The sequence below is a fragment of the Podarcis pityusensis genome, assembly GCF_964106645.2.
Source record: "Podarcis pityusensis genome assembly, chromosome: 9".
In the NCBI taxonomy this organism is placed as follows: domain Eukaryota; kingdom Metazoa; phylum Chordata; class Lepidosauria; order Squamata; family Lacertidae; genus Podarcis; species Podarcis pityusensis.
The window spans coordinates 29,179,761-29,251,849 of record NC_138034.1 but is presented as its reverse complement, the minus strand read 5'-3'; positions in this window follow the sequence as shown (position 1 = coordinate 29,251,849).

Sequence of the window (72,089 nt, the reverse complement as noted above, 5' to 3'; positions counted from 1 at the left end):
GCAGGAGAGATCATGCCAAACAAATGACCAAGGACACTTGATCAGCTATTCCGCTAGTAGCTCACAGGTCGACCCTCTGAGGTTTATTTATTAAATTTCTAGGCTGCGTTTCAGTGGAGCTTTGTTCCAAAGTGTCTTATTATAAGGGGGCAGGAGAGCTGCTAGAATTAAAAATAATTAAAAACCAAAACCAACAGCTCATCTAATTATTAGTTGTTTAATAAACAGCAAATAAAACCCCCAATTAAAATACAGCTAATGGCAAGTAAAAATTAAGAGCATTTACCTTCTAGGCAGAAAGCTGTACAGAATAAATACATTTGAGGCAGCCTTCCAAATGTGAGAAGCGAGCAGAAATTCCTAGAAAAACGGTAGTTTCACTCACTGTGAACAGGTGTGTTTAAAATGTTTCAAAATGAATGCAGAAATTCTTTATGTGTCCTGTATGATATTTCAGACTGGAACCCTTGCACACTTACGTGGGAGCCCAACAGAATGCAATGCAACTTACTTCTGAATAGACTTGTAATGGATTGTGCTACTAGGCACCGGATGTGTTTGGGTTCAAGAAGACCACAGCTTTACAAACTGGAGTCCCGTGCAACATAATGATCTTATCCCTGATTGAATCAGGTTTACCATATTCAACGCAGACAGCACCCCTAACTGACCTGATCTGCCCTCCGTCTCTCATGATAGCAGAATCTGGAGCCATCCAATGAAGCTGCAGATTGGGAAATCCAGGACAGACCAAAGGAAGCACTTCTCCAAATACCACATAGTTAAAACTATGGCATTTGCAACCACAAAATGTTGTGATAAACTGGAATGGCTGTAAAATAGGATTATGGTGGATAATGTCTACTAGTCATGATGGCTATATTATTTCCAGTGTCGGAGGCAATATGCCTCTGAATGCCAATTGCAGGGGATCTTGAACAGGAGAGATTTACTGCTCATATGTCTTCTTTTGAGCTTCCCATAGGCACCTGGTTGGTCACTGTGAGAACAGAATGCTGAACTAGATCGGCGTCTTGTACGATCCACAAGGGGTTTCTATGTGTTACACATACTTGGTACAGTTATATTATGGCCAGAGCACCCTAACTCAGGCATACAGAACCTAAAAACCAGGTTCACCTCAAGATCCAGAACTGCTTTCCAGATCAACTGCAGTCAAGACTAGTCCAGTCCATACCCAGTCTATTTAAAAGATAAAAGATCTGCATTCTGCAGTGAAGATAACCTGTCTCCATGGGGATCAGTCTGAAAGCTTTCAATTTGAGTTGTTCAGTGGCCTGAATTGAACATATGCTTGATGCATCTAGTCTCTTTAACCATGTTTCAATTACCATTAACTTTTGGGGTGGCGGGTAGAGAAAGAGTAAACATCTAAACAGATGGTATTTATTTCATTTCTTTGCATTTCTGCCTTAATGTCCAATGCAGACTGTGTTTCTGGGCATAGTGACACTACTTGTCAAATCTACTTGCCTTGTTCAGAAGTAAACGGGGGGGGGGGGGGAGGTAGGAGGAGGGGAAAGCCACAAAGGTTTTCATCATTCCCTGCATATAAATATTATCTGATGCAGTTCTTCAACTCATTATTTGACAGAAATAAATAGCATTTTAGCTTGAACAACTAAAAAAAATAGAGCAAAGAAAAGGTTGCAACCTCCAGATGCATATTAATATATATGTTTCCTAGACAGCTGCACATTTCAAAAAAAAAGTTTCATAAACAAATTAATAGCATGATATCATAGGTAGGTATATTGAAGTAGCTAGAGAGCAAGTTCATAATTTGCTATATTTCAGCCTCCTGGCAATTGCACATATAGAACTATAGATACATGCATATTAGACTAGATTATGTACATCATGATAAGTTAAGACTTGCTTATCTTCCTGAACCTATCAGAAACTATAGCCTAGGGGCCAGGTGAAATGTGGCTGCCTTCTTTTTCTTCCGAGATCAATCTGCAAGTTTCAGGCTAGTATTCAACTTTCCCTTTGGGAGAAAGTTGATTCCTAGGGATCATTAGGACAGGAATTGAAAAATTAACTTACTGAAATCAGAATGCCTTTATAAAAGCCTGTGGTGCGACTGCATTTGGAATACAGTGGTACCTCGGGTTAAGAACTTAATTCATTCTGGAGGTCCATTCTTAACCTGAAACTGTTCTTAACCTGAGGTACCACTTTAGCTAATGTGGCCTCCCACTGCCACCACACAATTTCTGTTCTCATCCTGAAGCAAAGTTCTTAACCCGAGGTACTATTTCTGGGTTAGCGGAGTCTGTAACCTGAAGCGTCTGTAACCTGAAGCATCTGTAACCTGAGTTACCACTGTACAGTATACGGTTCTGGTCGCCTCAACTCAAACAGATGCCAACCACAAAGCTTCTGGATACCAGGTGATGGGAAACCGCAGGAGGCGAGAGTGTTGTTTCACTCAGGTCCTGCTTGTGAACTTCCTATAGGCATCTGCTCAGTCACTGTGAGAAGAGGATGCTGGACTAGATGGGTCACTGGCCCAATCCAGCCGGCTCTTCTTATGTTCTTATTATTCATTCTGAAAGGAAAACTTAAGGGCTTCTGGGATGAGTCATTCATCCTTGGCTCCTTTCAATCTGGCTTTTGAACTAGATATTGAACCAGGTTGCAGTGGCAGACTTTGGTGTTTCAAATTTTAGCAGCACCTTGTGTGAGGCCAAAATTTGGCGCACCCCCCCTCTTGTCTTCTGTTCTCTGTGTGTACTACAATATAGCTGTGACACCCTGCTACACGCCTCCTCAGCTTGGCGCCCATTGTGAGGGAACTGGTGGTGCTGCCCTCAATCCGCCTCAGCATCGATATTTGTTGCAAGATGAGCAACGACAATCCCACCCTGCCCTGTTCATTGTTCTTGAGCATTCCATGAAATTTGGCAAGGGTGTAGAACTGGAGTGTAGGGGTGGAAGAATATGTCAATTTTGGTTTTTCCCTTTTTCAGTCTGCGATTCACCCATTTTCACATTGGTTCCCAATTTTTAAAAATACACAAAAATACATTATTATGTGCATTTATCCTAATATGTGCCTTTGTGTATATAATTTTGCTTAATAGGCATATTTTTATACAAGTGATTTCTCCCCAATATGATTGATTTTTGCATGTTATTTTCACAAATATACACAATTTGGTGTAAAATATATGCTTTTTATATCTTCTGTTCATTTGTAGAACTAATTTTGAAAGATAGCTGTGTTTCAGATCATATATTGGTTCAGGAGGTGTGGATTTTATGGGTTCACATTAAACTGAAGATTATCCTCTGTCTCTGTTGAGCTGGCTTTCCTTCTCCTTGTTGGAGGGATCCCAGTTGGTAGTGGAGATGTTTGTTGTAGTCTTTAGAAAATGTGCTACTGTTCTGTGAAAGCCAATCTATGTATTCATTTATGTAGATTTCTACCCTGCCTTTCTATAAAATCCTCAAGGGGCCAACAACAATTAAAGTCCTGCACATGGAACAGTTAAATAATCAAACAGCCAATTTAGGGGGAAAAGGCTAAAAACAAACCCACTAAAAACTAACAGGCAGCAGCAGGAAGAAATTCTTATTAAAAACAATATATTTTATAGAAAGTCTGCTGAAATGAAACTGCTGCTTGTCTGAGCATGAGCAGGAGTGGGCAGCCATGCCTTTCTGGAGAGGGCATTCCAGATTTTGGGCTCCGCATCCAGGATGGCCTCATCTTGAGCACACTTCTGCTGTATATCTGATGGCAGAGAGATCTAATGAAGGGTGGAGGTGATGTTGGCTGGGAGGCCAGAGACTTTGGGACTTTCTGGTCTTTCTGCTATGATTAGTGTACACATCATTTTACTGGAGCAGGTGTAGAGCTTGGGCATCCTGGCTGGATTCATTATTGCTGCTAGATGAGGAGGTGGCCTGCAAAACTATATATCAGCTACATCTGATATGCTGACTACATGCCTTTCCTGACAATGTATCTTTGCAACCTAGAGCACTGACAAATATAATGAGCTCTGTGTGGAATTGTTTTTAAAGATGGATCATAATCTGCAACCAACAGAGAACACTGCCGCCCACTTACTGGGTATGTGAGAACATATTCAAACCACCGGCCAGTTATTCTGCCCTCCAGTGCGTTTCTGGGCAATTGTAAGATCAGGAGTGGGTGGCCCTGCAGATATTGCCGAACTCAAACTTCCCTCATGCTGACTAGGAATGATGGAGTTCAGCAACATCTGGAGGTCCATAGATTCCCCTCTTTGGCTATTGTAAGGTGCCTTCCACACTTTGGAGGCCAAACGTCTCACCTTCCAGGGTTCCAAGTCACACAAGGAGCCTTCATGAGCAGAGAAGGCTTCATTGCTACAGCAGTTCAACACTCAACACATGGAGGGCAATGAAGTCAGCAACAGTGACATGAGAAAGAGGGTTGGAGTCAAAGAGTGTGTCTCCACTGCTACTGTCATGTGGTTGAAATTGCCTGAATGAGGCCCAGTGATACACCACAATGTAATTAAGTGGGTGAACTACCAAAGAAGAGTAATCCTTTAGGAAGTAGGACTGGGAGAATGCATTTTAATGAGAAACTACATACTTTGCACTTCCTAGAAAAGTAAATGAACAGAAACACAACTTTCACTAGAATTTCACCCTTATCTGAATTTCGAAATGCAATTCTCCAACCAATGTTTATGAAAATTCATATATTAAGAAAATGTGTACATAGAAATAAATATATTAGTGAAAATGGCATACAAAAATTAATTGCACTAGGGAAAACTGCTTGCAAAAATGTGTGCATTAGACAAAAATGCATATAAGAATGTATTTATAAGAATAAATTCATATTAAAATATAAATGAACTTCCAGGAGGTTCCCCCCACAAACTGCAAATTGTTACAGAACCAGATTTAATATTGGAAAAATGAAAAACTGAGAATCAGTTCTTCTTGACTCTCAAATCTGTGATCACTATGTATGAAATGTTCTGTATGCCTTGGAAAATGGTAGAGTTTAATTTATCTGCTTGTAAGTAGATAGCTTCTTAAAAGTATCATTTTCAATCCTAGGTATGATACTGATGATACAATAGTGTAAAGGAAGTCAACAGAACCCATTATGAACTGCATGCAATATGGCTTTTTTTTCCTCCTCCCCCCCCCCGCAAAGTAAAAGAACCATATTTTTTGCTACAGAAAGTTCATCAAACCACACTATTTTGAACTTCTTTTATTATAGTAAAAGAGAGAAGGGGTGCTATTTCATGTATGTGAAAGAATAAAGAGAAAGGGATACAAGAGGGAATTTTGTCTTGCTTTTGTTGGGAGGAGAGATATTTTCATTTGGCAACAAAACCTAATTTCTACTTTGCCAGACCAAAAGAACGACTGAAGAACAGACACGTCTGTAATCTTTCCCTGAGGTTCCTTTGTCTGATGTTGTTTTATCCACAGGAAGTCTTTGGAGATTTTTATTTTTTTCAGTTGTAGCTTGAAGTCACACCATTCCTCTTCCAACAGAAATTTTGTTTGTGTCTTTCTGGGGTAACAATGACATTTATTTCTGAATCCAGTCCTTAAGAAAGGTGGTGGGTGGGCATGGTTATACATGCCCGAGAGCAAGAATTTTTAATTCATTTCTAATTTTAATAATCCACATTTACTTTTGCATGTAATTTGCATTTGACTCGTTTGATTTCCAAAACTAAGACTAACTAACAATGTCACTCCTTGATCGTTTGAACGATTCATCAACATTTTAAGTGACTGAGATTAATTCTGCAAAACTGCTTTTGGTGTAATTCATAGTGCTACTGTTGAACGAAACAGGACTGTGCATGTAGAGAAAAAGAGCAAACAGCTTTGATAGCAATACTTATTTGATTGAATGAGGCTAGATGGTAGCATGAAGGAGAAGCAACTGCCTTCTAGGTAAGCCGAAAACCAAGGGTGGAGAACCTCTGACGCATGGGTCTCCTGGCCTTCCCATTTGGCAACTGAGGACATTCTGGCCGAACAACTACCATCTGCCCTATAGGTAATGGTGCGATTCACATGAAAGAGACTTTATAGGCACTGCTAATCAGCTGGTTGGTGCTGAGCTTCCCAAGTGCTGCCCTTCAGCTGATTGCTGGCGCTATAGAAGAAAAACTACACACGTTTTTTTCATTCAAACTGTTTGATTTCAAGTCACACAGGCAACAGCAGGTCATCTGTTGTCATTTTGTTAGGGCCTTCCACCTGCCAAAAATGGGCCACAAGAGTTATGCAGAGATGCAGGATCTGGCCCAGTGGCCGGACCCAGTTCCCTATCCCTGCTGAAAACTCACCAAAGATATGAGGTGGTGGGAATGGTTTTATGGAGGATGTGTGACAGATGCAGTCTCATTTTCCATCTGTTTTCTGCAAATGAATCAATGTAGCGATCTGTATGGAGGGCTGTTTCTCAAGCCTAGCAACTGTCACAACCACAAGAAATGTATTTTTGATCTATTTGCTACAAATGATGCAGCCAAAAATCATTGGTGGGAAGGATACCCAGCATTTTCATTATTCCCACTGGTACATCACAATGGCACTGGCTAATTGTGGTTCAGGGTTTTTTTTTTAACTCTTAAATTCTTAGGTTATTTCCACCCCCTCTCTTGCCATGAAAGAGCCCTAACTTTAATATATTTTAGTATGAGTGAAGAACAATGGATAATTGATATTTGGAAGTGTGTGCGTGTGTGTGTGTGTGTGTGTGTGAGAGAGAGAGAGAGAGAGAGAGAGTAGGAGGAAGGGAGAGAGAGAAATCTACAATAGGGAAATACCAGGCATCCATCAAACACTAAAAGTTGAATTGCACTGCATCTTGCACAAGGGCAGCTATGCACTTTTTTTTTTTTTTGCATTAATCCTTTTTTTAAAAAATGAAGATTGTAATGTCCTTGCTGCAGGGACCTTTCTAACATTGGCTTCTGAAATTCAGCAAAGTGTCATGCATATTGACAGCACTGGATAAATAATAAATAGCAACAACAACAACAACAATAATAAAAACCCCACTCTACTTCTGCTATAAGCAACCTGCCAGATTAGTACTACATATTTGTGATTACTTGAGTAACCACTGGATGTCACTGATGATCCACACTAATTCCAAACCTTGGAGTGTCTTCTGAATTTGGCATATGGAACACTCACATGATCATGGGGGAGGAGGGCATTTCAACTGTACAAAGTCAAAGTGGAGGTTTGTTGTTGTTGTTGTTGTTGTTGTTGTTGTTGTTGTTGTTGTCTCTTCACAAACTGCGAGCCGCCTAATACTCAACCTTCTTTTCCAGGACATTTCTCATTCCTTATGATGGTCTTGTGACAATAGAGAATTGAGGGAATCAAAGTCTAAGGCATCTTCAAAGGCATTGGCACTTAATGTAAAAAGGAAGGTTCAGAAGATGTCAGAAATCTTTCAAAACATGAAATGGGAACACAGAGCAATACATCTATGATGCCTTATTGTGGAAATGAAGGTCTGTTCTCACAACCATCTCAGTGGTGGGTTGTTTCTTTTTTAATTTCTTTTTTAATAAATTCATGCTGCTGCCTCCTACTTGTTTAAGATAGTGGTGACCTGGTTGTGGGCATGTGCTACCATGTGCTGCATTTGGATGTTTACAAGACTCTCCAAACTTGTGTGGTTGTTTTTTTTAAAGCTGAAATGTTAATAAGAATAGCCTTAAAGGCCAAAATAGAGCCAAACATCATAACATAGCCATTCATACTACAATATGTATACCTACTAAAAGCATCTGATTGCTAAAGGTGTATCTCTACATGGGAACTGGATACACTCTAATCCATCTGCCCTATATTCCTACTGAGGCTTCAGCTCATGCCATTCTACAGCTTGCTCAAGCTTCTGTATATGGGCAATGAAGACTGTGCTATCCACAAAAGTCAAGTTGTAACATCACTGGGCTTTGCTGCGTTAAATCACACCTTTATTTTCCAGGGAACTTGGAAGGGCAAGATCCAAAGGGAGCAAAGTTGCTGAGCAGAAACAGCCTAAAAATGCTTTGATTGCTACGAACTTTCTGCACACCTCAATCCAAACGCATCTTTCCAGTGAAGCAGGCTTTTCTGTATTTTTCTCGACCGCAAGTTACTGGGAACTTGAAGAAGGGAGGGATGTAGATCAGAAAACAGCATGGTAAAAGGGTTAACCTCGGCAGTGCTATTATTCTTTAACAAGCAAAACTTTCAGAGACCTGACCACAGATCACATGTAGCTTGACCTCAAATATATGAAGATAGAAGGATAGAAGAAGAAGAAGAAGAAGAAGAAGAAGAAGAAGAAGAAGAAGAACCAAACATTAAAAACTTCCCTAAACAGGGCTGCCTTCAGATGTTTTCTAAAAGTCATATAGTTGTTTATTTCCTTGACATCTGATGGGTGGGCTTTCCACAGGGCAGGTGCCACCACCGAGAAGGTCCTTTGCCTAGTTCCCTATAACTCACTTCTCGCAGTGAGGAACTGCCAGAAGGCCCTCGGAGCTGGACCTCAGTGTCCGGGCTGAACGATGGGGTGGAGATGTTTCTTCAGGTATTCTGGGCCAAGACCATTTAGGGCTTCAAAGATTGTCTTTTTCTGAACCTTTTCCAACTTTCTAATATCCTTTTTGAGGTGAGGTGACTGGAACTCATACAAGTGCTTCAGGAGTGCACAGCAGCTGTCTAGCTCATAATCTCACAGCACTCACAGAGACAGAGATGTCTACAAGAGCCTTGGGGTGGGAGGACTTCATGTGTCCGCTGAATATATATACTGGGCCGAGGCAGTTTAGGGCTTTAAAGGTCAGCACCAACACTTTGAATTGTGTTGTCTCTTCTAATATATGAGGCCATATTTGCTTTTATCTAAATATAATCATAGAGTTGTAGAGCTGAAAGGGATCGAGAAGGTTATTTAGTCCAACCCCCTGCAATTTAGGAATCTTAACTAAAGCATACATGGCAGATGGCCATCCAAACTCTGCTTAAAAATCTCCAAGGAAGGAGAGTCCGCAACCTGCCAAGGGAGACCATTGCACTGTCAAACATCTCTTATTGTCAGAAAGTTATTCCTGATGTTTAGTTGGAATCTCCTTTCTTGTAACTTTAATCAAATACTATGGGTCCTAGTCTCTGGAGCAGGAGAAAACAACATTGCTTTATCTTCCATGTGATAGCCCTTTAAATATTTGAAGATGGCTATCATATCTCCTCTCAGGCTCTTCTTTACCAGACTAAACATACCCAATTCCCTCATCAGTTCCTCACAAGTCTTGGTTTCCAGACCCTTGATGATCTTGGTCGTCTTCTGCACATGCTTGTCAATATCCTTCTTAAATTGTGGTGATCATAACTGGACACAGTATTCCAGGTGTGGTCTGATCAAGGCAGAATAGAGTGGGCCTATTGCTTCCCTTGATCTGTACACTATACTTCTGTTGATGCAGCCTAGAATAACAAGATACATCTGGCATGACTTGTTTTTGACAAACCCATGCTGGGCCTTAGTAATCACAGCACACTTTTCTAAGTACTCACAGACCAACTGTTTAATTATCTGTTCTAAGACCTTCCCTGGTTGTCCCTTAAGCTGTTTGATGGCAAAGTCCGGCTGTTAGGATGCTGTCAGCAGCTCCCGGCTGGTTGCCTAGGAAAGTATAAAGACAAGGAAAAGTTTCTTACAGTTCTTTTTTATTTCAAATTTTACAGAGAGAGGCTATAGAACTGTGGCTCCCAACATGCCCCCCCCCCCATGGGGCAATTTGATTTTTAAGGGAGGCAATTTGAGAATGAGTTATTAACAGTGAATGACATTTTAGGCTTCCTCCACGTGAATAGGAGTTCACTTTTTGAATAATAAGAATCATATGTCCCGGGGGTGGGGGAATCAGGATTTTAGATATGCTTTGGTGGAGCATGGCCAAAAAAAGGTTGGCAACCACTGCTATAGAACCCAGCCTCTTGGATAATGGCGTTGTCCCAAGTGAATCTCCACCTCCCGTCTCTCCCACTTCCTCATTTGTCATCATCACCACCTCCTCTATGGGTGCCATTAAGTGCCCTCTGTCTTTGAGCTCTTTGCTTTCCTACTTTTAAGGCTCACCATGTTCTGGAAGATGGTGGGTCTGGAATGCTTTCTAATGACAATCTGTCAGCCAGCTGCTCTGGTTTTCCAATTATTCCCCAACTTTCACCCTCATCTGCCTCTGAGCTGTGACCTCCCATAAACTCCTATTGTAAATCTATACTGTCTTCCTCTTCTTCCTCCTTGGAAGGGTCAGGATGGGAAGGCGGTCTCAACCATTCCTCCTCTGCCCAGTCCCTCACACCTGTATGCCTAAACACAGAAGCCTCTCATTAAGACCAGTGTTGAAGGTAATCAAAGACAGGTAATGGCAGCAGGTGCTGATTTTGTTGGGTGAAAGGGATGAATGCCCATAGTCAGTGTTCCCTTACAAAATTGGGCTGGGTCAAGCATAAAAAGCTGTCATCAAGGACTGTCAGTGCCTTTTTGGATCTTAGGAGGTATTTTGCTTTGCTGCTCAGCCTGCTAATATTTATGCGTAAGCAGTGCTTTTTTTCTAGAAAAAGAGGTGCAGGAACTCCCACCTTTTTGGGATGGACAACCCTAAGTTGTTAAGTTTTTTGGGGAGGCGCCAAAATTAGTGGAATTACCACAGAGGTGCCAGAACTCAGTTCTGGTGAGTTCCAACTGAAAAAAAAAAAAGCCCTGTGCGTGTTTCAGTCAGCTAGCTAGATAAGATAGTTCTGTTATTTTTTTAGCCTCTGAGCCTTAATGTAATTGTTTGAAGCTTTACCTCATTACAGAGTTTTGTTTTTAATAAAGCTTTTGTATGTTTTTATGGAAATTGGTCTTGCTTGAGTTTCTGAACCTTCCAATCTTGACTACACTTTTTGAAGTGGATCATTCATCACAAGGGACAACTTCATTCACTACTTCTCTCATAAAACAGAAGCATTTGTTCTCATGAGAGGGTGATTGCCAGTACCAACTTAATGTGAAATCAAAATGGTTTTGCCTGGCACAGTGGCAAACATGGACTCAAGGCATCTCAAAGTGAACCCTAAACTGATATAAGGAGCTGAAATATGGGGGCATTGGCTGGAATGCCACTTGGAATTCTCAGAATCTTATTTTTAAGAGAGCCCCTAGCCCCTGAAAAAAACCAGAGGTCCCAAAAAGAGTGGACACCTGCAGACTCTACTAAAATCTTCAACTGTACTAAACATTTGGAAAGCTCAACCATTGTAGCAGCACAAATTGTATGCACATTATTTCCTTCATGCCTTCACTGTGGCTTAGACTGGCAATCCTTGCTGATCTAGTTGATATTATTGACTGTTGTCCTAAATATTTTCCTTTGTTACCCTTAAACTTTGCACATTTGCATTCAATTTTTGTACAGTGGTGCCTCGGGTTAAGAACTTAATTCATTCTGGAGGTCCATTCTTAACCTGAAATTGTTCTTAACCTGAGGTACCACTTTAGCTAATGGGGCCTCCCACTGCTGCTGCATGATTTCTGTTCTCATCCTGAAGCAAAGTTCTTAACCCAAGGTACTCGGGGTTAGCAGAGTCTGTAACCTGAAGCGTCTGTAACCCAAGGTACCACTGTAATGCACTCTTCAGTTTCAGAAGCAAAAACTTTACTACTTTCCAATGGAAATCAATGTTTAACTCCCATGAAAAACATGTTTGGCAGGCTGGATTGGGTGCTATGCATTCATGAAGAGTGAATATATCACAAGGCCAATTTTCATAGGAACTTTTACAGGATCATTCACTGGGTGGTGGAACAGACTGAGTCTTTGAAGTGCTCATAATTAGGCTCTAATTAAAGGATTACTTTAGCTACCCTCCAGCATCCAATGTTCAATGAAACAAACCAACAAAAAATAAAAACAAATGATGTAGTGTTACCAGCTGTACATTATTTACTTAGATAACCATCTTGGGGGCTATTGGAAGCTGGTCAAATAAACCTTGTGTGCGTAGAGTGTAATCACCCTCATCTAAGAATATTGATTTTGTTATAATAATGAATAGCCTTCATCAAGTCCAGGATCTTGCCCCTGACAGGGACCAATTCATGATGCTGCAAAGAAGGGGAAATGCTCTCTCTCTGTCAATCAAAGCAATTATCAGAAGAAAAAGAACAGGGGTGTGCATTCGCTCTGTGTGTACTTCAAATTATGAGGAAAATCAGGATGATTTGGAGAAGCTTATCACATTTCTGGGTCAGATTGTGCCGTTAAAAAATTGTCTTGAGTTGGATAATGAACTCCCTAAGCTTCTGAGTCACTATATAGCCTCAGCTGTCCAAAAGCACACACAATCCTTTCTTTTTTCTTTCCTTTTGAGAAATAAAGCATAGCTGAAAGTGAAGCAGAGGAGCAACGGGGGAACATTGCATTTTGACAAATTTTTAATCACAGGGAATAATTCCCCCACTGAACCCCAATCACAGTGATACGGGGAGGGATTAAAATTTGTATGCAAACCAATGGAGTGAGTTCTCCATTGTCTCACCAAAAAAATCTAGTGGGGCAAGAGAGAAGCCTAACCCCAACAATGACTCTTGAGGTAAGAGGGTTTTTGCTGTGGGACAACATTTTCATCACCCATATCTATCTTTCTTTCTTTCTTTCTTTCTTTCTTTCTTTCTTTCTTTCTTTCTTTCTTTTTCAAGATTCATGCCTTCCCCCTGTAAATTATTCCAGTTCTACCCACCGTCAAATGGTAAAGTCTGTCCTTGTGGGAGAATAGCTGCAGCTATTGTTCTGAAATTTGGCAGGCTTCAACCCTTTCAGAAGGGGTGACCATGCCAGCAAATTGCCCCCAATTCTGGTAGAAAATGGAAAAGTTACAGTCTTTTCTTTTCTTTTTTCCTTTCAGAAGATAACCAAACTTTTAAAAGTGCCCTACATGAACTCTCCCTGAATGTATCTGCTTACAATTTGTCAGACTAAATCTACTTGGTGGATGGGGCAAGTTGATATGTTTGCAAACTTCTTCTGCTTCTTTGAAAAGTGGGGAGGGAGGTCATAGCCGTTTTAATTTCCTCACTATAATGAATGAGGGGAAATGGAACTTTGCTTTTTACTGGTCACAAATAACAACCTGAATTGGAAAAAAACACAAAGCAGCTCTGAAATAGATCAGGCTGCTTCCCAAAACTACAAACACAAATATAATATTCTAGGCCACCTCTAGCAAAGGCAGCTTCAGTGATTATGGGATTAAAGGAAACCTTTCCTGAATGTTCTCTGAAGCCAAATTGTTCTCCCAACACTATTTAAAGAATTTTTTTGTACACACACATATTAGATATCCCTCTGAGCTGCCCAGCCAGCCAGCCTTTTGCTTCATTTCCCCCCCTAACACAAAAGGAATGAACATCTGTGCTAAAATTTCACAAGACAACTGAGACTGGGAACACAAAAACAGTTGTTTCTTTCAGATAGGTAATGGCAAAATCTATCGGCTATTTCAAGATGCTGAATGGCTTATTAAATATCTATATATACACACACACAATGTTTGGAGAAGTTTGATCAGTGGGTGACTCTGCTTTCTGTTCTTGTGGGGACAATGCAGATGGGCTAGGAAATAGCTCGGATTATGTCTGAGAATCAAACACTAAAAGAAGCTTCTTTTCATTCTTGCATGGATGAAAACACAACTGTCCAGTTTGGCAGCAGAAAATGTGGACTCCATTGTTACCACAAACAATAAAATAGTGGTGTAGAATCATGGTTTTAGCATCCTTCAGATCCAGAGGCATTCATACAGTAGTAATGGTGTTTATTTACATCTACACATAGATTACCTCTACGTGTATCTTTTGAAAAGTTGTGTGAATACTTCAGCATGTGAAAAGAGAGAGGCTAAAGACTTGCAACCACTTAGGCAACACAATGGTAATGTTTGATACAGGGAGGCAGGGAAAGCAAAATATGGCAGAGGAGATGAAGAGTGTTTTAGTCAAAAGGAGTTAATTCTAACTTACAATATTTTCAAGGGCTTAACTATTATATTTCACCATAACCCCAAGGATATGCCATTCTATACATCTTTGTTATGCATAGACTCTTATTTGTCCACTTATTTCATAGGATTATTTCAAAAAGTTCTGAAACCTGGCAGGAAACAATAGATCAGGGAGGATTCCAAGCACACATTCACTTCAGCCTAGCAACCAGTTGCATGCCTGTGTTCAGTTCTAGTTTATGAGCAGCTCATTGACCTCCACATTTTTTTAAAAAAGAAATATCTGATTCCTTACAATTGGTTGGCTTTGGGGAAAAACTCAACATTACAATGATATGTGTAGGTGCAGTGGCTGTATGTTGGAATTGGGGAAAAATGGGGATTTGTTTCATACTTGTGACTGATTTGTCCTACAATTTTATATTTTATCTTTGTAACCCACTCTGGGACCTTTTTGTAAAGGGTGGGTAAGAAACTAAATAAGCAAATACTCTGATGCACCACTTCCTGTTCACCATGCCCTTCTGTGTGCCTTCGCACCCTTAAAAGTGTTGATGTTGCACATCACAAAGATTTCTAAATTAATGCTTTTATTGCTCACTCATTTCTGTGACCCAAAGATTAATTCTGAGAACATAATAAAGCATGTCAAAGTGCTTCTGCTGCACGGCAGCTAAGAAACCCCTCTTCCTCGAGGCTTGCTTTGATGAGAGTCTTGACAGATTTGTCAGAAATCAATCTTTGTTTGTTGGGAGCCATATTCTTGAAATTAAAATCTTCAGGTCAGAGACTTTTACTACCAAGACTTAAGTGGTTCTACCTTCTATTTTTGTAGCTAATAACTACTCCAGGGGTAACAGAGAATTTATGTAGCTTCACAAAGCATGCAGTCTTAGTCTTTGAACATTTTGTTGTTGTTTAGCCGTTTAGTCGTGTCCGACTCTTCGTGACCCCATGGACCAGAGCACGCCAGGCACTCCTGTCTTCCACTGCCTCCTGCAGTTTGGTCAGACTCATGTTCGTAGCTTCGAGAACACTGTCCAACCATCTCGTCCTCTGTCGTCCCCTTCTTCTTGTGCCCTCCATCTTTCCCAACATCAGGGTCTTTTCCAGGGAGTCTTCTCTTCTCATAAGGTGGCCAAAGTATTGGAGCCTCAGCTTCACGATCTGTCCTTCCAGTGAGCACTCAGGGCTGATTTCCTTAAGAATGGATACGTTTGATCTTCTTGCAGTCCATGGGACTCTCAAGAGTCTCCTCCAGCTACATTTATGACATTGAACATTTGAACATTGAACATTTATGTACACTAAAATACTGCCAATATACCAAACAACTTAAGAAAGGAAATATATTAAAGTATTTAAAAATATTCACTGACATCCAGTGGTTTCAGCGCACCAATGGTATGGACTTCTGTGTGTACACCAAAGTTTTACCTTTTTCAGGACTGAGGAGCAAACATACACCTTGATGTGAAATTAGATTAAGACTATGCCTTGTTCTGAAGCTGGTAACCAAAGTTTCAAGGTTCTTTAGCTTATGGAGCTGCACCACAAAGTGTAGAGAAAAGAGGCCTCGTGGATGGGCAAAAGGCTGCTATATAATCATCCAAACCTGGCTACTGGCATTGACATCATTTGTGTGAACTTTACTGCTGATTTTCGGTCTTGTGTCGCTCACATTTCAAGGCATGGGTGTTACCTTTTCTGATTAACTGGAATTGGGCCTTCTGGATGCTGCTGTCATTTGAGTAATGAGAAATATTTGATCCACAGATCACTGCTTTTTATCACATCTTCCAATCTCCAGATATATGCTTTTACATGCTTTGCCATTATTAAATGGAAGCAAAGCTTTATGCATTAAATCCGCACCTCTCATCTAGTGAATCTTTGTACATCTTTTTCAAATCTCAGATTGGGTTAATCTTCTCTCAGAATCAAATTTTTTACTTCAGCTGATTATTGGTATATTTTTATTTCACTTCCCTTAAATCATTTCATACCTTTCACAGTTGAGACTGTGTTGCTAATGATTCCCTTCCTCTGCGATTAAACCAGACTTTGCTTGAGCTTGCTTGGTTTTCACGATGCCAAACAACAGAAGGAAAGTGCCCACACAAAGGAAAAGGAAGATATACCACAGTCATTTTGTGGTTCTTATGTTTTTCTTTTACTACCACTGGCTATTACAGATGGTGTTGACTTTCAAGAAATTCTAGTCTGAACTAGTTCCAATTGCAAATAACTAGGATGCTGTTCTTCTGAATCAGAAATACATGCCTGAAAAATCTTTTGCTCCATTTTCACTGTTTACTACAGCTCTTAGGGAGTTTGTTTCACTTCTAGACCTAGTTCTCGCAAACAGCAGAATGGTTTGTAAACCTGTGTCTGGAATGAGGACAGGACATCTATTCAGTTTGGTTTGCATTTTAATGCGAATGTTCCTCATTCATACTTCTCAAAACAATACACAAACTGAAATGTAGCTATCCTTCAAAATGTGCACACTTCCAAATTATGTTTATAACTTTTTACATATTAATAAAAAACATACAAGACTGTATATATTAGGAGAAAAGTGGATTAAAATGGTGAAAAGGGACACTTAACAACTTACGAACTGATTAGAAAATGTGGTAAATTTAACTACTTTTTCTTTTTTTTAGTTGATATTTTATTGGAAAAAATTCAAATATAAAGCAGTAAATTGATATAAAAAGGAAGAAAAAAGAACAAAACATACAACTGTGTAAAGGGGAAAAACCATTATATGAATATATACAAAAATACCCTGACCCCATACATTCTTTTATAAATTTGATTTTATTGTCCTAATACTAATGTAAATATTCATAGCCTACCCCATTTTGTATAAATTCGTTCCACATATTGTCGTATTTATCCAAGCAGAGTCTAGGTCTGTAAGCAGTCTGTTCGTAGGTTGCAAGTGTTATCATATTATCAATCCATTGATTAAAGGAGATCATGTCTTTATTCTTCCAGTTCATCAATATCAGCTTCTTGGCTACCATTAGAGTGCGTAAAATCCATTTTTTGTGTCCTGTTGTTAGCTTACATACATTACATAGAAAAGCAGTACAGCTCACTATAGTGGGGAAGACTGGCTGTCCAAGTGCTATCTGTTAATGGGCAACCTCAAAGCCCCTTCTGCTCCTCTGTTTTTATGGTTCTGTGCCTTTAAGTTGGGATTGAGCCAGACCAGGCGTGCCAACTTGAGTAAAATATTGGGGGGGGGGGGAGGTAAGCCCTGCCCCGCATAATGGATCACATGAGACGGTGCACACAAACCATTTAAATGGCAATGCGTATCAGCTTGGGAGGGTGGTCCCCCTCAAATGCTTTATTGGGGGACGACGACCCCTCGGCCCTTGGGAGTTGGCTCCTATGAGCCAGACAGCCTTTCATATAGAAGATCATCATCTCATCATCATCCACCCTAGGACCACTTCATCAGGCTGCAGGTGGAGTGTCACATGACTGAATGCTTCTCCATTCCAATGAAATGAAATGAAATACTCCGCACATGGGAAGCTAGATGTCAGGAAGCCTGCATTTAGACAGGGCGTTAGCACAGGACAGTACCACTTATGACAGTAGCAGTAGTGTGTCTGCTAAATCTGCTTCATTTCTAGCAACTTAGAGGGCTGGCATTTGTTTGTTTGATAGTTTACCTTTCTCCCAGTGCAGAACTGCTGCAGGAAAGCTGCTTGCAAGGCAGCACCCCTCAGGCCTGATGCGTCTTCCTAGGAAGTATTGATCCTGCAGGGGGCAGGGGGCTCATTCACATGTGGCTTCCCTGCAAAGGACACTCTGCAGAGTTGATTACCGTGCTCCTGGGGCAACAGGATAGGGAGAAGGAGACTCGGTATCTCCTTTCCCAGCCCCCTTCTGAATCGTATATTCAGTTAGGGCCTTTTGAAGGGCAAAAAACCCCACTAATTAAACATTCGTGAACTAATTTGGGTCCAGATCTGGGGTGGAAAGGTGGCCCTGATGTTGGCCCAGTGGGATTATTGGTGACCCCTCGATCAGAGCCACAAGGCTGATAGAGTGGAGAGTGGGGGGGGGGGGGCGGGTCTGCATGGCCCTAATAATTTGTACATCATGCCGTGATATAATCAGTACAGTATCTAACACAATGCCACTACATCAAATAAAATGAGAAGCATTAGAAGCCAGAAAGTTTTTTTGACTGGTCACTGAGAAGCCTGAGACATGCGTAACACACACACACACACACACACACACACACAAATAAATAAATAATAAATAAACCTTTATTGTCACTACACCACCTGTGTGCAGTAAAATTAAACGAGCCCCCCCCCATACACTCTGTGTGCTTGTCGAAAGTCAATTACACCACAATTTTTTTTCCATTTTTTTCCATTCAGCAGCCCAACAGCCCACAGATAAAAACTGTTCTTTAACCTGTTGGTGCGGCTGACTATACTTCTGTATCTCCTGCCCGAAGGTAGGAGATTAAAAAAGTGCTGGCCAGGGTGTGAGTTGTCCCTAAGAATTTTCTTCGCTCTCCTGAGGCAGCGGTCTCCCACGATGTCATCTAGCGAACTCTGAGGACAGCCCATGTGTATAATATGTGTATCTGAAGCCCAGTGATAACGAAATTGAGCTCTATCAGTTGCATTTACCCAACCCTTGTTCTAAGCAATTGCAGATCTATAAGAGGACATGCCCTTTTATGCCAAGGCTATTTAGCTATTTAAGGATCTTTTATTGGGGATCTTGTCAAAGGCTTTTTGAAAGTCCACATGCAGAATATCGACAGAATCACCCTTATCCACATTAGTTTATTGACTCCTTCAAGGAAGTCCTATAGATTTGTGAGGCTCCCACAATGACAGAATTCTATACCTGCATCTGTGAACCATTGCCTGTTTTTCAGAAACTGGAGCGAAGGGCTCAGGAAGTCCACCAAATAACAACCTTGAAACTTAATTCCTGTGTTTAAGTACACCGCAACAGCAGTGGACATTTTACCCTGTAATATTCCTAGAGATTGTGTCTCATTCCAGATCTGAGATACCATTATGCTTACTAAATCCTTGTCCTTTTGGCCAGGCCTAAAAGCAAAAAAGGTATTATTTCGGTTGCTGTTTTGTGATGAGAATCTTGTTTACCAGGAACTTGACTGTGGCTGCCAAGCAGTTTCACAGCAGCCTTGTATTTATATTAATTTCCCCCGAACAGTAGCCAAGGCAAAATGCTCAGGGTTTGTATTGGCTTTAAGATCAAGAACAGTGTGCTTCTGATATCAGGCTCCCGATAAAATTATACCAGCAAGTGTCACAGGCTGTGTGAAATAGTAAAGAAGGGAATGTTGTCACGGAGAAACATTGAGTCACCGGAATGGTGGGCTGCATTTGTCAGGCTCAGTAAGAGAGTTAATATCAAAACTTATCTTGCATTTTCAGACACCAGGAAATATTCACACCTTTTGTAATCATGACAGAATAACAACGTAATAAATCATTTTTTTACTGGAGCTCTGTCTCCATTAAATCATGGGAATAATAATTAAACTGCTCAGTGATGGAGTAACTGAAACCATTTCCTTCAGAAATCAATCGTTGGTTTTAAGGCAGATGAGGGTGGGTTGAAGGTAAGCTACACAAAGGTTGGGAGAAAAAGGACTTACCACCTGCTCCTTAGTTTGAGGTTATAGTGTTTGAGGTTATGATGTTAGCAGGAGCCCACTGAGAGAGAAATATGTGAACAATATGCTCTCAATAACTGGAGCAAGGCGAGAATCTTTGCTTCAGGATGAAAAAAAGTAAGTCGAAATGGCACTGGCAGAAGTTTGTTCTTAACTTCATGAATGTCAACATGAGTAAAATAGTATGCGCCTAATAGAAGGAGCTCTCCTTCTCCTGTTGTTTTCACATTCATTAACTAAGCTTCTTACACCTCAGAACAGCCTTCTGCCAGAGAGGTGTCTAGGTAACAAGAAGGGACCACAGCCAAGCTTACTCTAATTGGCTCCCCGATTGGAAATCTCACCAGATAGGCTGAAACCTACATTAGTGCAGGGACTGCTCTCAGTTCCAGGTCACTGACGTGCCACAGCAAGGGCAGTGTGGGAAAGCATGCACGATCCTGCCCATGTTTACCTCAACTTCGGAACTGTCAATCTCACGTTAATGAGCACATTGCCTTTAAAATAATTATACAGGCAAATGGTACAGATGGAGCGACTGCTCTCCTTGGGTCCTACATGTCATCCAACCAATTTGATCACTGGCACACATAACGTCCGTTCCTACGTTGCAAAGGTTGGTATGATGGGAGGGGGAGAAAGTTCTCTTTCAAACGGCTGTAGAACTCATGATAGAATAAAATGATCAGCAAATCTAAAGTGCAGTGACGGTGATCCAAATGCTTGTAAAGTTTGTGAATAAGCTCTGGGGGAAGTATCCTGCCCCCTCCCTGCCTTCCACCCACTGCCAGCCTTTCAATCATCTATTTTAATGGTTTTAGCCTAAGGGATTTTTATTCACTTGATGGGCATTTTATTTTTATGCTTTTCACTGTCAGTGCTTCACAACAACCGAGAGACTGTTTTATTTAGGAATGGAATGCATTAATTCAGCAAGGAACTCAAAAGAGTCCTCTTGACCTCATGTCATTAAGGTCTTCATGTCAGCATGTACTCATTTTTTGAGATGAGGGCTGTTCATTATGAAGGTTGGCACTTGACATTCTCAGTCAACTGGGCTTGCAGAAGAGAGAATTATAAAACAATTATCCAATATTTTTGATTGAAATTCTGTAAAACATTTTGTGGGGAGTATTTCTGAATCAAAACAATATTTGTCAGTTTGACATTCCAAGTAAAGGTTTGAAAGGCTCCACTATTGCTATGGTGGCTGCAATTGCAAGCGTTTCTGCATAAGGGGAGCCATATTTCCACTGTGACTCTTAGCCTTTGATGGGTTGAGTTAGTTTTGTTTTCAATTACAGGAGGGACTGGAAGTTTCAGGTAGTTTTAATCTGCTGCTCAAAAGATCATGACACAAGTTTCTCATAAACACAACCTTCCTTTGGCAAATTTATTTGGAAGTCAGTGTTCAAGTTCATGGTCTTTGACCACACAGTGGGAGAGGAAAAGAAGAAAGTATATAGAACCATATAATCATAGGATTGTAAAATTGTAAAACTGGAAGGGACTCCGAGGGTATAGCCCCCTACAATGCAGGTATCTCAGCTAAAGCCACCCAGCCTCTGCTTAAAAACATTCTCCTACTCCTTCTCCTTCTCCTGATGCTTCTTCAAATCCTGGCATCTACCCAAAGCTACTCATAAGCCTCTTGTGTATGGAAGGTGTAATTTTTGACTGCATATGCAACAACACTCACTTCTGAACATGGTATATGGGGTGATAACTAACAAATACGTATAATTCCACTCAGTGTACATGATGGAAATAGACCTGCCACCCCAATCCACTGACAATGGTCAAGCTAACCCAGGAAGAGATGTATATAAATACAAGTGTACAACCTTCAATGGATACTATTAGGAATGAAAAAGAATGGGTTAAGAAGTACTTCTCTGCTGGTGTACATCCTTGGATGGCAGTTTGGAGTTCCTCCTGATTTCACTGCTTTCCTTCTCACTCAGTTTACCCCAGACCCTTTCAAGTCTGGGAATGACTTGGCTAATTAATTAATCAGTTAATTAACCATACTTATAATTTGCCTTTGGTCAAATGAGCATAAAGCAGCATACATGGTTCTTCCCCCTTCATTTTATTGTTGCAACAACCATATGATGCATTTTAGGATAAGAAACAGCAACTGGCCCAAGATAGGTAAATGAATTTCATGGCTAAGTAGGAATTTGAAACCAGGTCTTCCAGAACAGATGAGACTGAAAATCATACTTATAAGCATACCAGGAAAATAATGTTTTCTCTTTCATTCAGAGTGATGTTCTTTCTGAAATCAGCTTCATCCTTGATTTGCAAATAAAGTGTAATCTAACTTAATGTGTGAGACAAAGATCTGCTATTAGGGCCAAAGTTTTGACATCTTGAGTATCAAACCAGTACAGAAAACCACCCATTATGAAAATTCACTAGCCTTCCAGGGAGTATTTTAAGTTCCACTAAAAATCCTCAGAGTGGAAACTTCTAAACTTGGGCTTTAATCTGACTCTAGGTAAACTTTTCAGCTTTTTGTGTGCTTGCACACACCCACCCCACACACTGCACACCACATCCCACTGAAACAAAATCACTTACATTTTCATCTAAATAACTTTGCCTTTCTTAGTTCTCCTTTGATGGAAGTAATTTCCCTTAAATACTCTTTTGTAGTAAGCCTAAACTCCCATATGTATGCACCATCACTAAGCAACTATTCAAATATTTCTATAATGCCCAAATCAAAGCTCTCCTTCTCTTTCTTAATGCACAATATGTCACTCCTAGGTCAGTCTCTCCAAATCTTATTCTTAAGCGACTTCACATTTTTGTTTGTCTCGGGTATTCAGGTAGTGCTAATTAAACTAATGAATGCCTTCCTTGCAATCTAATCCATTCGGCTATTCTTTGGAGAGTAATATTTCCAAGCTGCATTTCCTTTTTCCAGTGGCTTAACACTTACAGCAGTCTCTGTCCCTTTCCTCTATTAACCTTTTCTCTTGACCCCTATTTCTTTTCCAGACTTCGAACAGTGCTCTCTGTTCTCTCTTCCCCTTGGCTAACCTCCAGTTCTTAAAAAACCACACATACACACACACACACACACACTGAATACTGCACACCCCCCCAAAACAAAACTGCAGAATCACTTCCAAGGAAATCTTTACTCTTCGTTATTACGATCTTCTGCCGACCTTCCATTTCTTAACCTTTGTCACACAAATACCCCAGCTACAGCTGCTGAATCTATGCAGCCTCTTTTAATAAACCAAGCTGGGACCAGTTGGCCTAAGATCATGGCAGCGCTCAAGTGCTGGACGACTACCTTTCCAGCACTTCACCTCAGTCCTAAAGCATGCATTTGGAATACATGGGGCCAGCTGACAATTATAACAGGGCTGACTTCCATGTAAATGTCCATGGAATCAAGGTGAAAGGTTGCAAACCATTGCGTTGTTGAATAATACACCTTTGAGTCTCCCGCCCTGCCCCCAAGCATTATTTATTTATGTCTAAACCACGGTTGGTGAAACCTCAAAGTAGAGTCTTAAAGGGGAGCACCCCAGGTTATGGGTGGCCAGTGCATGTGACGTGATGACATCATGAGCGCTCCACGGCCTCTGAACCTGACTTCTGGTAGCCTACATTTTCTGCCTATGTTCCTGTCTTATGTTTTCATGCTGTGAACTGCCCATGCTGTGAACTGCCCTGAGGGCTACGGATGAAGGGTGGCATACAAATGTAAAAAATAACTACTACTACTACTACTACTACTACTACAACAACATAGGGAACAGGAGAAGATAGAACCTGATAGTTCAATCTTATGCATTGTCATACCTGCGCTATATCCCAGCAATCACTGTGTGCTGCAGGAGAGGGCCTACTGCAGATACCATCACATCAGGAGGTCTATTCCATATGATGTAGGAATTGGGTCTTTAGCGTGGCAGTGATTACACTTTGGAACTCTCTTCCATTACATATCAGGCAAGCACCATCTCGGCTGTAATTTCAGTGCTTGCTGATGACCTTCCTTTTCTAACAAGCCATTTAAGTGGCGGCTCTTTTCCCTGTCTGTGTCTGTATTGGATAGGAAATGGTTTTTTATTAATATTTTTATTATTGGTGTGTCAAAGATGTTTTACGGTAAGTTACTTCAGGATGTTGAATGAGAAGTGATTCGTAAATAAAATGAAATAAATTCAGTTTAATAAATTGGTCCCACAAGGCTCAATGGAGCTTAAAACCAGCTAATTTCTTTGCCCCTTATAAGAGAGAAAAAAAATATGTAGCTTTAAGCATGTGATATGAAAACATGCTTGGGGAAGCCATACCTCTTGATTTACAACCAAATAAGGCATAAGCTGTTCCTTCTTACACCCAGGCTCGCCCATGAGCCTTAGGATTATACCCTAAAATGTATGAACACCATTCAATTATATACACTGTTTTATTCTATATTGTGCACAATGGTTGTCTTAGCCAAACAGGAATGCTAGTGCATTCCTGATGTTTTTGTATCATATGCCTGTTGAGAGTTATCTTTCATTTGAGCACTATGCAGAAATGAGAGGTGCAGTTATTTTTAAATGCTTACCTGTAGTGAAGCCCCATTGGGAAGGCTAGTATCTCACCAGAGGTAAATGCAGCAGTTAAGCTTTTTATATGGCCATGGGTGAAGCATAATATGTGTATAAACTTTGATAAGATCTGCAGAGGAATAGCTAAGGTTGACATAAAAGGATTAGTCAACTAATTAACTAATGCGTTAATTACAATTAATCAAATGATAAAATTAATGTGCTAATTGCATATCAACCGTAGAGCAACACTTAGAGTGTGCTGCTCTGTAGAGAATGAGGGACATATTAATTTCCCAAGGGAGGTGTTAATGGTATTGGCATTGTAATTAACAAGTTGTGTACAACTCATGATTCCTTCTCCTGTTAACTAAACTGGTGTGCTGATGCCATTAGCTAAAGAACGCAAAGGGTGTGAAGAGAGGGTCCTCTTGTAGAAGCTGCCTAAGGTCCCATGAAGAAGCGCAATTTAAATACACTCAAGAATGGATGGGAAGCCGTCTGGCATTTCAAATAATTGTGATTTTTTTTTATCATATTGCACCTGTGTTGGCAAGACCAGTTCAGTGGTGGCAAACACAGACACACATTTCCACTCAGAAGGCAACAGATAAGAGTAGAGGTGGCCAACTTATATCCATGGCATGTTTCCACCCCTTACATTTTGTAGGTGGTGGTGATACAGTTCTTTTAATATATGGTATTGATTCTATGGATTCAATCATGTTTTCCTCAATGGCAGCTCCCTGAATTCCTTTGGTTTCCACTTTAAAATGTCATGGAAAGAGTCAGTGCACTTCAAATGCAGCCGCATCACCCAGAAGGTTGCCAGGCACTTCCTTGTTCATTAATGCTTCTATAGCACTTGGAAATCTGTGGTAATCTGGTTGATCCAACTCTCTTCAGTAAAAAATGCGGAAAGAGCGCATTGTCAGCTGTTGGTGGCAGCTGAAGCAATCAGCGGTAGCCTAGTAATAAGACTGGCTAGTAGACATCAAGGCCCCATCTGCATTACTGTATTAATATTAATATTATTAACATTTATATACCATCTTTCATCAAAAGGACATTTAAAACAGTATCATACTTCTTTACAATATGATGGCTTTCCCCAAAGAATCTTGGGAAATGTAGCTGGTTACGGGTGCTGAGAATTTTTAGGAGCTACAATTCTCAGAATTGTTTAACAGTAAATCCCTCTCCCCAATGAACTCTTATAACTGTAGTTCCCTGAGGGGAATAAGGGTCTCCTGGCAACTCTCAGCATCCTTTCCAAACTACAGTTTCTAGCATTCTTTGCGGGACGTCTTGTCTGTTTGAAGTGGTCTGGTACTGCTTTTAATGTATAATGCAGATGGGGCCAAGTCAGCAACTTTTAAAAGATGCTGTTTGTATTTTGGAGGGATAATCAGGGTTGCTTTTAAAGTAATTTGCAATTTTAATAACGAATTAATTTCCACATAATTTACTGGAGAGTGTCCACTTGGTGGGGTTTAGCTCAGTGGTCAGTGCTCCCTCATTAAATTGCTGATGAATAGATGTAATAATGATTTTATTTAAGAATAATTTACTGGAGAAAATTTTATGTGTGTGCCTTTGTGTGTGTGTGTGTGTGTGTGAGAGAGAGAGAGAGAGAGAGAGAGAGAGAGAGAGAGATCTTTTTGCTCAGTATACAGTGCTTTCTTAATAAATTAATGGACTTAATAATGTACTGATATAATAATGCTTTTGTTTAAGGCAATTTCCTGAATAGCATCCTCTGTGTTTGTGTGGGAACCTTCCTTTAACTCACTGGGCAAAGCTTTCTTAATAAATTAATGAAGTTAGCAGTTAATGATAAATGAATAGCAGCATGAAGCGGGATTGAACCCTCCTATTTTGTCATGGCGCTGACAGGCACGAAATGTCCAGAGTGAGGAATTAACTATTCATTGTCAAAAGTACATTTAGAAGTTAGGGAAAGGTATCTGCATCAGCCCTACGTCTCTCAGTTACTCCTAGGTGTGCACTTGATGAAGCAGTTGCTGCAACAGGGAGGCCCCACTCCTGACCTCAGCTTATGTATCTCCCCCACCTGAACTGTGTGCAAGCAGGTGAAGACTCTGCCTCCATGTAACCCATTTCTGCTCCTCCCACTTCAATCCTCTCCTGGTCCAGGGAGACTGTGGAACAGGAGAGGTGGGGGCAGGAGGAGGAGGAGGTATGGAAGCCTTTGACTCCACACCAGCCTGACCTATCTCTCCCTCCCCTTGCACTGTCCTTCACTCTCCAATCCTGCAGCTTCTCCTGCCTCTGCCTCTTGTCTCCCAGCTGTTACAGGTTCCCTCAGTTCACCAATCCTTTATTCCAAGTCAGTCTCCAATCCCCCTTCTCCCCCATTACTCCTACAGCCTACTGCTACACCACTTATGGTAAGTATGAATCAACTGCGAATTGTAGTTGGGCTGAAGGGAGGAAGAAACCTTCAGAAGAAAGAAATGTCTGGGTCATCATTTCCAGGAAGTATTATTATTATTATTATTATTATTATTATTATTATTATTACCAACCCATCTGGCTGGGTTGCCTCAGCCAATCTGGGCAGCTTTCAACACATGTAAAAACATAATAAAACGTCAAACTTTAACAAGTAGAAGAGTTTCTACGTAGAAGACAGTCCCCTTGTAACAGTCCTTAACTGCCCCCCCTCCCCACTCAAAGGAGAAACCATGTAAATAGGGAATGCAAGAACATAGTAAGCTCCATACGTCAAGCCAATCTATTTATGCATCTAGTGCAGGACTGTATATTCTGAGTGGATGTGGCTCTTTCAGGTCTCAGTAGAGGACTATCTGAGCCCTACTGGGAAAATGCTAGGGATTGGATTTGGGGCTTTCTGCGTGCAAAACATGTGCTCTGTCCCTGAACTATGACTTCTCACAATAGTAACAAATTCCACGAGACATTGTTGTTTTGCTGCATCAGACTAACATGGTTCTCTCTGGAAATAAAGCATCATTATGCACCATTTCTTTTCTCACAGGAGTTGCCGTAGCTTCTTTTTACATTTTCAAATGCTGAGAGAAAACTTGCTTCCTGTGTGGTAAGGATGGAACTTTCCAAGCAAATACATTTCAACTTGAGATTTCACCGTAAGGCATTTATCATGTGAAAACTGAGGGGAAAGGTGAGGCTTCCTCCTAAAAAATTTGTCCTGCAAATTGGCCCTCAGAGAGCAGGCAAAGTGAAAAGAGAGCATGATTAAGTACTTAGCTCATATCCTTGAACTTTTTGCAAGTGTGTTACCAGTGTAGATCCACTTCTTCATCATCAGTTCGCTGTGGAAAGAATGGATATTTTCTTTCCAGAAAGCAAAACAGAGAGAAACTGTGTCATTTCTTCACATGACCACAATTACAATGATTCTCTCTTACAGGGGAAAGGTTTACATTGTGTGTATTTGAAGTAATGTATCTGCTCCATGTTTCATATTAGAGTGTTCAAAATTATTCATTTGGACACAGCCATGTAATATATATTGTTGTCATAATTATAACTTTATGCAAAGTGCTTCCATACCAAATTTCTGCCCTTTTTCTGTCTGCTAGAACAGAGAGGGCCTGTGTGGTGTAATGGTTAGTATCAGACTACGACCTGGGAGACCAGGCTTCAAATTTCAACTTAGCTATGAAGCTCACTGGGTGACCTAGAACCAATCCTATTTCTCAGCCTAACCCACCTCACATGGTTGTTGAGAGGATTAAAAGAGGGAGGGGAGAACTGTGTTTATCACCTTAAGCTAACTGGAGGAAAAAAACCCAGAATATAAATGCAATCAATCAATCAAAAAGAAAAGGAAAGAAAACCCTGTCCACACAGCCACCCATTTACAGTGAATACCCATACAGGGGGAGGGGGACCACAATGGTAGGTCATGCTAACGTATCTGCATTCAGTTGGTCATGGGAACAGAGCCTATGCATGTACAAATTATGTAAAGAAAGCACCTCTATCCTCAATCACGCAGAGGTCTATGCACATACAGGTCATACATGTATAGGGACTGTTCACAGGATCAGTTGAAGATGTGCAGTTTGGAGGGAGGGCAGGGCTGCCACTGTGATCCCGCTCCCCACATGGCATGTTGACTTGATGAAGTGATTGCATAGACTAAGGTTATTGTTTCCTCAATAAAAGCATATAAAATAAGGAAAGCTACTAATGGCGCTGGACCTCAGGGGCACAGTTGCAGCACAGACCTTATTGGCAATTCTGGTTTTAAATTGAAGTCATTATGACTCTCACTGTCAATGTGAGGCACATTGGGATTTCACCATGGAAGTGCAGGGGCACACCAAAATTACACTGCATGCATTGAGTCTAATGACCAATGTTTTGGATTATGCAGTTGGGTCTGGGCTGACACTGGAGAAAGACAGGCAAACAAGACATTTTCATACCTTGAGTTGGTGTGTGTGTGTGTGCTGGAATTGTGCTGATATGTCTGCTTCTGGCCTCCGTGCATCTAAAGAGATGAATAAAGCCAAGATTCTGGGTGCATGTGTGTATATTGTATGCACAAAGGCTCTCACTGCATAATCCATAACTCTGCAAAAAGCAGGTTCCATGTTCATGCACAGAGACAGTTGCATGCATCTAGGCTTTGTTTAAACCTTTGGATAAATGCATGGAGGTCAAGAGAGGCAACACAAGGTAATTTTCAATTCATGCCCACCCTGCAAACATTCTGAAGGTAAGAAAAAGACTACAACTAAGATACGTCAGCAGAAGGCCCACATGAATCCAAGAGATAAGCTCTTATACAATCCTCCATACTGCAGTTATTAAATGCTTTGTCTCAACTGGTCATTTTCTAACCATGAGGTATTCATACTAAGAAAGACAGTGACATTATGGAAAGTTTTGACCTGAGTCCCTATTGTAATATGATTAGGTGTCTGTCCTACTTAAAGGACATAATTTCATTATGTTTTGAGCCATATTTTATCTTAGGAAAATGATAACTTAAGCACACTGAACTGGAGTATCGGTGTACCTTTCATATTTTTGGCATTTTTTGTGTGCTATTTAAATTTCTCATGTACTGTACTTTTAAATGCCTACTAAAGGTTAAATGGGTACTGTCTGAAAACCATTATTTTTGTGCTCTAGATCTATGGCTTTCTTATTGGTTTAGAACAGTATTATAAGAAGAAAAAGAAATTACATAGAAGGACAATCTTTCAAACTTTGATGTGTGTGAATGTACAGTATGTGCATTAGTGCCAATTTAAAATTGTCAGTCAGCACAAAGAAAGGCTGACTGTTTCTCTATTTTCACATTGTTTCTCTATTTTGCTTGAGTGCAAAGTAATGGGAAATTCATCACTGTATATGGTTCAAATTACTCAACCATAAACTAAGGACAAACATGTCCCTTCTCCTCTTTGGTTGACGAGGTAAGCCCATGTGGCTCTGAAACATTTGTTATGATCTGTTGTGATGTTGGGTATGAGGGTCTCGGCTGCTTTTGGTAGGAAAGCTAAGAGGGTATTGCTCTCCAAACATTCAAATAAATCTTGGGCCCTACACATAAATGTAGTGCCACTTCCCCCATGGTGTAATAATCCTACATTGCCAAAGTGTTTCTGTGAATATTGCAACAATGTGAGTATGGTCAATCCCATTAGTCTTTCCTATCCAATCAGCAACTTCTCTGCCAAGCTGGGTGGTAATCACAGGATCATGGAGTTGGATCACAGAAACCAACTCTGCTTGTGGATTTTCAGCAGGGGACAGCTCACCACCCCTTATGTACAGTGGTACCTCGGGTTACATACACTTCAGGTTACAGACTCCGCTAATCCAGAAATATTACCTCAGGTTAAGAACTTTGCTTCAGGATAAGAACAGAAATCGGGCTCCAGCGGCACGGCGGCAGCAGGAGGCCCCATTAGCTAAAGTGGTGCTTCAGGTTAAGAACAGTTTCAGGTTAAGAACGGACCTCCAGAACGAATTAAGTACTTAACCCAATGTACCACTGTATGTGGTTCCATTGTTGAAGTTCCCGCCTCCAATGTTCAATGGACAACTATCAGCCTATATTTTAAGCACATTGAATCTAGCCCTGCCCTAGGACAGCAGATAACAAGTGTTGAATACCACAGGCTTTAAGATATTTAAGTGTGTGAGCATGCTCCTTCTCATTCTTATTAGTCCTATTGTATGACTGCAATATATACACAATGCCTAGGGGTATGGATTTAACTGCACCATAGGGAAGTGACTAATGTCCTGGAGGAAGATCTGGGGTATCATCAAATCACTGAATCCATGGTTTCCTTATGAACCAGGATCTTGAAGCCATGGTTTGAAATGGGACTCCAAAAAAGGAAGGAAACTGGTTTGTGTTGACAAGTAGTTTGTACTTGTGCAGAATGCAATGGAAAGAAGAAATCCTTCCAGCAAGGTTGAGAGCTTGTGTTCCTGCATCTAGTTCCTAGTTTGCAAAACTACGTGTGCAAGGAAGAAAGGATTGTATCCGACTACATTTGAATCAGAGTAGACTCTTAAAATTACCGGACCTGAGTAACCCATGTCCTTTAATATTAATGGTCTACTGTGAGTAGGACTAACGTTGAATACAACCGTAAGTGTATGTCTACACTAAGCCATGCACTTTATTATTTCTATGCTTTGACAAGTTGCGGCTTTGTTTTGTTTCTCCCTCTCTTTCTCCTATTTAACTTCTAGCTTTAAAAAACAAGAGACTTACAACAGAGACAAGGACAAATTATTTTAATAGACATGGGATTGTTTGATTCTGTTTAAACAGAGGGGGACCCTTCTTTCTCGTTAGATCTCAATATGTAGCAACAGTATTTTCAAAAAGATTTTTTTTAAATAAAAAAGAACTCACATAAGCATTGCTTCTTCTTTCTCCATCTCTGTGATTTCAGGGGATTGTGTGTTGGGTGGGGAGGGCGGGAGTTGTCCTCTGAAGTTTTCTTTTTTAAAAAAAATTAAATTAACACAAATTCTATTTGGTGCCTTGTTTTCAAAAGCTTCCTAAATGTTCCCTAGGTTTTGTCTGCTTCCTTTATCATTTGAGCAAAGTGACATGAAGTGGGGGGGGGGGGGGGAGAGGAGAGATCAAGAAACTGATAGAAGGTCTGAGGAAAAATAGGTTAACAAGGGAGCTGGGCATGTTAAATCTAAAAGTCTGAAGGGAAGAACTATAACTGCCTGCAAATATATAGAAGGATGGATTAAATTATTCTCATTAGTCAACTCAGACAGGACAAGGAATAATATGCTTAAGCTGATGCAAGGAAAATGTAGGTTAAATGCCAGGAAAAACTTTAGCCAAATGAGAATAGTTAGGCAATGAAATGAGATGTCGAGGGATATTATGGAATCACTATCACAATAAATGTTCAAGGTGAACCATCTATCAAGGGTTGGTTTGGGACACAACACATTAAATGGAAAATCCTGATATGGAGGCTACAGATTGGATGACCTTTCCAGCTAGTGTCATTTTGTGATTTCTAGATAAAGAGTCACCTAACTCGAAACTGGCTGTATGTACACAAATGGGTCAGGAGAAAAACTGTCAAGGAAGAAAGGCATGGCAGGTCATTATATTTGAGGCAAGAAGAAGAGCAGTGGTTAAGCCTCAAGACCATGAAATAGGGATTGGGAACCTATACATCCTCAAGAGGCATAGCACATGTGGATGAGCACATGCCTTGCATGAGAAAGGTCTCAGATATAATCATGGGTATCTCCAGTTTAGCTGGCAACCCTTGATACCCACTGCCAATAAGTGTGGGCAGTAATGAGCTAGATGGTCCAGTGATCTAACCATGTATAAAGAAATGTCCTATGTTCCTGGGCTCCAATTCCCATCAGCCCTAGCCAGTGGGCAATTGTCATGGATGATGGGATCTGGAGGGCCAGAGGTTCCCCATCCCTACTGCAAACTGTTTTGTTGGACCAGAGTCATGTGATCACCTGTTTTCCTGTTGATTGAGCACTCACAATAACTGACTGCTTGATCAGTGCTGATAATTGATGCAGATTATTGCACCTTGCATTGGCTGTATGGTAGGTATCATGGGTCAAGTTCCAAAGAGCTACCTAAGGTAAGTGCAAGGGCATGTGGCCATTTTTGAATGCTACCTGTTCTCTGGAGGAATCCTGCCATCATATTTTAAATCGTCAAGCTAAGAAAAGAAGTAAATGTTTTTCTAATTTTCCAGATTATTTTCCAGAACCCATCATAAAACCATTATTGACTCTCTGTAATGTATCTTTTCTCTTTACACGTTCCTTTTTTAAAAATTAGTTTCAAATATTTTTCTAAATTTTTTTGTGGGGCAATGCTACACGAGTCCCACCCCCAGGAAAACTGTTGGATAAGTTATCCTCCTCCTCTGCAAATATATTGGTAAAATGTCTCCCTTGGTTTCTCTGTGCACAAATAGGGTGGAGAACTTTGTTTATATTGTTGTGGCTGTTATTATTGTTTTGCGTATGTGATGCCTATTGGAGAACCAGTGATTAGAGATCAATACCCCCAGGTTGATGCTATTCCATGAGGGCATCACAAACATTCAGATGAGCCGAATGGTACTAATTAAGTCTCCAATCTAGCAGCTATATAGAGAACTATTGAGTTAAATAGGAATTCGGCATGCAAAGCAATAGCTGCATAATTGATTTGTCTACTAGGAAATGCACAAATGACATAAATCCTTAAATGAGGATGTTTTCTATTCTCCACATTCTTCCTGATGAAGCCAGAGCAGAATAGAGCTAATGCATCACCCGGAAAAGGGTTTTCTATTTAGTCTTGACAAAGGGTTGCCGACCGCAACTGCCAACACAAAATAAGCAAAAGGAAATCAAGAAAACGAGTGAGATTGATGACTAGTCCTTTTATGCAGGATATTAGGGAATGTCCTTATCTTTTCAAGTGAACAGTCAGTGCCTGAGGAGGATACAATTCTTGAGTGGAATCCTTTTGCTCAACTGTAGTCTTCTTCAAGCTAGATTCACAATTTCAGAGAAAGTGGTGTGAGGACTATAGGTGTATAGATAAAGTTTCATATTTGCTTATAGGCAATATCTCTTTGTTTGGTATTCACATGAAGGCAGGACATAGACATGGCTTGGATACCTGCTGTTCTCTTTCAGAAAATATTATGTTTTTAGTCTGCCATTATGACTGAAAATTCACCATTTTGGACTTTACCAAGTGTAAAGATTTTGGTCCTTGGCATCCTAAATTTCAGATTTAACATAAAGTGACAAGTTCCAGATTTCTGAACCTTTTTCTGCTATGGGGACTGATTGGATTGTTTCCCTGTATTATTTTACTATGCTAGCTCCGAGAAAGAGGACCATGAGAAGTGGACATCATTTTTAAACCTCTTTTTCAATTTATTCCAGCAGTGGTAATTCAAGACTGGGTCATGGGCATCAAATTGGAATACATTAGGAACCAGAAATTGAGACGACTTCCGGGGGCGGCGCGAACGGCAATGGCGGTCCTCTTCTGAACGGGAGAGGAGGCTCCGCAGGCAACGGGTCGTCCGCTACGGCGAAGCGGAGACCCATTCTGGAAAACCCCAGGCGGCAAGAGCCTGGGGTCTTGAGGCTCGGTGGGCGCCTTGAGCGACCCTCCAAGCGCAGAAGGAACCCCGTAAGGGGCTCCGGAGCGCGGAGGGGGGTTGCGGCGCTGAGAGCTGCTTCACAGCCTGAGGAGTGAAGCCGCGCTGCTACTGTCGGTGAGCGCTGATCCCTTTTCCTGCTAAATTACGGATTCGGACGAAAAGCAACTAACTTGTGAGTAAAAGACTGAGTCACTTGAATTTAGAGACTTTAAAAGGAAAATTTAAATTGGCTTGAACTTGGCTGAAAGCGGAGAGACGTGGAAGCAGGAAGTCCGTCTTCCGCAGCCATTGAACTTGAAAAAAGCAATCAGCTGGAGGAGTGGAGGCTGAAAGAAAGAGATCTTAACTTTTACAGATCTAAGCATCTATTGAACTTGCATCTTAAAGTAAAGACTTTAAGCTAAAGATTTGGGATTTTTACTTGCACTTGACTTTCCTCCTTTTATTGGATTACAAATTAGAAGGTGAAACCCAGAGTCAGGAGCTGCCTGAGCACTAAGGGAGCTGTCAGTACTGCAGATTTGGATACTGTATATTGGAACTTGAAACAATCTGAGGGTATTGAGACCTTTTAAATTTGAAACATTCTTTTTGGAGATAAATAAGCACTGTCTGTAACAAAGTGACCATTTATAAACTCTGCTAAACATTTGTATTTGAAGGTTCTTGGACATTAAATTAGACTCTGAAAGACATTTTAAGCTCCCTCTAGAGGATTGGATTAAAACAGTGACTTTACATGCACATTTTACTTTCGATTCCCTTGTTGTTTGCTTGCTCTGGACCTTTCCATTCCCATGGGAATAACTCAGTGTGACCTTGACTGACAGATAACGTTGGAATGAGTGGCACAAGAAAAAGAGGGAGAGCTAAACAAACAACTTTAACAACTCTAACCTCAGCCTCACAGACACGTAGATCATCTGTACCTACTTTGCCCTCAGAAGTAGAGGGAGAGGGCGAAGCAGAGCAGTTACAATTGGAAGATATGGCCTCAGGAGCATCTGTTTCTGTTCTAGACAAAATTTTTGAAAAATTGGAAGCTTTGGACAAGAAAGTAGATGCGCAATCAGCAAAGATTGACAAAAATACAGAATGTCTAAATAAATTAACTACACAAGTGGTACAGAATGCACAAGCAATTGGACAGTTAACGGAGGCCTCAGCAGAAAATCGGAAATTGGCTGAGGACACCAGACAAAAATTAGAAAATTTAGAGCAAGAGGTAAGACCACTCACTAAACAAGTTGGGGAACATCAGATTTATCTCTCCATGATAGAACTGCGAAATCGTGAGAACAACTTAAGGATTAGATCACTACAAGAGGCAGAAGAAGGACATCTAACTGAGTTTTTGACCAAAGAATTCTCCAAGTTCTGGAATTTGGAAGAAAAGGACTTTAAAATCGTGTCAGCTTTCAGACTTGGAAGATTCATAAAGAAGGAGAGGCCCAGAGACTGTTTGATAACATTGAGATCAAAGGAGGAAAGGGATAAGATCTTGGGACTACATTTCGTAAAATCACTGGAGGTTTTGGATAGAAGAATTGAAATCTATAAAGATATCCCAAGACTACTGCTGGATCTTAGAGCCGCCTATTCTGAACTTGTTAAACTACTAAGGAGCAACGCAATTCCATTCAGGTGGGAATTTCCCCAAGGAATATCTTTTACCTTTAGAGGGAGAAAGGTTAAAGTAAGAACACTGGAAGAGAGAGACAAATTCCTGTCTACATACGGAGAGGACCTTCAAAAAGGAATTGAACTACCTTCTGGGCCTGAGGCAACGCCAGTACCAACATCAGCACCTGTGGAACCTGAAGATCCTGAGAACAAGATACCACCCCTTGAAAAATAACCAGATAGTTCAGGATGTCTCTGCAACTCTTGAGCTGGAATATTAATGGTTGTAACATTCCGGAAAAAAGGAAGAAAATATTTCATATATTAAAAAAAGAACAATTGGACATTATTTGTTTACAAGAAACACATGTGACGAGGCTCCACAGAAAAGTGTTAATAAATAAAAGATTGGGCCAGGAATTTGTATCGTCGGACAAAGTTAAGAAGAGAGGCGTGGTGATATATGCAAAAGAGAGCCTGTCACCTAAATTCCTATTTAAAGATGAACATGGAAGAATTTTGGCTATTGAGATACAATATCAAGGAGAGAAACTGCTGATATTAGGAATCTATGCACCTAATGAAGGGAAATCGGAATTTTACAAGAAGTTGCAGGAGACAATGCTGGACTATCTAGACTACAACAACATCATAATGATGGGAGATATGAATGGGGTCGTATCAACTAACATGGACAAGTCACAAAGTCAAAATGTTACAAAAGACGGCAGACTACCTAAAACCTTTTTTGAAATGACTGACAACATGGATTTGATTGACATTTGGAGGACAAAGAACCCACTAGGAAGAGAGGGAACATTCTTTTCTGAAGCCCAACTGACCTGGACAAGAATCGACCAAATATGGATTTCTAGAGGCCTGGCACCTAAGGTCAGAAAAGTGGAAATCTGCCCAAAGACCTGCTCCGACCATAATGCAGTAAAGATGGATATGACACTATTACCAACTGGATCCTTTAGATGGAAGATGAATGACAATTTGTTTAGAGATCAGGAAATTACCAAGAAGGCCCAAAAAGTTTTGAAGGACTATTTTGAGATAAACATGAATAATATGGTGGAAAAAAGAATAATCTGGGACGCAAGCAAAGCTGTAATGAGGGGATTCTTGATACAACAGAATGCAGTAAAGAAAAGAACACAAAATGAGAAAAAAGATAAGATCTTGGATAAAATAAAAGAATTAGAGAAGAAATTAAGAGTGAATCCGAAGTCACAGCCAACTCTGAGAGAAATTAAACTTTATCAAACGCAATATTCTAAATTGATAAATCAGGAAATTGAATGGAAGGTTAAATTAATGAAACAAAAAACGTTTGAGTCGGCGAATAAATGTGGAAAACTGCTAGCTTGGCAGTTGAAGAGAAGACAAAGATTAAATACTGTTACGAACTTAGAGGTTGATGGAAAAAACATCCAGAATCCAGTGGACATCAGAAAGTGTTTCCAGAGATACTTCAAAAAATTATACACCCAAGGGCCGCAAGATGATGTTGAGATTAAACAATTTTTGGCAAAAAACGGACTATCTAAATTGTCACAAGAAAATAGGACAATCCTGAATTCTAAAATAACACAACAGGAGATCGAACAAGCCATCCAGAACATGCAACTTGGCAAATCTCCAGGACCAGATGGGCTGACCTCCAAGTACTATAAGACATTAAAAGACTATTTGATACAACCTTTGATGGAGGTCAGCAATGAAATTATGGAGGGGAAGAGGGCACCGGAGTCGTGGAAGGAAGCGTTCATCACATTAATACCAAAGTCGGAAGCTGAAAAGACACAACTTAAGAACTACCGTCCCATCTCTCTTTTAAATGTGGATTACAAAATATTTGCAGACATTTTGGCAAATAGATTTAAAAAAGTTTTAAATGAAGTAATTCATAAGGACCAGGCCGGCTTTCTCCCAGGAAGACATCTGTTTGCTAATACAAGGAACATTATTGACATTTTGGAACTTTTGCAAACAGACATAAATACAAAAGCAGTTTTAATTTTTATAGACGCGGAGAAGGCCTTTGACAATATCTCCTGGAAATTTATGATGGGAAATTTAAGAGAGATGGGAGTGGGACGGGGTTTTGAGAATGGGATTGAGGCGATATATTCAGAACAGAAAGCTAAACTGATAGTTAATAATGTGGTTACAGAAGAGTTTAAAATTGAAAAAGGGACACGACAAGGTTGCCCTATTTCCCCTTTGTTATTTATTTCGGTTCTGGAAGTGCTATTGAACATGATTAGAGGGGATCGGTTGGTGGAAGGAATTCAGGTCGGTCAGAAACAATATAAATTAAAAGCTTTCGCAGATGACCTGGTTTTGACCTTGCAGAAGCCAGAGCCCAGTACGAAAAGAGTATTACAACTGATTAATGACTTTGGTCGGGTGGCTGGATTTAAACTAAATAAACAGAAAACTAAGGTTTTGGGGAAAAATTTGACTGATACAGAGTCAGAACGGTTTCAGAATGAGACGGAACTTAATGTGGTTAAAAAAGTAAAATACCTAGGGGTAAACATAACAGCAAAAAATCTAAGTCTATTTAAGGACAATTATGAAAAATGCTGGACAGAAATTAAGAGAGACTTAGATAGTTGGTCAAAATTGAAACTTTCTTTGTTAGGCCGAATTGCTGCTATCAAGATGAATGTATTGCCAAGGATGTTGTTTTTATTTCAAACACTTCAGGTTTTGGACAAAACGGAGTGCTTTCAGAAGTGGCAGAGAGACATTTCTAAGTTTGTCTGGCAGGGCAAAAAGCCCAGAATTAAGTTTAAGATATTAACCGATGCAAAACAAAGAGGGGGCTTTGCCCTGCCAGACTTAAAGTTGTATTATGAAGCCGCAGCGTTCTGCTGGCTAAAAGACTGGCTACTTCTTGAGGACACTGATGTGTTAGATTTGGAAGGGTTTAACAATGCCTTTGGATGGCATGCATATTTATGGTATGACAAGGTTAAAGCAAACAAGGCCTTTAAGAACCATATTGTCAGAAAATCATTGTTTAATGTCTGGACAAAATATAAAGACTTGCTGGAAAATAAAACACCAAGGTGGCTTTCACCTTTGGAAGCCAAGGCCCGAAAAAGACCCAATATGGAGGCTAAATGGCCAAAATATTGGGAAATACTAGAAAAGGATGGAGACAATTGGAAATTGCAGAGTTTGGAGAAAATGAAAGACAAAGTGCGAGATTGGTTACATTACGCTCAGATTAAAGAAGTTTTTAAAAATGATAAGAAACTAGGGTTCCAGGTGGAGAAATCGAAATTAGAAACAGAATTGTTAGAACCAAAGATTAAGGTACTTTCAAGGATGTATAACTTGCTGTTGAAATGGAATACACAAGACGAAACGGTTAAATCGGCTATGATAAGGTGGGCACAAGACATTGGGCATAATATCATGTTTGAGGACTGGGAGAGGTTGTGGAGTAATGGATTGAAATTTACTGCATGTAACGCTCTGAAAGAAAATGTAATGAAAATGATTTATAGATGGTATATGACCCCAGTCAAACTTGCCAAAATTTACCACCTGTCTGATAATAAGTGTTGGAAATGCAAAGAGTTCTTCCACCTCTGGTGGACTTGCCCTAAAGTGAAGGCGTTCTGGGAAATGATTTATAATGAATTGAAAAAGGTATTTAAATATACCTTCACTAAGAAACCAGAGGCTTTCCTTTTGGGTATTGTCGGCCAAGGGGTGGCAAAGAAGGACCAGACATTTTTTATGTATGCAACAACAGCAGCAAGGATACTTCTCGCCAAACATTGGAAAACTCAAGATTTACCCACACTGGAAGAATGGCAGATACAACTGATAGACTACATGGAACTGGCTGAAATGACCGGCAGAATCCGTGACCTGGGAGAAGAGAGGATTGAGGAGGACTGGAAGAAATTTAAGAACTATTTACAAAAGTATTGTAATTTGAGTGAATGCTAAATAAGATGCTAGATTAAAATAACTGAGCACCACTAAATTTAGAAGTTTTTAAGAAAATAAGTAAGACTGTGAAATTTAGCTCCCTCTGAGAATTATAAGATTATGAAATATAGAAGGGATATAAGAACTTAAATAAGATGATAAATTGCTGACAAAACGTTACAACGATGAAAGTGGGAGCGGGAGATGTGAGGAAGTCCAAAGAAAATGTGAAAATATGTTAAGATCAATGTTATATTGCTTACTATGTTTATTTTTATTGTAAAACCTAATAAATTGCTTTAAAAAAAAAAAAAGAAATTGAGTACAAATGAAGAGCAATCAGGATCAGACAGAAACCAGGAAACAGGACTAAAAAACCCCAGTCAGGATCAGATGAGTTCGTTCCTTACACTTCACAGATGCTGCAGTTATGTTCCTCACCACATGGGGCAGTGGTTAGCAGTTTCTGGCAGGGTTACCATATTTACATGAATGTAATGTCCACCTTTTTTGGCCAAATTATGTCATGAAAATTATGGTGCACATTAGCTTTGATGGCACTTTTACATTCACCAGCAAATACTGTTTGGATTTCAAGGTTTTGAAAATTGAAGTGTTCATTAGATTCAATGGCGCATTAGAGTCACATGGTAGTTTTTGTTGTATGAATAGTGCCACTATACCCTTCAACATGTCCCAGCAAAAAACTAGGATGTGTGCCCACACGAATCATGTGACCCATGTGGGAGTACGGCATCTAAAAAAATCTAAAAATGCATGTTTTGGGGTGCCAGCATGTTGCACATTTCTGTGTGCCATGCTCTCATACAACAGCATGTCCCCACAAAACAGGATGTCACTGTTGGGTTACACGGACCACCAATTGGGAACCACTGGCTTAGTGCATTAAAATGACAGCCACAATAGATGAAGAATATCAGTTGATATGGGACAGTGGTAATGGTTGCTTCTCTTCTTCTTTTCCATCTATGGGGGAGTTTGAGATGGGAAGCTAGTCACCATCCAAACATTTTATAACCCTGGACTAATCAGAACACTGATTGATAGGAGTCCTTGTCCCTCCCCCATAATTCTAAGACAATAGAGAAGGATTCTCATCCACCTGGAGAGGATGTGAACAAAGTCACTACGTGAACAACACACTCTTAAGTTTGATACATATGCTAAGTATTTCAGAGAACAACATTTGCACTTTTCATTCAGTGTAAACCAATTCTCAGTTCCATTGATTTCAGTGGGAGAAAGTTAATCAGCTGCTTAACATTTTCATTGAAATCAATGGGGCTTAAATGTTATTAAATTTGGTCAGATTGTGTCCATACATCTTGAGAATATATTTCGAGTTTTCTTTGCTCTTGTCCTGTTTCAATGGAAACAACATGCAGGAACAGAAAAATAGTCAAAACCAAAGCTCCCTCTTGAATTTCTAGATTTTCTTACATATTTTATGGCTGTTTTATGATCCCGTTTGGAATCGCTAAAATTTATGAGTAGCACTCTACAATGAATTATGTGCTTGATTTGTTTTAAATAAGAAATGTTTAGCTAGCATGGTAATGAAGAGCTTCTGTTGCCAGTGAACACCAACTCACTTACCTTTTGGGTCCTCAAACTATTATATCGGCCCCAAAAATCTCCATTCTGTTTTGGAAGGTTAGTTGTTGATATCTAATGAGCAAAGACAAAATATATTTAAAATTCCAAATGACATGGAAAAGGGGTGTCTCAGTCCTCGATATGTGGACGTGGAAATCTTGCACATACTTATACCTAATTTCTTGTTTCTAATTCATTCAAGAAATTGTTTCTCAATTGGCTGTTAAGAGGGCTGAACTCTATGTGGCCCCTCAGCTAGTGCTAAAAGACACTCACCTAAATCCACCCATCACATTTATTATGAAGGAGAGACAGTGATCCCTTCTTTTGTGCACCTATTAAGTCTTCTATCCAGTACCACCTCAAACTTTTGTTCCATTGCATTTGTTTTCTAAGGGTGGCATCCAGTGAAGTAGTTCCCTTTGTGTAAGGACTTCAAGCTGCATAACAGAACTTCCGTTCCACCCCATCCAGCCCCTCAATCTGCTTTGGAGGGTACATGGGGAGAGGCGAGGAAGAGCAAGTTTTGTTGCACAAATACAAATCGTTGTGCTTGTGGATACCACCCCTTGGGGTCCCTTCCACTCTACAGTTCTATGATTCTTTTATTCTAAACAGGCAGGGGGAGATTCAAAAATAAAAAGCCTGCAGCATCACTGTGCTCTGACGGAACACGCACATTCAGCATCACTGGCCATTATCACTAACAGGTGCCATTATTCCGCTTTGGATTCTTCAGGCAAAGATTTCCAGCCATTTATTCCAAGGTTTGAGCTGATCACTGACTCCCTCCTCGGTAGTTTATAAAGGCTGCTTTCAAGGGGTTTGGTGGAAGACACAGTCATTCTGAATCTAGCCTCCCACTTCTAATCAGAGGCACCTGTGCTAACTTAGCTTGACATCTCTTCATGAAAATGTTTTGCTTCCTTAATCCCATGAGGGAGATTATAAAACCGGTAAATACCATCCTGATTGATAAAGGAAGAACTCTCTCTTCATTCAGGTTAACAACTCTGCATGCATTCTAATGTTTCTGTAATATCCCACGTATATTGGATATAATCTACTTAGAGAAACATACAATCGCAACATGGTTTGCTGGAAGACCAAGTTGGTGTTCTTCAACCTGGCAGATTCAAGGCCCAATAAGAAATTATACTTATATATTTATACTTTCATATGTTAATCAAGTTCTTAATCCTCCTGCTCTGGTGCTTTCTTGGCACTTCCATTATCAACAGAAGAGTTTGCATCAGGAAAATCCAATTATTTGAGCCAGGAGGCTTACTAAATCCATTTTAAAATCCTTTCTCTTACGATTTACGTAATCTGCTGGACTAAACTCCTAAAACATACATTTATTTTTGTCATTTAATTGTAAAGCTAATTAGCTTGAAGAAATCCTGGATTACAAAGCGCAGAACCTTACCTATCTGTAAATGTTAAATATAACAGCGTGTTATGAGTAGGCAGACTATCCTCAAGATGCAAAGCTGTTTTGTAATGAACCTAGGACCCATCAGCACCCAGTTTATGCAATCAAATCCTTTTCTTTCTACTTCAAATCCCTCAAAATACATTTTATTTTTGTTATCTCTGCCCTCTGCAAATATACTCACTGTGTGCAAGGCAATAAACTACAAGCATTAACACGGCTTTGTAAAGTGTACAGAATTAGCGTGGTGGGGAAGTCATTTGATTTTTGATGACTCTACATCTGGTCTTAAAGAGGGATGCCTTAGGTTTCCAAATCTCATAAAATAGACTTGCCAGTGGTGTGTACTGAAGCCATCTGTCTGTCTATCTATCTATCTATCTATCTATCTATCTATCTATCTATCTATCTTCTATCATCTATCTATCTATATACACCAGCAGGTCCCAGGGCGATTCACAGGACAAAATCAGAACATAAGAGGAATATACTGGGCAAATAGAAGTTACAACTTGTCATCTTATAGTGAGTGGATTTACATTTCCATATGTAAAAAAATATGATTTTGGTCTAGTTTCACTATAATAAATCCTAACATTGTAGTTGAAATCATTATTAGAAAAAAATATTCATGGAGTAACTAGTCACCAAGGTTAACTCTCACATCAAAAGATATGCTTCCCATTTTAGTACTTTTATTTCAATGGGTAATTTTAACTCCACTCGTCACTGTTATGTAATTCAGTTTGGGGATTATTTTATTTCCTTGTGTTGCCACCCACCTTGTACTTCCTTATCCATCATTTTCTTTCTTTGCCGCTTATTGTAATCTTTCATGCTCTCACTGGCTACCATGGATAACCCCTACAAATTATTGCTTCTACACCTGTTCCTAAAAGGTAAAGGGACCCCTGACCATTAGGTCCAGTCGTGGCCAACTCTGGGGTTGCGGCGCTCATCTCGCTTTATTGGCCGAGGGACCCAGCATACAGCTTCCGGGTCATGTGGCCAGCATGACAAAGCCGCTTCTGGCAAACCAGAGCAGCACACGGAAACGCCATTTACCTTCCCGCCAGAGCGGTACCTATTTATCTACTTGCACTTTGACATGCTTTCGAACTGCTATGTTGGCAGGAGCAGGGACCGAGCAACGGGAGCTCCCCCTGTCGTGGGGATTCGAACCACCGACCTTCTGATCAGCAAGTCCTAGGCTCTGTGGTTTAACCCACAGTGCCACTTGTGTCCCTATACACCTGTTCCTACACTGGAGAAATTAAATTACACTGGGCTGTATATCCATTTCAATTATATATATATGGAGGATCTGTGCAAACCTTCAGATTATCATGTGCTGATTGCAACCAGTAGGCATGGCTCCAATCACCGCTTCATACATTGATTCTCCTTAACTTTAGAGTATCTCTGTGGGGTAGTGGAGTGGGGTCCATTAGGGTGAATGGTCGCCACCAACCTCAGTCTCTCTTTGGCCACCCCCCACCTGCCTGCTGTCTTACTTAGAACCAGCAAAGGAAGTAAGACATAATTGTTTTCTTTAGTATGTTACTCAGAGTAGAGATTTTCTCTGCTTACCTTTTACCTTTCTTGTCATCTAAAACAGAGATAAATAATAGGAAACCTTTTATAAGTGGCAGGTAACATTATTTAGTTGTGGTTTTTTGTTACAAGATCCATGTATTTTCCTTGAGATTGAGTGTTCCTGGAACACCTTATTTTCAAACATATTTACTCTGAATTTTCGAAGTACCATTTTTGACAGATATAATTCATCGGTGCTGAGAAATGAGGTGTGTGCGGGGAATGTTAGCTTTGACATTAACCTGGCTGGGGTCAGGGAAATTAGGACAATTTAGCTGAAATGTAATAATCAGATGCTAGCAAAGGTTGCATCGGGTACTAAGTGCCATCACACCTCAGCAAAATAATAATTAACTATGCTATCTGAATTTAGATTAGAGTAGCAGTCATGCAGTTATTTAAGTGACAAAGCTGGTTGGGGTGCATTTTTGAAGAACGCTTGGCTGGAACAATGCTTTTATAATGCAGTGGATGCTCATACGTTTGGAGAGAAGGGGGTGGGGTGGCAATCAGCTCCCACTGCCAGTGCCCTCTTGTTATGTGAAGGAAGGATGTTTTCAGATTATTTCCTCACTCACCTCCCATGCACTTTGCTCTTCTGTGCTTGCCCAATCTTTTTCTGGCATCACCATTTATCTCCTCTAATTCCTAGCTCCTGGTGCTCTCTTTCCTTGTCTTCTCCATTAGCCTATCAGGGACTGGGCAGATAAAGAGGTGTGATGGAGACCACCACCCCAGGACCTTTTCAGGGAGGAGGAAGGGGCAGACAGTATAGATCTGCAGGAGTGATTTGACACAGCTCACACCCATAAGAGGAGGAAGTAAGGAGTTGGGAAATAATGGAAGATGAGGAACAGGAACCAGGTAGCATTGAACAGACAGAGCCCAAGCAGCAGCTGAATGGCACACTGTTGCTGGAGAGTCGCCCAGAACTTGTTCCCTCCCTGCAAACCAGGCGTTTCTTGAGAATAGCAGAGCAGAAAGCTTAAAGGCCCGTGGCTCTTAGCAGCTGCTGTCAGAGACAGGAGTCTGATGCACAGGGAAGTAATGGAGAAGAGGGGTGGAGCTTCACTCAATGCAACGTTGGATAATGAACGGTGCTGGCTGAATTCTTCTTGGAAATTGTAATAAGAAAAAAGAACTGAAAAGCTCACTTTTTCTCTGTCTCTCTGCTTTGCTGGCCAAGCAGCCTGTAGATGCCAACGGCACGCTGACATAACTTGTGTTCGCTCAGATGGAAAGCATGACGTGAAAATGAGCACCACAAAGTTCTCAGTCCCCAAGCAATGACAGACTGCTGGTTGAGACCTGCTATGGCTTCACAATATCCTCATCCCTAGAAACATAGCAGGGCATGCTGATCTGCTGGCCTGCAGACTTTTGAGCTTTGAAAGTTGTGCATAGGAAGCTGCCTTATATTGAGAAAGACCATTGGTCTATTCATCTCAAAGACCTGGGGTTTCAGATGGGTCTTTGCACACCCAACCTGGAGATACTAGGGATTGAATTTGGCAGCTTCCGCATGCAAAGTGAAGGCGCCACCACTAAGCTACATCCTGTTGCATCAGTTGAAAGTAAGCACACAATACAGTGGTACCTCAGGTTAAGTACTTAATTCGTTCCAGAGGTCCGTACTTAACCTGAAACTGTTCTTAACCTGAAGCACCACTTTAGCTAATGGGGCCTCCTGCTGCTGCCGCGCCGCCGGAGCCCGATTTCTGTTCTCATCCTGAAGCAAAGTTCTTAACCTGAAGCACTATTTCTGGCTTAGCGGAGTCTGTAACCTGAAGCGTATGTAACCCGAGATACCACTGTATGGTCATTGTGCTAGCTGAAATGGGATTCCTAATAGCAGAAAGCATTCCCCGTCCTACCAATCTCCACCAGCAAGTATTTACAGTAAGTTTTGCCTGTTAATAGGAGTATCTTTGACTTCCATCCTGCAAACCCCAGAAACATGGAGCAGGGGTGACTCACAATTACAATGGAGGTATGTTTTTGCAAATGTTATGGCAAGGATTGAAATAGCTCATTCTGGAGTAGCCATATTTAGTGGCAGTCCTCTGGCAACTGGAACATATTCTCTGGCCCTAAATCTCAGTCCACTGTTGGTTAAACAAAATTAGGAAAGATCTTCACTTTCAGGGAGCCAAAATGCATTACTGGCTGGTTTGCCATCTTCAAGCATGCTGCTGGGGGACAGGAAAATAACTAGGAATAAAAGCAGTAGTACATGCCTGCTTCTTCAGGGCAACCATTTTACTCAATCTGAAGTTTCTGATTAACTACTTGGGTAATTGACCTGAATAGACTTTACAAAGTGTATTTTCAGCTCTGCTAATATAATAACTAGTCTGTTTTGCATTATCTTTTTTTGTTATTTATGGAGGTTCTCTGAGGCTCAATGATTCTGAAGACAAAAAGATGTCTGGCAACATAGTTTATTATGTCATTACTAGCTTTCACTATGTACCTTGTTAAAGACTTATTTTTGCTTCTTTTCTTCTTGTGTGTCATTTAACCAGGAAAGCCAAGCAGGTTGCAATCTATTTACTATTGCTCTTGCTTACCTTTCTTAACTCCCTTCTTAAGTCCCTTACAGGGCTTATCATCCTAGACATCCCCACTTTTTCTTCCTCCTTTCACCAATATGCAAGAACAGTTCTGTGAAACTCTCAAACCTCAGGACCAGGGTTTACTTATTATTTCCAATATCTGAAGACTGCTTTTCATCACACATGGTCACAAAGCAGTTTTTTCAACAATCAACGACACAATTCATCAATCAAAATAGTATGGTATTTTTGAATTGGAGTAGAGAAGTCACCCAACATTTTCTAGTTTTAATAAATCTGATGATTATGTAGGGTCCCCACCACCCAATTCGGTAAATATTTCTCCAAGTTAATCCCTAAGAAGAACTTTTAAGCTATGAAGTACAAACTCACAAGCACCTTCTTTACCCATTTTCAGCAATACATATGCTCTCTCTGTGAGTTCTAATCAGAAATGTGTTGTATATTTCATAGATGGGAATTAAACCAAGGAGAAGATTACTTTTATCTCTTCTTCTGAAGTAGGGATTGAGCAGTAAACATAGTAACTTTTCCATACCATTGTATAGTTTTTATTTTACAGAATAAATAATGCCTATATTTTACCTGCAAGTGATATTTTACTTGGTTCACTTTTAGAAAGTTGTTTTAGACCTTCAATATTGCCTCTAGATTGTTCAAACTTCGAGTGCCAATTCCCTGCTCTGGGGCTCCACTTAACAACAGGACCATCTGCAATGACTGCGAAAACCGTCTCTTTTCTTAATGGTGTTATGAGCTTGGTTTCCCTACCACCAGAATGAAGATGTGAGACAGTGCTTGGGACAAATGGCCTGGAGCTTTATTTACTTTCAACGATCAGCAACAAGAAAAACATGTTAGCAATGAGCTAACTTAATCCATCTCATCACTCTAGTTTTGTGCAAGAAATTAGTACATCATCAAGGACTTGACAAAAGAACATTTCATGCTCTTCAATTACCAGGGATGTTTGCCCTGGTCTTATGATTGCCTGCTTTATGAGCCCATCTGCTTCCACAGTGCTCATTTTGTATATATGTCAATGAAATAGCTTCCAGTGACCTCAGTTTCCTAAGGAAACTGAAGCTTGTAGTGCTACTCCCAGGAAAGTGGGAAGTGTGTAACAATACATGGAGGAATTGATCCCCACCAGTGTTGATCCCTGAATAGCACTGAGTCTGGTGCAACTAGATGTAAGCATGTCCAGACTAGAAGTGGTGTTGTGTAGCAATGGCTGGTAGAGCTAGAAGGCTCTGTCAATTTTGGTTCTCCTACTTTCCTGTTTTTCCAATCTTAAAATTCAGTTCTTCACATTATTGCATTAATTCATGATTATTCATCGAGGAAAATGCACCACTATTTTAGTGCAAATATTTGCATGCAGTTTTGACTAATACATCCATTTTTGCAAGAAATTCCCCTCCTATTTCAATGCATGTTGGGATGCTGTTTTCATTAATACAGTGATACCACGGGTTACATACGCTTCAGGTTACATACGCTTCAGGTTACAGACTCTGCTAACCCAGAAATAGTACCTCGGGTTAAGAACTTTGCTTCAGGGTGAGAACAGAAATCGCGCAGCAGTGGCGCGGCAGCAGCGGGAGGCCCCATTAGCTAAAATGGTGCTTCAGGTTAAGAACAGTTTCAGGTTAAGAACAGAGCTCCGGAACGAATTAAGTACTTAACCCGAGGTACCACTGTATATGCATTTTCATGCACACATTTGCTATTATATGCATTTCTGTGAACAGTGGTTGGAGAACTGCATCACAAACCTCAGAAAAGTGTAAATAGTGAAGACTGACTGTACTTCGGGCCTCATGTTGGAAAGTGTGAACTTGATAGATTCTCCTTTAAATGTGAACTGAGTAGAAATTTCCCCACAACTCTAATGGCTGGTCTTCCAGGATGCTCCTGCACCTTCCTCCCAAATGACATACAAAAGGGAGAGCTGTCTGGGGTGCGGGGAGAAAGCAACACACAACGCAGTGGACCTTTGCCACAGTGTGAGGACCAATGGAAACATTTTGAGACAGGATGGATACTTATGAGGTAAGGAGTCTTCCTGGTGGAGTGAGTCAGAAGTAGAGATGTAAGAAAGCACCAATTTCCTTTCTGACCCATGTTTGCTGCATGCAACTCTGTTTTCATTTCGCTGCAGTTCAGTTTCCAACAAAAACTGTGTCATTCTTCTAACTCTCTGCTGTGGTGGAGTTTTACATAATCAATTACATAACTAATTGTGTGATTGCTAAATTACTCCACACAATTAATTTCAGTGCAATGCTAATGAGGGGAGGCACCATCAGTTCCATATCATTTGCAGACTGAAAATCACAATGATGAACACCGAAAATATTTCATATGACATGAAATGAATGAGCAAACAGCAGTAATTTCTGCTTTCATTTCCATCACTATTCCATGACATTAGGGGCTCCAGGGGGGCTCCAAGCTTCCCCTCTCCCTTTTCTCCTCAATGGATAAATCTTTACAAACACATCCAAAGTCCTTTGGAGATAAACAGAGGCTAAAGAGGAAAAAAAAAAATCTTAAACTGAGTATTTTTGAAGCTGATTATGAAGAGAAACAAAGTGCTGGCCAGAGGTACATTCTAGGGATCTGATTAATATTTGCTTATAAAGACCAGGGAGTAAGCTATTAATTTTATTGCTATTTCCCACCCTTGCTTGGTTCCCCTCCCATTTCATAACTTGGACTTCCTTTTGGCTAATTAACCACTGAACATTTTACAAGCAATCCAAGTGCGGAAGCAGTAAAAAGATGAATAGCACTTATGAAGTAATCGACAAAAAGGTATATTGGGCTTTTTAAAACAATGATATTTTGCATCTTAATACAGGAAGAAAGGCTCCTTTGTTCTGCATTTTGATGGGTCATTAGTAAATTCCCAGAACTCAGCACCAGAGAATCATGACTCAAGGCTAAAATGAACTTTCTGAGACTGGGGTGGGCAACTCTAGCACTGAACATCCCCAGAGAACACACTTAATGTTTGTGTCTCGGCATTATCAAAATACCCCTGGTGTTATCTCACATGAATTCCCTGGCTATTTTCTTTTCTTTTGACAGCAAAGTCAGAGCTGACAAACCAAGGCAGTTCTCAAGGAAATTCAATTACTGAAATGTCTGACAGCTTGCTTTGCTACTTCTAACTAAAGTTTTCAAAGTTACATGCTGCATATATAATATGGATTCTCACTACAAAGGACCCCATTTGCATTTTCTAGGGGAAAATCATTTTAAAGCTGTAGATTTCTAATGATAAAAGGGAAGGAGTGAAATGTTGAAGCTCCCAGTTTTGAAAAGAAATAAAAAGTAAGTCAGGTGCCTGCCAAATGAACCCAGGAAAACACCGTGTTTTCTTAAATGCGTAATTTACTGGCCTTCACACATAAGTGCTGTGGGTGTCATTCATTCTGAGAGGTTATTTGGAAAATAATTAGCACATATTATTTATGCATGATGCCATGGACTAACTTTTAGAGGAAGGAACCGTTTAAGATTTATCTTTCTCCAGGCTCTTAACGATCTCCGTTGCCACTAAGCAGCATTCTTAAATTTCAAATTTGGTAACTTTTAAGCATGGGGAAATTGGAAAAATGCATTTGTAAATATGTGCTGTTCAAGTTGTTATTCAGACCAGTCTGCTCATTGTTCTGATGTATTTCACAGGCTGCAATCCTGTGCACACTGTCCTGGTCTCATTGAATTCAATATGATTTACTTCTGAGTAGACGTTACTTGGATTGTGCTATTAGGCTGCACTCCTATGCAAACTTCCCTGGGAGCAAACACCATTTAATATGGTGGTGCTGGTGGGAATCTTATTTCTGAGTAAACTAAGCAGTAGGTGTGATCTGCTGGATTCAATGGTTCATAACTTCCCCAATCCCTCCCAAAGTGGGAAAATATTCTATTATTTGCATGGGTAGACCATTTTACATGCAAAACATTTCTCCATCATGACAGACATTGAGAATCCCCAGAACAAGGCTGTTGAATATGCTTTTCAATGTGCCCATTCTTTAGGGAAATAAACCTAAATAATTTAAATAGCTTAGAATTCAGTTTCAATTTGTCCAGAGTTTTTATATCTTCCCTTGTGCCCTTGGATGACATCGGTTTTGACAATGAAAGTAATATACATCATATTAGGGAAAGTGGATCATTTCCTTCTGAATTTGCAGCGTTTTGGCATACTGGCTGCTGTCAAGGTAACTTACCCATTACCATTCCAAAGATCATATTTCTCCCTGTATATTTATCTATATTTACACAAACACACACACTTTCGATGAAGCCTAAAACCAGCATAAAAGCAGCACACTTCAGAGAAATATAGGTTGCATTGGAGTAACACAGACATCAGACTGTCAACTGAGAATTTCTTAAATTTTACCTCAAATTCTCCATAAAAGGAAAATACCGTCCAGTGGGACAGGGTGAAAATCAGGTACAGTTTTGTGATTGACAGCTCTAACCCCAACCAGTGAATGGTTTAATCAGACTCTACTTTTTACTTCCATTCACAGTTTTGGGGAGGGATATGGAAGGAGCTCGTCAGTAGCTGTTTCAGTATCCTCAGTTCATTTCTGGCTTTGGGTTTAGTAGCAGCAGAGGTAGAAACACCACACAAGGCTTCAAAGAAGGGCATGAGAGCCATCAACAACTAAGGGGTGCTCACAATCAGTAATCTCTATTCAGATGGCATCTTCTGACACCACCTTCCTAACCAGGTAAGTAGTGTTCCACCAAATCCCCATGACCTGAGGTAATTCCCTCAGCACTTTCTCCCTGGGTGCCTGAATAGGGGGAGCAGGGCATTGCCTTCCTGCTTCAGAAGGCCAGGGATAGTAGTAGAGGTGGACAGAACTGGAGTTTTGTCACTTCTCCACAATGTCTCATGTAATAAGATCAAATTCCTTCTAAGTTCTCTGCAGTGAGGCTCTAACTGTAAGTAGGAAAGCCATCTTTATTCAGGCAAGCAACAGTGTAAGCTCCATAGCAGGCAGAAGGCTCAGGAGCTCAGGACCAGGGCCAGGAGTTCAGAATTGGGTGGAAGTGAGTGACAAGTTTCCCTGCTGCACCCACCAAGCTTTTAAAGATGATGCATGTGCATCATCCCCTTATGGAGAAGCTGGAATTGCACTCTGTCAGGGTAGGTGAATTTGCTCCCCTCTCTGAAGATAGTGCCTGGTCTTGGGTGGTTCTGGCTTCCTGCTCAAGCCTCCGTTCAGTTGATGTCATCTCCCCACAACTGATCAAAACCATTCCTGTCTTCTACTGAGGCTCTTCAATCTACTGGAAGGTTAAGGGATAGAGCTGGGATCCCTGCTCCCTCTTTTAAATGGCTGAAAGGCAGTTGCCTCCTTCTCTAATCCAGGTTCCAACCATTCAACCCTCCACCCACTCTGTTTATAGATGTTTTTAATATATTAAACGGTAAACAAATTAAATAATCTAATAAAAAAATAAAATCATTTCCTAGGCCATATGCTAATGTTCATTCCCAGCTTTAGGTAATCTTCTTGGTAAACATCAGATGCACCGCAGTGATTTGAAGTATCTGGACTTGGATGGAGGAGACCTGGGTTCAATCCCAACCCAAGCACTGCCTCAGCCTTAGGCAAGCCATGCTTTCTTTTGGCACTTCCCTTTTACAGATTGCCAGATGTGATTGGTTCTGGTCATATTGCTGTAAAGTCCTCCTGTTTTTCAGAACACTGCTTGTATCATTAAATCTGATGCTAAACATCCATTGAACATAGCCCTATTATTATTACTACTACTACTACTACTATTATTATTATTAATAATAATAATCAAAGGTCTCTCCCCTCTCCATTGTGATTTCCAGTAAATCACTTAGTAAATCTGTAAGGTGACTCCCAATCAGTACTGTGGACCTCTGACCTCCTAATGGCTACAGCCTGCTAATGGGATGCACTTTGTCCGGGATCATCCTTAGAACCTTTGTTAGAGATGATCACAGTGTTGGCCGTCATTCATTACTGTACTTCTTTTTCAGAGATAAATTAAAGGTATTTTTAGTTCTTTGGCTCAATGTTTCTTCTCTTTCTTCCTTTGTCCGTTCCTCCCCAAATGTCAGATGAACAGCATCTGCCCTTTTTGATTTATTACCATTGTATTTCTTGAGTTGTTCCATCACCCCTTTTCTGATCCTTATACTATAATAGTGCCTTTCTCTTGTTACCTCTAAAGCACAAGCACTGGATAGTATTTTGCTTCATTGCCTGTTAAAAGTAATCTGAGGATCGTACTATTGTCTATAGCAAAGACAAGTGCCAATAAATCATTTAGCCTCTCTGCAGTTTTCCTGTCGTCTTTGATTGTACCCTGGTGGAACAGAGGACCCACAGCAGTGCCCGTGGAATTTTGCTGATACATTTTACTTTTTCATCTTCCATTTTCATTTCAGCTTCCTTAATCTTAGCAAAGAAATGTGTTTTCTCAGAAGAGACAAAACAACCCTGCTTATGGATAACTTTAGTGGCTGAACAATGCTGCACTTTTTCCTTTATATCTTTCTCCACCCTTTATTATGTACTGGATTGAATCTGTACACCTTACTTTAGATTGAATTTTTTTCTTGGTTTCATTTTAAAAAAGCATAGCATCCTCCCTAGTCATTTTGCAGGAAAAGATGGTAGAATAAAAAGTAAGTATTGCTTTCTGTGTAGCTTTGCACTAATGAACACTGAACTTCCTCTGGAATTTTATTGCTTACTCACTCAGTTTTGAGGACGCCTTCTGCAGTTTGTCTCAGTCTGCTTTGGAAATTAATTGTCTTGAATACTCTTTATCATCTGCAAATTTTGCCAGTTCACCGTTCAGCCTTTTTCCAGCTCATAAATGCAAATATTAAAATGGAAGATGCTCCAACATAACAGATCATTGAGAACTACCCCAGTATTCCCCTCACTGGTGAAATCTCAAGAGGGCTTGTTACCCTTCATTTCTTGCCTTTAGTTTTACTTGTTACTGATCCATGAAAGGATTCCCACTCTTACTTTTAGAAAAATGCTTAGTTTGCTTAAAACATTCACTTTATGCTTTTAAAAGAAGCTTTTAGGTTGTGCTCCTATATACCCATTACCTGGGAGTAAGCCCCATTGAGTTCATTGAGATTTCCTTTTCTGTAAACGTGCATAAGATTGTACTGTTTGTTTTTGAAAGTGTTTCTAGAAACACAAATACAGTCTATAGGAAGAAGATCATCCTTGTATGTTGGGCAAGCCAGTTTTTAAACCAAAGCACTTCCTATTGTTGCATATGCAGCACAAAAAGCGCTTATTAATTCTTACTATTGTTTTGGTCCTTTACTGGTCCCGTCTCTTTTGGCATCTCCTTCTGCTTGTTATACTGTTCCGGATTCACACTTTACTTTCATGGAGCGCTAAGAATAACAGGCAATTATTCAGATCAGGTTATATATGTACTATAGGTGTGCATAAACTCTCTGTGTGGGCTAAACAACAAGGCAAATTGGGTGATCTGGGGTTCTTCTTCCCCTGCCAATGCCCTCTCAGTCAGTATGATGTCAATACTTCCTGAGCGTTTCCGATAGAGGAAAATCAGGACATGCAACTTTGGGGGGCATCCAGGTCCCCCCAAAATGCTATTCTTTTGGAGCCACACTCTCATGGGAACCAAAATGGGACATACCGGGATCCAATCAGAAGCTGGATGTCTTCTGTAATACCAGGATGTCCCACTCAAAGTGGGGCAGTTGACAGGTATGCCTGAGTCACACTAGGTCCCTTACAAAGCCTCTTGTCGCTCTATTCCAATAGTTCTGTACTGCGTTATCACTCCACATGTGTCAAGCAGGTGCTTATATGCATAATGCTTTATTGCTGTGTTCTTTCCCTGACCAGTGCAGAATGGAAGTGGGGCAGAGTCTCCTTCAGTTATCAGACCTGGTGTTGCAGATCTTTCCCCCCTAAGCTGCTTCTCTCCTTAAGTCTAAGTTCTGCTCTAGTCATTATGATTCTTGGCTGTTACATTTTCTTCCCTAACTCACAAATGGCACTCTGATGCTGGGGAGAGCATCATTTTTTTGAAGGTTTCCCTCATATTTCTTTATAGAGAAGCGGCAGCAAAGATGGTCATAATATACCCTTCAGAAATATCCAAAAATCCCACAAAACTGAAGCACAGAAGACTGACTCCAGACAGTTCTTCACTTTATGATTTTGCCTTTGGAATTATATTTGAGCTCTTATTTTCTCAAGGCTAGTAGTGTGTGGCAGAATGTAAAGGAATGCATTGGAATGTAAAAGACATATGTAGTGTGTGTGTAAAAACTGCATTCACAAGCTTCAAGACAATTGGAGCTGATATCATATGCATGGGAAGAAACCACTGACAAGTTGCTAAGGAGATTTTAAATGGCAGAATATTGCGATAAGAAATGTTGGTTCCATTATTTCTGTTATTTTTTTCTGTTTTAATTGTTTGGATCCTAAGATCAGTAACAGAAGTTTACAAAAGGAAAGTTTTCTGTCCCTTTCTTATTCCCCTCTCAACATCTCTCCAGAGAGTTGATACTCTTCTGAACAATGTGGGACATGGGTTTATTTGAGAGTGGTTATTTCCCAAAACTGCAGAAGTACTTTACAAAACACCACAGTGATTTATGGAACTCATTTATGGAGCTTTCTCATTAGCTGTTAGTCATGACAACCAACACTTGCGCATTCTTGTGAAATACCTTCCCAGTGATGTTTGGTTGTACCTTTTAACCCTTTTCAATGGTTGAGTAATATAAACCAGAGGCTTGGTCCAGCTAGACAATTCTTGTTAATTGTTTTTTGTTTTGTAGTAAACTTCCACAGTGAAACTCAAAATGTTTACGATGTTTTGAAAAAATAATTATTTTTACATTTTGTGAGTCATTTGAAGAACTTTAAATCACATTCTTTCCAGTAGCTAATTTTACTAATTAACAATATGTATAAACTGAACCCAAACTCTTGTATTAGTGGCCTCATTACTTTTTTAAATTCAGCATAATTTACTATCTAATTATTGATACACTTGGTAGACAAATTACTCCAGATTTTAAGGCAATTGTTTGAACTTGAAATTGTTGATCATAAAATGTAATGATCAAAGCTGATTAACATGTAAAGCCATATCTGCAAAGCTGAATAAAAAGAACACCACTATAGCTGAAAAGACTGTGTCATTCTGAATTATTGTTTAGAACAAAATAGTATTTTCTTTGAAGATATTCCATTCTTTTTCTGTACTGGGCTTCATTTAGATCACTTACTTTGGTCATAGATAAATGAAGATTTTACTTTAAACCACAATTCAGGAACATATAGCCCTCCAGATTTTGGTGGACTATAATCTCCACTTTTCCTGATCTACGGCTATCTTGGATGGAGATGATGGGAGTTGGAGTCTCAACATTGTCAGGAGAGCTGCAAGTTGAACTCCCCCCCCCCACACTTTAAAGCATACCGCATGAAGATTAGCCAAAAATAATCTGAGTTTAGGCAAGCAGCCACAATGATGGTGTTTCGGTCCTTATTACAAATACATTTATGGTCCCTGGCATTTGTGGTTGCTTAATTCCAGTGGGTTTGTTATTATTTTAACTCTGCCCATAGTCATTAGCTGCATTCTTATTGGTACTGTGGCTTTAATGTTCGACAGTTATGTGTAAAGGTTGCTGCACACTGCCTTGAAACTCAATATACAGAGGTTTCAATCAATCAATCAATCAATCAATCAGTGCTTTGCCAGTGTGCTAAGTTCATATGCTGTTGGCATAGCGGTGACTTGAGTTTGTGCCTTGTTCTCTGACTCATCAGCCTGACCTTCCCAGCCCCCTTCCCATAAGGTTGTTCCTGATGGATCAGTACAAATGCCAATTCAGTCCAGTATTCTGATGTCACAGCGGCCAACCAGATACCTATGGGAAACCTACACGCAAGACATGATCAGGATCTACAGCCTAGATCTATGCCACTGTGTTTTCAGGTATATGCCTCACAAGGTTTGGACTGTCCCATGACCCTTGTTTTCAGATATCCCTATAGGCACACTGGGATGCAGCTTTCCACATTTCTGATTAGGTAGGGTAGCATATGGTTGGGAGTGTGAGAAACATCTCAGGAAAAAACAACACATCCACCACCAGATGCCTCCTCTCCAAGATATCCCTTGGGCTAACGTTATAGGAAACCAGCCATTTATTTTTTATGTAGTCAATTTACAAATGTTCTTTCACTAACGTGAATCTCAGAGATGATCTGATTAAAAAGTAAAACTAAAAAAAAAAATCACATTTTTTTTCTATGCGATTTTGCCTAATATGGATATTTCTGCAAAAAACTCCTAAAAATTACACATTCCTGCCAAAACAATTTCCTCTAATATGATGCATTGGTGTATGTTATTTTCACTGGTACATGCCTTTTTTTGCATACTTCATCCTACTATATACATTTTTGAACATGTTGCCCAGATGGAAAGCTCCATTGCAAAATTTCGGGAAGTGCAAAGTTCAAAGGATGGTTGTGTTGGTTCATGTATTGTTTCATAAGTGTGAATTGGGTAAGTTTGACATTAAATGTGAAATGAATCCAATTCCCCTCTCCCCAACCCTAGGTGAGAATCCAACAACTTCTGGGGGGCACGAGATCTCTGATCCTTCTATTATTAGCTGGAGTACCCTGCCTAAAGAATGCGGGTGGCGCTGTGGGTTAAACCACAGAGCCTAGGACTTGCCAATCAGAAGGTCGGTGGTTCGAATACCCATGATGGGGTGAGCTTCTGTTGCTCAGTCCCTGCTCCTGCCAACCTAGCAGTTCGAAAGTACATCAAAGTGCAAGCAGATAAATGGGTACTGCTCTGGCGGGAAGGTAAACGGTGTTTCCGTGCGCTGCTCTGGTTCGCCAGAAGTGGCTTCGTCATGCTAGCCACATGACCTGGAAGCTGTACGCTGGCTCCCTTGGCCAATAAAGCGAGATGAGTACCACAACCCCAGAGTCGGCCACGACTGGACCTAATGGTCAGGGGTCCTGCCTAAATATACATTAGACTAGAGTTAAAACATGCTTGAGAGTTATGGACAGTGTCATTGTGGGGCAAGTACTCCATATCCCTACTCTGCTTCCTCCCTCACTTTCTTTATTCTAACAAGTCTTCGAATCCCACTTATGTTCTTATCCAATGCATCTTTCATGACAATACTTTTTAACTGTCACTGCTTATGACAAATGAACATGGCACTTGCAACCTTGACATGACATAGAACAGGAAAAAAATTAAATATTTAAATACCCTGCTGGTGTGTATATATATTGAAAATGAGACAGCAATGAATCAGTAGGCCTGTTAGAGAGCACACATCAGCAGATAAGCAGGGCTTATTTGCCAAGGCAAGAGAGCTGGTGATGTTTTGAAAGAATCTCTAACAAGGTTATGGTACTGTTCTTCCAGATCTATCTGTTTAGTTCATCTATTAGCTGCATGAGGAAATGACAAAATTCAGATTTAGCGACTTACCCTTTGAATTTTGATGAAAACTTCCTCCTGGATATGATCTTTTGCATTTATAATAGAGAATCACGATGTGCGCTAATAACGTTACCATTTCTCAAGCCTGTCATCACCATCAGAGGTTAATTATATCAGTGATGAAAATGAAAAGATATGAAAAGAGGGGGAAAAGTTTGTCATAATCACTGAATCTGAGAATATTGCCATGTGAGATTTCCTCTTTACAATCACAATGTACATTTCAAGCGTATTGTTCCTATAGCAGTTTAATATGGGTGGAATTACATGAGATAGGATTTTAATATTAATCCGCCATGTATAATCTTTAAGTCATACATGACAGATGCTGGCTGTGGCGGGGAAAGCATGGATTCTTGTGCAGAGAAAGTAATCAATATGAGGGAAGGTGAAAAGAAGTTGATTTCAGCTTCTATTTTAAAACTTTGTCCTGAAACATTGAGGCAAAAGCTCAGCCTCCACAGCTGGTGGCAACAGTGCTTCCAAGTACCAGTTTCTGGAAACCTCAGGAAGGGAGAGTGTTCTTGTGATTGAATCCTGCTTTCAGGTTTATTATTTGAAAGAACATATGTGGTTGCAATCCTATGCGTGGCAAGTGCTAACCTGAAAGTAAATACCACATCTGAATACATATGCTTTAGATCAAGCTGCACGAAACTAGGTGATGTACATTGATGAAAGCAGGTGTCTGGAACCTTTGACCCTACAGATGTTGCTGAACTATAACTATCATCACCTAGGGCTGATGGGAGTTGTAGTTCAGCAACATCTCAGCTAAGGCTGATGGGAGTTGTAGTTCAGAAACATTTGGAGGGTCAAATGTTCCCCACACCTGCATTAAGGTGAAGAGGGTCCTTCCCACAGACTCGCAGTCATTTTTTTGAGTTTCTTTTTTAAAAATCTCATGGTCATGTTGTGGATGATCCCCTAAATTGTAAGAAGTATTTCCACAATAGAATGCTCAACAGATGTTTTTACCTGGACACTGTTCAAACAATATCAAGCATTTGGATTCTGTCTTCATTTCCTTGTGTTTCAGGCCTGTGGAAGCGCAAACAGTAAAGTAATCTGATCTGTGTGCTGTCACCTGTTTCTGCATATAAATAATGTCCTCTTTGTTGTGGTGAATATTCTGTTATATTAAAAAGTCTTCTGAGCCAATAACATGACTATGGGAACTCGGCCCATATTAATAACAGATAAAAAATACCTAGAATCTATCAAGTATTAGTTCATGGAGTGTTGGACCTTTCGGGACTGTGCTTAGATCAGTTCCTCAGCAGGATTTCTAAAGGATTTTAAGAGCTTTTTGACATTTACAAGTTGGAATGGATGCTCAGCACTGGGGGGGGGGACACCCAGCAATAAAAGGTCCCCCCCAAACTCAAATAGTAATGCAGGTAAAGATGCCATAAATATGGCTGAATATGAACTTGTTCAGAGACTGATTTTATAGATACAGCTAGTGTACTAGCCTCAGAAAGGCATTATTCCTCTCTGTTGCTCTCCTGAGAAAGAAAATAGCATCAAATTTCATACAGTAATAGTTTTGCATGATTTGTTTCTGACCAGCTGTATTATTAAGCCAGGATGCCAGAGGTGGTGTGGATTGAGAAATGAAGTCTGTACATTCACATACATTCTTTACTGAAATTAACTGTAGTTAAGAACACAAAGAAACCTGCCTCCTCCCCCAAATCTTTCTTGAGCTAATGCAGTAATACTCTCACTTTGCTAATGATCCCCTCCCATGCCTTGCCTTCCTGTAGTTCTGCCTTGCTGTGACTTTCTTAAGTCCTACTCTCTGCCAGCACCTAACCTATAGTCTGATATTTTTGATTAAGTACAATCTAATGCCAAGGAAGCCTGGCAACAACAGTGACAACCTCTGCCCTGCTTAGCCACTGATATCCTCCTATATTCTGCATTTGAAGTCCAGCTTTGTGTAGGGTGACTAGATGCAAAAGAAGACAGGGTTTTTGCACCTTTAATACTTATGTACATTACTACTTATGTCAAAAAAAGCTACACCTGCAAAAATCTTCTCTGCTACACACGTTTTAAAAGTGCAGAATCCCCCCTCCCCAACTTTGCATCTTCCCCTTCAGCTTGGTATCAGTATCTCCACCACTTCTTGGCCAAAACATTCTACTGGATGCTGCCCAAGGAGGTAGGAAGGGATCCATCCCTTCTAGCTATGCTAAAAGATGTCATTGCATAGGAAGCTGTGGGTTCAATACCAGAATTGGGTTCAGGTGCTGAAGGAAGTGGGTAAGCTGGAAGAAAGTGGGAGGTGGGAACAGCTTCTTCCAGATGATTTTGTAGAGGCTGGGGAATCATTGTTGAACAGGAAGTGGGACAGAAAGAGCCCATAAGCATTATGTTATCCAGCATCTCATTTCCCCCCTCAAAGACATATAGCAGGGATGGGAGATCTGTGGCCCTCCCGATGTTGTTTGATTTCACTCCCATCAGCCCTCCTAATAAATAAATAAAGCATGGCCAGTCTACCACCCCCAAAAAGTACTCCTAGGTGGCTATGCAATTTATTACCCATGTTCCAAAGACCGCAGTGTGTACACTTCCTCTCATATTCACATACCTGTGTAGTAAACTTCCTTTCAGTGTATGTTGCAATATAGCCTTCCTTTATCAAATACATTAATGGATGGTATAGGAGATTCATACCAAAAGTATTTAACATGAACAGCATTTTTTATGATTTAATACACTATGCCATCTCTGAGCCAAGAGAAGCAACTTCAGGAAACCAATGAAGCATTGATGGATTTTCAGCAGCCTTCTGTACATCAGTTTATTTTTAGCAATGCTTTATTGGCTGCCATGCGATCTAGTAATTTATGGCAGTGGTAGGAGATAGCATCATCTTGCTTGAACTCTTAATGCCTGAATAAAAGCAAATATCACTTTCTAGTTCCTTGTGGGAATGCTTAATGCAGGAGGGAGCTTAACCATTCCGATTTCATACTGCACATTTTGCTGCAAAATGACAACCAAATGTACTTAATCTACCCATCACGATGTGCTAGTATGCCTCATTGACATATAACATGGCTCATCAAGCTCAAAATACTTTTCAAATCCAAGAGCCATTGGTACCGAAGAACAACTTAGTTGGAATCTGATGAACTGATATATTAGCATTGTCAGTGTAAATTCAGGATGATGGGAGCAGCTGTTTTGAAGTCCGCATGGAATTAAAAGCCACCGAAGAAATGACTAATTGAGTGGGAAATGCAAAAAATAAATTAGAAATAAAAAAAATGGCAGGATGGTACTTAACATTCCTCTAAATATCTAATATTTAGATATTCACCTGTTGTATAGCAATATTCTATGAAAGGAACGGGATACACTCATTCATAAACCTTGTGTTTCTCTTTAAACATGCCATTTTCTTCTTATGAACAGGCAAGGTCACCTTTCTCGTTTTTCTCCTCCTGGTTTGGTCAGAACATTGGGAAGAGATTTGCATTAGTTCAAGCAACTACACATCATCATGCATCTCAACAGGCAAAGCCAGAGGCTGAAAGGGACTATCACATCATTCCACATCTAGGTGAAGGGTAGTGGAGGAGCACATGTGTCTCATGCAAAAAAGTTGTAGTTTTGACCTCTGGCGTCTTCAGGTACAACTATAAAAGACTAGTATAAAAGACAGGAAAGCTGTTGCCAGTCAGTGTAATTAATACTAAGCTAGATGGACCAATGGTTTGGCTTGGCAGGTTCAAATGGTCCACATGGACAATGGCTCTCAGGTACGACAACTCACTGCTCTCCCCTCTCTCTTGAAGCATCAGTGTACAATATTGTTGGAAATAATACTCCACCCCTGAGTTGGCTATGGGTATGTTCTTTTTTTCCTTTTTATGTGCTGCCCTCTCAGGCAACTGCTTGTTTTCTGAGCTGTGCCCGTGGCCTATGTTTTTGACAACAGCTTATGCAATGTCATTCTGAACTCCCTTCTATTCAAAATGTTTGCAGTTCAAGAACGAACATGAAAAACTTCAGGAAAACAAAACTGCTTTTGACATTTCCATGGCTTTTTTTTAAAAAAAACAAATGCTGCTTTAGCTTGAATAAATACGTATTAAAATAAAACATTTCATTCCAGCAGGAAATATACAAGTTGCAGGGCTGAAGGTTATAATAAATACGTTACCTCTGACAAACATCAACAAAGAGCTCAATTTCTCTTTTTAACTCCAGTGAAAGAAATCTGTTGCAACATTCACTAAATGGATTCTCTTAAAACTTGGAATTAAGCTAGAAAATGCTATTTTACAATTCATAGTGAATAAAAAAAACCTTAATGAAATTAGTCAAATTGCCGAAGTCAAAATTATATGTCAAAAGTCTTCCTGAAGCCTAGAAATATCTCTTTTATTCCCAACCATTTTTAAAAAAATATCTCTGGTGACATTATTCAATTAGCAGTCTCGAGCCTTAATTATTCCTTTAAAATAATTTTAATATCATTTGCATTTCAGCAGAAATTCTCACATACTTATACTAATGCTGGGCAATGATGAAGTGAAAGAAATTCTCACATAGAGACACTCTTCATATTCAACATAATTATTGGGAAATATATCCATCATAGAAAAGATAAAATGCTGCTATTTGCTAAGGGATAAGGAAATATAGGAAGCTGCCTTGCAGCTAGTCCATCCAGCCTATTTTGTCTACAGTCACTGGTAGAAACTCTCCAGTATATCTGACAGAGGTCTTTTTCCCAGTCCTACCTAGAGATGCCTGGATTCAGCCTGGAGACTTTGGCATGCAAACATGTGATCCACTGCTGCCCAATAGCATTGGAAGTAATCAACTAAGGCAAATTAACCATATAAGAAATTTCCATACACATTACTTGACTGGAGAACCACAACACAAAATCATAGAAGGGCTGATTTTAAAGGAACACTGTGTTTCGGTTCTCCAAAGTGTGGTTTGGGTATATTCACCTTTAAATATGAACTGAATCTAATTTCTCCCCTCATTGTAAGTGCCTGCTTAGTCTGTTGCCCAGATGTTAACTGCTGATGGGCAACTTCAGGAAGTCTGCTCTCACTTCATAGGGCTATTTATCTTTGAAGTGGGCTTGGATGGGACAGCTCTTTGATAAGAAACACCTCCTAATAGAGGATTTCACTATGACAGCTGCTCAAATAGAGAACGCCACTATAAAGTGAAAGCATGGGGACTGTTTAGCCATGAAGTGGTGCACAATGAGGAACACACGTTCTGCTGCCAACTGTGCCTGATAAAGTGGGTGAAAGCAGACAGGAGGCACATAATGGGGGCTAGAAATGTGAATTTAAATAAAAACGCACAGGGAACAAAACGATTGCCTGGGGCAAAACACAGAGTGGCTGGGGCAACCCAGCTAGATGGGCAGCGAAGAAGAAGAAGAAGAAGAAGAAGAAGAAGAAGAAGAAGAAGAAGAAGAAGAAGAAGTTCCCATGATAGGCCTTTGGAGTGAGGTAAAAATCCAACTAATATTTTGAGGCAGAGCTGCCCATAGTTGGAAGGAATCAAATGTGTTAATTCATGCTTCTTGCTTTCTTGGATCTGTAAAAAACATCTAGGGCAGATAACCTTTTCCTGAACCATTTTCCTTGGGAGGAAAAAGTAATGGATATATATGTGTGTGTATTTTGTGCTTTTTCTCTTGTAATTTTATGATGTGAAGCACCCTGAGACCCTCAGATGAAGGGTGAACCCATGACCTGACCAAGGCCATCTACGCCCAGAACTGGTCTTCTGTATGCTAATGTTTCACCGCTGATCAGGATGAACAGATGCATTTTGGGGGGATCTAATTGACATTCTTTATCAAACTAGATTAAGCTAAGCTTCACAGGACTCTGTCATATGTAGCTTGGTCCCAGCCAGGCAACGTGTGACAAATGCTGTTCAACAGGCAGGAAGCAGCTCTACTCCATCATACAAAGGAGCAGTGACTATCTGTTCTGAAGTCCGACAATGTGTACATTGGGAGATAAATGGGGACCACATGGAAAATGTGCACCATATGAGTAAGGACACTGGAGACAAATGATCTTGCTGGAAACTTTGTGGGAAATACTAATGCAATGGGAAAGAGGTGATGGGAGCTCTGATTTCATGCCTGAGTGGCATAAATATGACACCTATGACAAAAAGCCAACCTTTTAGATGCCCTACAAGAAAAAGTAATTTTTGATAGAAAGGGCAAAGCTAAAGCTAGTGATAGGGTGAACCACGCAGGCAAGGTTTGCAACTGAGCAAGGACAACCAAACCAGACCATGTGACATCCTGATGTTGTCTCCTGCAACCACCCCCAGTGACAGTTTCCTATCCATCCACTTATCTGGCTTACTGTTCTGTAATGGTGGAAAATCATCCTCTTTCCCCCCTCCCTGTCTAATCTGGTTCAGACACGTTGCTACAAGCCAAGCACTATCAGCTCTGAGAAATGTGGTTTCCCCAGTGCCGTTGACATCTACTAACATTGCTTCTTGGATTTTGATTTCTCTCTGCAGGAAAGTGAGTTCTTCAATATAGTTCCTGGAATCCACCTGAGGTTTGACTTATGATATCAATATAGATTTTAGTGTTTTGCAACCACCACAGGCCATCAATACTAGGAAAGTATCTGTCAATTGCTACACTTGTGCACATACACAGACACACAGACACACACACGCACGTATGACACAACAGGGACAGAGTAGGCTAGCATGAACACGGAATAAAGGAAATTAATTGCCCTTTGTAACTTGCACCATGGCTGATAGATGCAGGCAAGGCCTTTTGATGCTTGAAGCAGAAAATCAGAATGACACCTCCCATCGTGGGGGAAATCTAATAATCAGTTAAATGGTTGACAATTTTCTGCTCTTTAATGGCTGCTCAAAATCAGACACCTGGAGTTTGCTGCCTCCCATTGCCTAATGGTATTGCAAGTCCCGGATTCCAATGTGAGGATCAACTCAACTAGTGCAACTGGGACATGGGCTTCTTCCTGTTCCAGTCAATATGTTTGTCCCATACAGTTGTTCACCACTGCAGTAATGTACTTTCAGTGTGTCACAGTCCTTTAATTTTATTAACATAATATCTGATGTTGAGCTTTAGTTTAAGCTTATTATTTCTCCTGCTTTGTCGGGCCTTTGCAAAGTCATTTATATATTGTTTATAATGAATCACTATCAAGATTTGATAGCTATCTTTGGAAGCCTTTTCATGATTAAATTAGTGCATAAAGTTAAAAACTTCAAAAATTAAACTAGCAAAAAACCTCCATTCTTGCTTATCATTTGAGGATCTTTGATCTTAGGAGCAATGGATTGTTATAAAAGCAGCTTCTACCTACTGTGGCCAAATGATTAAGGGAATCATTCCAGGTTTTTTCCCCTTTTTGTAATCTGCAGTTAATGATGCAAATTAGTTCAGCAAATGACTTCAGAGTGAGCAAAGGACTCTTTGATGGGGTTTGGTGAATAGAAATGATGTGGTTATGGCTTAATTTGGTGGGACTTCAATGAAAGTAATTTTTAATAAATTTGACCACCAGCTTCTTTTATCATTACTTCTTCATTGTCTCTGGGTGAACCAGCTACATTAGTGACAAATTTCAAGATACACAAGGAGTCAATTTCATCCCTACCACAACAGCCCAGGGAAAAATATGCAAGATTCTTTGCTTCTTTTGAGAAGTAATGTTGACTACAGAGTGAGGACAATTTGAGTTTGGACTGTTTGAATTTGCCTGAGTTGAAGCACAGAGAGGCAGAATGTTCAGTATATCAACATGAGGAAAAACTCTCACAGAAATAGGAAAATTTAACAACTGTAAAAACAGCATATTAAAAAAGCATAATCCCATTATGGATTAAGAAATTATCAGAAAGACCAGGGGAATAGAAAAAAAATATTTTGCCTGATCCCAGAAAGATAATAGAGAAAGTGCCAGATGAACCTCTCTGTGGAAGAACATTCCACAACTGAAAAGGCCCTCTGTCTCATTGCTCCTTGCCTCATAACCACCTGGAGGAGGGCCTCTGAAAATGATTTTACTGTACAGCAGTGTTGTGGAAACTGTGACCCTTCAGATGTTGTTGGAGTAAAGCTCCCATAATGTTTGATAACACTGGTCAACAACAAATTTGTTGTCTGCATTTTTTCAGTTGATTTAAGACGAATCTGATGCACTGAATCAAAAAATCACATTGGTTTTGCTCAATCAGGTCAAGTTTTTGAGCTATGGCCACATGTCTTTTTTTACGTTTTTGTTCACATGTACGCTTGTGTGGAGCATTTTAGAAGAAGTTGGTGGGGGTAAAATGCCATGTCGAATAATTGTTTTGATTGGAAATTATTATTTTAATGACAAGAAGTATTCAAGTCCGATAGTTCTGTGTGATTATGTCGAAAAGGGATCAGTTTGAAGTCATAAAACCTCAAAATCTTCCATAAATTGGTGCGGCAAAGCATAAAGTTGCTTACCATGCTTATTTTGGTATTAAACTTGGTGACCAGGATAAAGCTTGGGCACCACACATGGTGTGCAAGGCATGCACCGAGACTCTACGTGGGTGGACCAATGGCAAGAGGAGTCTGAACTTTGGAATTCCCATGGTTTGGAGGGAGCTGACAAACCATGTCACTGACTGCTACTTCTGCACTGTTGATGTGACTGGGATCAACAGAAAGAACCGGAGCAGCCTCAAGTATCCTGATCTTCAATCAGCACGTCGTCCTGTAGCTCATTGTGATGAAATTCCAGTGCCTATCTTCGGAGAACTTCCTGACATTAGTGACGAAGATGCCTCCAGTGTTGAAGGACATGAAGAAGAAGAAGTGGTTCTTGAAGATCATGCTCCACATCCATTTTCCCAAAAGGAGTTGAATGATCTAGTTCGCAACCTCAGCTTGTCAAAGGACTCTGCCGAACTGTTGGCATCCAGATTGAAGGAAAAAAACCTCCTCTCTGACAGTGCTCGCATCAGCTTCTTCCGCAACAGGCATCAAGAGTACCTCTGTTTTTTCTCGGAAGAGAAGGACTTGGTGTACTGTGCAGATATTGCGCAGCTTCTGCTCAAGCTTGGAGTGCCACAGTACGAACCCAAAGATTGGAGACTGTTCATTGACAGCAGCAAGCGATCACTGAAATGTGTTCTGCTACACAACGGCAACCAGTTTGCCTCTATACCCCTGGCTCACTCGACTACACTGAAGGAGAACTATGAAGCGGTGAAGTATGTGCTGGAGAAAATTGGTTATGATCAGCATAAGTGGTTTATTTGTGTTGACCTGAAGATGGTGAACTTTTTGTTGGGACAGCAGTCTGGCTTCACCAAGTACCCATGTTTTCTGCATGTTTTCTGCATGCATGTGGGATAGTAGGGACCGTGCTCAGCATTATACGAAGAAGGACTGGCCTGTGTGGGAGGAATTGGTGCCTTGCAAAGAAAGGAACATCATTAATGACCCTCTGGTGGACAGAGACAGAATACTCTTCCCACCGCTGCACATCAAGCTCGGCTTAATCAAGCAGTTCACCAAGGCTCTGGACAAGGATGGTGACTGCTTCACTTACTTGTGCCAGGTTTTTCCAGGACTGACCATGGAGAAGTTGAAAGCTGGCATCTTTGACAGTCCTCAGATCCGTCAGCTCATCAGAGATCCAGAGTTCGGAAACTCAATGAACGAAGTGGAACTGGAAGCGTGGAAGGCATTTGTTCTGGTAGTGAAGAACTTTCTGGGCAACAATAAGGCCAGAAACTATGCAGAACTTGTCAACAACATGCTGACTGCTTTCAGAAACCTGGGCTGCAACAAGATGCACTACCTATTTTCACATATGGACCAGTTTCCTGAGAACCTAGGTTCAATGAGTGACGAGCAGGGGGAGAGATTCCATCAGGACATGAAAGAGATGGAGACCAGGTATCAGGGTCGCTGGGACGCAGTCATGATGGCTGACTACTGTTGGACTCTGAAGAGAGACCTCCCTGCCGCTGAGCATTCCAGGAGTTCCAAGAAACGGAAGTTCAAGCCCTGAAGTTTGAAAAATGGTGAAGCAACATGAAATTTACGTGTACTTACTTTTATCAATGCCCACCATTCAGTTTACAGTAATCGATGTTTCTATCAGGTAATCAATATATGTTGTTGGAAAAACATTTTTTTTCCTCTTAAAAACATATTTAGGATGATATGTGTTGACAAAAATCAGCTGATAATGCCACAAAAATGTAATCAATTTTGTCACAAGATCTGATTTTTTTTCAAATCAACATAGCACAAAAACCTGACCTGATGGAGAGAAACGGATGCCATTTCCTGATTCAGCAGTGCAAAAATACCCTAAATCAGTTGTAGAAATCTAGACAACATGCAAAAAGTAAAAAAATTGTTGCCCAGTGTAATTAACCCATAGTGGCTGGGGCTGATAGGAATTCGAGTCCCATATCTGATATACTGGCAGTCTAAGGCAGAGATCAACAATCCTTCTAGAACCCTGGACTTCCCCAAGGCTTCAAAAGGATGTAGTAGCATTTTGAATTGTACTCAGAAGCAGACCAGCAGATAGTCCAGTTGTTTAAGCACTGCCAAGATATGATCCTAACAAGTGGCCCTAGAATTAAGCTGCCTTTGGCAGCAATATTTTGGACTAACTGCAGTTCCCTGGCAGTCTTCAAAGGCAGTGCTACATACAACACATTGATGGAATAATTGAAATGATGGCAAACTTCTGTTGAACACAGCATCAGTTGCTACTTGTGTCAATAAACTAACTATTTTTATAGTAGTGTGGCAGGTCAGGCTTGGAGTTTATAAGAGATGTTGAAGAAGCTGGTGACCATTTTGTATGGTGCTAAATATATCAAGTATTTCCAGTAGTCCTATAAAATTTTGTTTATTACAGCTCTGACAACATGAAAACAGACTTCAAGGAGATAACAAATTATTCCTGGAAAACACCCCTGTGTAGGATCTCTTGTTGGCTTCTGAGCAAAAACGTGCACTCTTAATTGGACAGGCTTCCAACTCTTTTCTAGTCATGAATGTTGGGTTCAGAGACCTGGGGCACATAGAAGCAAGAATCTGGATTCAGACTAAACTTTAAGGATGTAGAATTTTCTTTATTCATTTATTTACTACTTTATACCCCATATTTCATTCAATGCGTTCAAGACAACATACATTCTCTCTTCCCCTCCCCCTCCATTTTATCCTCACAACAACCTGTGGAGTAGGTGAGGCTGAGATAGTGAATGACTGAAGATCATCCAGTGAATTTAATGACCAAGTAAGTCTCCCTTTTCCTATTGCAACTGATCTCCCAGGTCTGCCCCAGCACTCTAACCAACACATCCTCCTCCTTCCTTACACACAGCCTCAGGAAGAATAGTAATCAGCCTCCCACTGACAAGTAATAAGATATCTGAGAGACAGAATGTCAACAAGTGAAACTTTCCCCACAATTGTATTTCTATACTAGAAAAAGCTTAGTCTGTTAAATTTGTGCCAGCCACAAGCTGCTAAAGGCACAAGGCATCATTCACTTTGGTCCTGTCCCTATACTTTTTGCTGCAGGCTGCTCAGCAAGGAAGCTCTTCAGCAAGGAAGGTACAGAAGATTAAATGACCTTAAAGGTAAAGGGTAAAGGGACCCCTGACCATTAGGTCCAGTCGTGGCCGACTCTGGGGTTGCGGCGCTCATCTTGCTTTACTGGCTGAGGGAGCCCCCGTACAGCTTCCAGGTCATGTGGCCAGCATGACTAAGCTGCTTCTGGCAAACCAGAGCAGTGCACGGAAACGCCGTTTACCTTCCCGCCGGAGTGGTACCTATTTATCTACTTCTACTTTGACATGCTTTCGAACTGCTAGGTGGGCAGGAGCTGGGACCAAGCAACGAGAGATCCCCCCATCATGGGGATTCAAACCGCCGACCTCCATATCTGCCTAATAAGCATTAGAATGTTGTTTCCATATTTTGCATTCTAACTTTCTTTATAGATTCTGACTGACTTGCTTAGAAAAGAAAGAAAGACAGGAGTCAAGACCTCCTGCAGGGTTAACAATGGGAATGAATGGGAATATGAACCAGAAATTGTTCAAAGCTCTACCTTAAAAATTACTTAATTCATCTTCAGTTCAGATGTAGTTTATAGATTTTTGAACTAGTTCATTCCAGGCACTGGGAAGAATTCAGCATATATTTTTCTCTCCCATTCTTTCTGCTGCCCTTACTGTGCTCATACCAGCTGTCAAAAGGAGGCTATCCAAAATCATGAACAAAGAAGTCATTTTCCATGTTACCCTGTGGAAGCTTCCTTCTGTCGGTCATAGCAGCACTGGGTGAAGGGGAGAAAGAGTTGTTCCTCTTTATTCCCTTTTCCTCTATGAATAGCAGTGGCAGTGGGATCTTGAGATTGGCAAAAGCTGTGATGAAACAGGGATGGGGAAAGGGGAGTATGGGGTGAACTGTAGGGAAGGGGTGTTTTTGGGTAAACTGTATGAGAAGGGGGAGTTCAGTGTAAACTATGGCAGGTGGGGGAGTTTTGGTGTGCTTTGAGAGAGGAGGAATTTTGTATGAACTCTATGGGTGGATTGGGAATTAGTAATCAGACATGGGATGGGATTTGAAGGAGCTGTGAGCAGATAGAGGGTTGAAGGAGCTGTGTGGGATAGAGAGTTGAATAAAATTTGAGGGGATGGAAGTTTTTTGTTTTTTTATAAGATATTTATTAGGATTTTCAAAATATTACAAAATAGAAAAAGAAAAAAGAAAAATACAAAATAAAAATAGTTAAAAACAATTCAGTCTTTCAATCACTTATCTTTCATTTGCTTGTTTCCCGGACCTCCCCATACCTCCCTTTTTTTGTATTCCAGTTCAGTTTGTTGGTTCAGCAAATCCTTACCCTCTTTATTTGTCCTAATCTTTGGTCTTAAAATAGTAACGTTAGATTTTTACCTCTTAACAACCCATTTTTCATATTCCCTTAAAGCATTACAGCTGGAAACCACTTAATTTCTATCCAACATCGTTCTAACATTCATTAATTTTACAATATTTCTGTAGATAGTCTTTGAACTTCTTCCAATCTTCTTCCACCGACCCTTCTCCCTCGTCTCGGATTCTGCCAGTCATTTCTGCCAGTTCCATATAGTCCATCAACTTCATCTGCCATTCTTCCAGAGTGGGTAGATCTTGTGTCTTCCAATACTTTGCAATGAGTATTCTTGCTGCTGTTGTGGCATACATGAAAAAAGTTCTATCCTTCTTCGGCACCAATTCACCGACTATGCCTAGGAGAAAGGCCTCTGTTTTTTTCAAGAAGGTATATTTAAATACTTTTTTCAGTTCATTGTATATCATTTCCCAGAAAGCCTTAATCCTTGGGCACGTCCACCAAAGGTGAAAGAATGTACCTTCAGTTTCTTTACATTTCCAACATTTGTTATCGGGCAAATGATAAATTTTTGCAAGCTTGACTGGGGTCATGTACCACCTGTATATCATTTTCATAATATTCTCTCTTAAGGCATTACATGCAGTAAACTTCATACCTGTGGTCCATAACTGTTCCCAGTCAGCCATCATTATGTTATGTCCGACATCTTGTGCCCATTTAATCATAGCAGATTTCACCATTTCATCCTGAGTATTCCATTTCAACAGCAAGT